We start from the raw sequence: 72089 nt of genomic DNA, 5'->3' as shown, positions 1-72089 counted from the left end.
ATTGCATTTAAGGAATCTCTATTTGAGATTCCTTAAATGCAATTCATGAAACATTTAAGAATTGCAAATTCGCAATTTTGGGCCGCTATTTACCGCAAAGTCAAACCTCGTGGTAAATAGCGAAAACTAGGAAAAATGCACTTAAGTGCATTTTTCTAAGTTGTATGTTACACACACACATGTCCTTTGGACATGTGTGTGCGTAACAACAGCATCCAATATCATTTCAGGGGTGCAACAGGGTGTCCTTTGGACACCCCTGCACCCTTGAAATCGCAAACTCAAAATACGAATCTCTAATAGCGATTCTCACATTGATGTGTCTTCCCATTCAGGCCCATAGGAATGAATGGGGAGTTATTCCTTATTTGCGATTAGCAATTAGCTAATCGCAAATAAGGAAGCTGTAGGAATCGCAATAAATATTACGATTCCAACATGAATCCCGTTTTGTGAGTCTGTAATAGCGATTCCTTATTAATCGCTATTACAGACTCGCAAAACATGCCGATGATGAATCTAGGGGGATGTGTTTTTATCTCGCAGCAGCCATGCAGCCACAAATAACCATACATAAGTTTATGGAAATTAAGAATAAAAATGTGTTGACGCATAGCTATCATTTTTGGATGGATACAAAAGTGATTGAATACCCCTAATCATTAAATGAGATTCTTCTGTTAGATAAAACATGGGAGTATTTATTTCTTACGGGGCAGTGCAAGATCCTCACATTAACCCTCTTTCTTCTAATATGTTCAAGTCATTTTATCCTGCTTGCCATTTTCCAGTAGAACATGTTTTCTTAAAAAACACTTAACATATTTTTCCAGTAATTAAGGTTATTGCATTAGCAATCTAGTCATACTATATATATACTCTCTTTTTTATTGTCTTTATGTATATGTATTGCTTTTTAAGATATGCATCATATCGAAATAAAGCCTAACTGACTGACTGATATATACTCAAACATCAAGCTAATGGTATAAAAAACGGATGAAGAAATCAAGATAATTCAGTTCAGTGCTGGAGATCTCTTGCATTCAGAGACAATAGATAACAGAGGCAGATGTGCACATGTTCCCAGGGCTAATAAACATGAAAATGGAAATCGTAAAATCCATACATAAGTGGCATATGGCAAATGTTGATGGGTCAACCAGTTCAATCAATAGAGACTTTATTCGGTTATATTTCACACCATAAAAGTACACATATGTACAATACAATTTAAAACATAATACACAATATTACAATAGTTCATAGTCACATAGAAAAATCATCATATTACACGTAGCCCATAGTCAATTAATTGATCTGGATACATAGTAAAGTGCAGATGGCAAGTACAACATCATTGGTCTAAGCAATTCCTCAGTTTAACAGTTAATTTTAAGAATTCTATAACCTGTAAAACGCTATCACTATACAGAAGCTGTAGATATAAAAATGCAGGTTTGATTTGATTAAAGTTAAGCCTCCTTAGGAGCGCAACAAGATAACGTTTGCGGGGATATTCATAAAATCTACATAAAAACATAAAATGCAGCATATCCTGTGGAGACTTCCCGTCGCAGCCACAGGGCGCTGCAACCTTGTTAAAAATATCTGACTTCGGCCGAATTAAAAGATGATGGAAGATGTCAAATCTGAACCTAGTCAACAAGAGTTTCTCATGAGAGGTAAAACTACTCATTAAATATGGCTCCATGCTTTCACAAGTTTTTAACATGACATATTTCCTAATTCTTGCTTTCATAAGCTCCTCATTTTCCCTTTCAACCAACTTGTCCTTATAAAAGGCTTGTTTGATTGCTGTTACATCCCCCTTCACAATTCCGCTAGGATTTTCAAACAAATTCAGACGGCCTAGCCTGGAAAAGCACGTTTTCAAGTATTTTAACCAGGGGACACACATATGTTTATCCTGAGATACAAGATCTCTTACAATCAAGTGGCTAAGAGGTATGTCCTGATTTAACCAAAGTTTCACCCAACAGATCAAAGGCTTTAAAGAAAAGATATCACTTAGATACTGGATTCCCAGTTCTTCATGTACTGCCAAGTTGGGTGTACTATTAGGGACACAAAGGAGACGTTTTAGAAAATTATTTTCAACAACCTGCAGCTGTTCTCCTGCCACATAACCCCATAGTTCGCTACCATATGCAGCTGTGGCAATAGATTTAGCGTTATAAATGTTTATCATTGCATTAGTTGGCTTCTTTCCCAGTTTTGTTGCAAAGTTAAAAACAGAAGCGTTAACCCTTGTCAATTCTCCTTTCTTTTTAGCCAGGTGGGGACCCCAGCTTAGCTTGGTATCAAACAAGACACCAAGATATGAGAATGTTTCTGTGACAGGTATTGGGACATCATCCAATTTAAAAACAAAGTTATTTTTGGGTTTATGGCCAACATGCATAATGTATGATTTAGAGTTGTTGACCAATAGATTTCTATCAGACATAAAAATGTTAAAAGCATTTAAAAGCGCCTGAAGTCCCTTCTCTGTTCTAGAAATTAAAACCGCATCGTCTGCGTATAAAAGAACTGGAATACCCCACCTGCCAACTCTGGGGCAGTCTGCCTGTACTTTCTGTAAGGAATCATCTAAATCATTATTATACAGATTAAATTAAAAAGGAACGGGGCAAGAATGCAACCCTGACGCACTCCCTTCTTGATGTCAAAACTACCAGTGGTATCCCCATTTACAGAGTATCTAACATTGGCACTGGTATTGCTGTGCATATCCACCAAAAAACCAACAATCCCTGAGTCCACACCTTTCTCCCTCATGGACCTCCACAGCCCTCCCCTGTTAGCACAGTCGAAGGCTGACGATAAGTCCATGAAGGCAATACACAGCTGGGAGGTTTTTTAGGTATTCCAGAATGACTAGGCGCACAACCTGGGTATCTGCAAAGTAAAAGGTAACACAAAGTATTCAGTATAGGCAATGAGGCGATCGGTAAACCCTCACAACCGCTCCGAGATGGACCAAGAAGATCCACACACTTAACAAAAGACAACAAAGCCCCTGCACTATACAATGTCAATCAATCCTTAGTAGTACTGGTATCCGTTGAAATGGTGGAAGTTGATTAAGCACATCAAAACCAAGTCAAAACTTCAAGAATGAGTAAACATAAATTGACATATATCAGTTCACAAAACGTTCTGTTCTTGGTGTGGTATTTCAGTTTATTGTTCCTTTACATGGGCCAACACGTGTTTCATCGCAGGGAACAGACTGCGAATCTTCAGGGCTGGATAGAAACATTAAAAGTACATTTGCAAAGGTGTTCTGTTCATGAGCATGTTACGATGGTGACTTAGTCGTGTCAACCAGGGTGATATAAAGCATGCCATTCAGTGACTCTGTGTCAATGTGACTCGAGATCACTAGCTTGGTGACATTTGTGAGCTAAAAAAGTTCTATGAGGTTGGATAAAATTTACAGACATATACACACTGGCCGGAAGGAAAATAAAGTGACACGGTGAAAAAAAGGTGTTGTGTGTTTAGAAAAAACGGTATCCCAAGTGACTTAAGTGATATGTAAAAACATCTGAGAAAGCATGGCAATTGTAATTTGTTCTATAAACGTTCGACATTGTGCACATACTTAAAAGGATAATTGCTTCTTGTCTCTGGGGGGTATAGTTTGTCATTCAGTGCACTTATTTAAAACGCTCTTAACCTCGTTTATATTTGGAGAAGATCATTTGTCATGGGTGGATGTGGAGCTATGAATTCAAAACCCTGGGATTAAACATAATTTAATTGGATCTCTAAAGCTCCATTGTGCTATGTCAGATAAGTTATGGATACAAAGCCGGTCAGTGAGTAGACTCTGTTATGTGTCTACACAGGAATTTAGAGACTGCAAAATGAAAGGAGGACAAGGGAGAAAGAGTAGAAATGGAAATGCCGGGTATGTGACACAAACTTAGGAATATTGGACTAGATTAAACGGGCTGGCAAGTATTGGGGTAGATACCTATTAACCCCTTCCCTGCTCATGACGAGCTCAGCTCGTCATGAGGCACAGTGGAGCTGTGCTGATGACGAGCTGAGCTTGTCATTCATCATGTAAAATACCAATTTCCAGCACAGGCTGAAGATTGCCTTAGCAGCCAAGGTGTTAAAGTACATGAAGGTGTCAGTTAAGTAGAAATTCCTAAATGTACAAAATAAACTCACCCTCATAAGTTTTGGGCGAAAATACTTTAGTAAAAGCACCCGGTTGGGGCGTTATATGGAATCCTGTATTCGGATTTCCAAAGCGTACGTGCTCAATTTCTGTGTGATTTGATGAATCTATATGGTATAAATAATCGTATAGACATAATGTTTAATCCATCATTGTTAGATTAGTACATTTTCAGACAAAGGAAGCGACAAGCCAAGAAGTGACCTACCTCAAATTGTTTACAATTCGAGCGGTAACCGGGAGGAGAGAAAAGTAGAAGTATTCAGGTTGGGCGGACAGGTTAGCTACCAAAATAAAGGTGGGTACACCTGAATGGGAAAAACGACATGGAAATTATAGGTTCGACATGTTCTAACGGTCCAGGACGGATGGCGTCTGGTGTAGACTTCCAAACAAACACCCCAGGGAGCTCGCTTACCTCGTTGGTGCTGTTCTCCCTCTTGTGGTTCCCGACGCATTATTTCGAAGACGGACACGTGACAGGTAGTCAGGCCGGAATAAATCCCAGTGTTCCGCTTCCAGCCAAAAGGCTGGAACATTGGTTGGTTATTTGTTTAAACAAAGATTGGCAATCCAAAGAAGAAATACTCTGTACTCGAAATGTCGAGTGAAACGGGAAAGTTAGTATGTAGTTATTAATGTTGAGGTGCTGAGACTCGTTAATGTATATAAGAAGGGAAAGTGACTCACACCAAAATATGAGGTATAACCGATCATGTTTGGAATGGTATTCTATCTTTGTGAAATTCATGTGGGGGGTTGTACGCCCCTCCATATTGTGGTAGTTTGTTGGATTGTCGACCTCAAGGTCCATGTGAAGAACAATATAGCCAAGCTGGTGAGACGATATAATGGATCTAAAAAAGAACACATTTGTAATTGAAAGATACACAGCAAAGGTACATTAATAAATCACATCAGAGGTATGTTGGAGTTGCGTACTCACTTATCTTAATATTATTTCCTAATTATAGAGCCATATTATGTGGTCATAAAAATGTGTGACATTGGTATGCATCTAAACTATCTGGTTATGAACACAAATGAAAAAACATTCAATAAAGAAGGGATTTCAGAATATATTACGTCAGGAAACGTGCATTGTCTCTGTCTATAATAGTAAATTTAAATAGTTTGCTACATTAATGTTTTAGCTTCGATGTAGTCTGTACTGGAAATGAACCAAAGCGAAAAACGAAGAAGACCAATGTATCTGAGGTTGTTGGGGTTTAGTTCCCTAGAAAAAATTGCAATTCTGGTTCATAGTTCAGCCCAGATTCGATGCTTCGAAGACGCATGATCCAAGTAGCTTCTTTCCGTCTCAGTGTCAGCTCTCGGTTGCCACCTCTTACATGGACAGGCACAGTTTCGATTCCAAAAAACGATACTTGGAAGTCTTCTGTATTGGCTTGACATTTAGCTACATGTAGAGCTACTGGATATTTAGGATTTTGTTTTTGGATGGCCCTCATGTGTTCCGAAATTCTGTCTTTCAACGCCCTTATTGTGCTTCCGACGTATTTATTGCCACACTGGCATTCAATTATGTATACCACATATTTCGTGGTGCAGTTGATGTTCACCCTAATGTCATATATTTCCTTGTTTGGTCCATTGAATTGCTTGGTTTTATGTTTGGCCCATTTGCACATAGTGCAAAAACCACACTTGAAAAACCCGTTACTGCGTTGTGTTAACCAGTTAGGGGTCATGTCAATGCGTGGGACAGTAGGACTGAGTCTGTTTCTCAATGTTCTCCCTTTGCGGAAAGTAATTTGAGGAGATGTGGGGATCATATCTTTTAGTATTGAGTCATCTCTTAGCAGACCCCAGTGTTTGGTCATGCTGTTCCTGATTGATTGGTGTAGTCCATTGTATTCAGTGATCATTCTCACTGTTGAGTCTTTCGCCTTATTGCAATTCTTGGTTTTCAATGTATCAGGTCTCTTAATCTTATTGAGTTTCTTTTTTGCTTCAGATAGGATGGTTTTAGGATAGCCACGTTTTTCAAATCTCATTTCCATATCTTGTATTGTAGTGTCGAGGTCTTTATCATCACTGCAATTGCGTCTTGCCCGGAGGAATTCTCCGAAAGGTATTGATCTGATCTGGTGGAAAGGATGGAAGCTATCAGCTCGTAGAATGGCGTTACATCAGCTTCGAAAGCTTCGAAAGCACCCATAAAAGGTTGGCGAAAGATGGAGACCTATTGTCTCTGGAATAGGAGGACCTACCGAAAGACTGGCAGAATATGTGGATGTGTTCCTGGGCCCACTTGTCAGAAATCTGCCTTCCTATATACAAGACTCTAAGCATATACTCAGCTTGCTAGGTGACTTAGAATGGCAACCGAACACCAACTTAGTCACCATGGATGTTGTCGCACTCTATACCAGCATCAATCCGATACTAGGTATAGAAGCAATTACCCATGTTCTGTCGAATAGACCTGCATCTCTCTGGGCACACACACAAATGTTAATTTCTATGATGAACCTAATTTTGAACAACAATTTTTTCATCTTTCACAAACAATGGTACCAACAGAAACGCTGAGTAGCCATGGGCTCGAAATTTTCTCCATCTTTCGCCAACCTTTTTATGGGTGCTTTCGAAGCTGATCATATTTGGGGTACCCAAAGCAGCATATATACTGACTCCATTCTATTCTGGGGTCGGTATATAGATGACTGCATTTTACTTTGGACTGGTACAGATGAATTATTACAGAGTTTTTTTGATCACCTCAATCGAAATAACTGGGAACTGAGCTTTACCATGAAATCAAGCAAATCAAACATAGAATTTCTAGACCTTGAGTTCTATATCGAAGACAACAAATTACAAAGCAAACTATATAGAAAACCCACATCCTGTAACGCCATTCTACGAGCTGATAGCTTCCATCCTTTCCACCAGATCAGATCAATACCTTTCGGAGAATTCCTCCGGGCAAGACGCAATTGCAGTGATGATAAAGACCTCGACACTACAATACAAGATATGGAAATGAGATTTGAAAAACGTGGCTATCCTAAAACCATCCTATCTGAAGCAAAAAAGAAACTCAATAAGATTAAGAGACCTGATACATTGAAAACCAAGAATTGCAATAAGGCGAAAGACTCAACAGTGAGAATGATCACTGAATACAATGGACTACAACAATTAATCAGGAACAGCATGACCAAACACTGGGGTCTGCTAAGAGATGACTCAATACTAAAAGATATGATCCCCACATCTCCTCAAATTACTTTCCGCCAAGGGAGAACATTGAGAAACAGACTCAGTCCTACTGTCCCACGCATTGACATGACCCCTAACTGGTTAACACAACGCAGTAACGGGGTTTTTCAAGTGTGGTTTTTGCACTATGTGCAAATGGGCCAAACATTCTCACTGCTCCATCAGGATTCAAGCAAGCCGGGCCGAAGAAGGCTGAAATGCCAGAAACCGGTCCCCGGTAGCTTGTCTCCTTTCTGGTGAAGAATTGGCTTGGTAGTTTAGTCTGCCCTGTTCCCATGATGCACTGGGCCAGGGACAGACTGATTTGCATATAGCCAGGTTCTGAGCTGGGATGGGGCAGTGAGATAAATAACGGTGATGGATCAAGCCCTGATCTTTGGACTGGGTAAGAGTGGTCTGTTTAACTCAGACACTCTGTTCATAACCACCCCCTTTTTGTAAATCGTTTTTGGCCACTATAGGTGTGGCAGGGTATACTCAGACATGAGTCCCTTTCTCACTGCTCCATCAGGATTCAAGCAAGCCGGGCCGAAGAAGGCTGAAATGCCAGAAACCGGTCCCCGGTAGCTTGTCTCCTTTCTGGTGAAGAATTGGCTTGGTAGTTTAGTCTGCCCTGTTCCCATGATGCACTGGGCCAGGGACAGACTGATTTGCATATAGCCAGGTTCTGAGCTGGGATGGGGCAGTGAGATAAATAACGGTGATGGATCAAGCCCTGATCTTTGGACTGGGTAAGAGTGGTCTGTTTAACTCAGACACTCTGTTCATCACCACCCCCTTTTTGTAAATCGTTTTTGGCCACTATAGGTGTGGCAGGGTATACTCAGACATGAGTCCCTTTCTCACTGCTCCATCAGGATTCAAGCAAGCCGGGCCGAAGAAGGCTGAAATGCCAGAAACCGGTCCCCGGTAGCTTGTCTCCTTTCTGGTGAAGAATTGGCTTGGTAGTTTAGTCTGCCCTGTTCCCATGATGCACTGGGCCAGGGACAGACTGATTTGCATATAGCCAGGTTCTGAGCTGGGATGGGGCAGTGAGATAAATAACGGTGATGGATCAAGCCCTGATCTTTGGACTGGGTAAGAGTGGTCTGTTTAACTCAGACACTCTGTTCATCACCACCCCCTTTTTGTAAATCGTTTTTGGCGACTATAGGTGTGGCAGGGTATACTCAGACATGAGTCCCTTTCTCACTGCTCCATCAGGATTCAAGCAAGCCGGGCCGAAGAAGGCTGAAATGCCAGAAACCGGTCCCCGGTAGCTTGTCTCCTTTCTGGTGAAGAATTGGCTTGGTAGTTTAGTCTGCCCTGTTCCCATGATGCACTGGGCCAGGGACAGACTGATTTGCATATAGCCAGGTTCTGAGCTGGGATGGGGCAGTGAGATAAATAACGGTGATGGATCAAGCCCTGATCTTTGGACTGGGTAAGAGTGGTCTGTTTAACTCAGACACTCTGTTCATCACCACCCCCTTTTTGTAAATCGTTTTTGGCCACTATAGGTGTGGCAGGGTATACTCAGACATGAGTCCCTTTCTCACTGCTCCATCAGGATTCAAGCAAGCCGGGCCGAAGAAGGCTGAAATGCCAGAAACCGGTCCCCGGTAGCTTGTCTCCTTTCTGGTGAAGAATTGGCTTGGTAGTTTAGTCTGCCCTGTTCCCATGATGCACTGGGCCAGGGACAGACTGATTTGCATATAGCCAGGTTCTGAGCTGGGATGGGGCAGTGAGATAAATAACGGTGATGGATCAAGCCCTGATCTTTGGACTGGGTAAGAGTGGTCTGTTTAACTCAGACACTCTGTCCATCACCACCCCCTTTTTGTAAAATGTGACTCGAGATCACTAGCTTGGTGACATTTGTGAGCTAAAAAAGTTCTATGAGGTTGGATAAAACTTACAGACATATACACACTGGCCGGAAGGAAAATAAAGTGACACTGTGAAAAAAAGGTGTTGTGTGTTTAGAAAAAACGGTATCCCAAGTGACTTAAGTGATATGTAAAAACATCTGAGAAAGCATGGCAATTGTAATTTGTTCTATAAACGTTCGACATTGTGCACATACTTAAAAGGATAATTGCTTCTTGTCTCTGGGGGGGTATAGTTTGTCATTCAGTGCACTTATTTAAAACGCTCTTAACCTCGTTTATATTTGGAGAAGATCATTTGTCATGGGTGGATGTGGAGCTATGAATTCAAAACCCTGGGATTAAACATAATTTAATTGGATCTCTAAAGCTCCATTGTGCTATGTCAGATAAGTTATAGATACAAAGCTGGTCAGTGAGTAGAATCTGTTATGTGTCTACACAGGAATTTAGAGACTGCAAAATGAAAGGAGGACAAGGGAGAAAGAGTAGAAATGGAAATGCCGAGTATGTGACTCAAACTTAAGAATATTGGACTAGATTAAACGGGCTGGCAAGTATTGGGGTAGATACCTATTAAATTACATGAAGGTGTCAGTTAAGTAGAAATTCCTAAATGTACAAAATAAACTCACCCTCATAAGTTTTGGGCGAAAATACTTTAGTAAAAGCACCCGGTTGGGGCGTCATATGGAATCCTGTATTCGGATTTCCAAAGCGTACGTGCTCAATTTCTGTGTGATTTGATGAATCTATATGGTATAAATAATCGTATAGACATAATGTTTAATCCATCATTGTTAGATTAGTTCATTTTCAGACAAAGGAAGCGACAATCCAAGAAGTGACCTACCTCAAATTGTTTACAATTCGAGCGGTAACCGGGAGGAGAGAAAAGTAGAAGTATTCATGTTGGGCGGACAGGTTAGCTACCAAAATAAAGGCGGGTACACCTGAATGGGAAAAACGACATGGAAATTATAGGTTCGACATGTTCTAACGGTCCAGGACGGATGGCGTCTGGTGTAGACTTCCAAACAAACACCCTAGGGAGCTCGCTTACCTCGTTGGTGCTGTTCTCCCTCTTGTGGTTCCCGGCGCCGTATTTCGAAGACGGACATGTGACAGGAAGTCAGGCCGGAAAAAAACCCGGTGTTCCGCTTCCAGCCAAAAGGCTAGAACGTTGGTTGGTTATTTGTTTAAACAAAGATTGGCAATCCAAAGAAGAAATACTCTGTACTCGAAATGTCGAGTGAAACGGGAAAGTTAGTATGTAGTTATTAATGTTGAGGTGCTGAGACTCGTTAATGTATATAAGAAGGGAAAGTGACTCACACCAAAATATGAGGTATAACCGATCATGTTTGGAATGGTAATCTATCTTTGGGAAATTCATGTGGGGGGTTGTACGCCCCTCCATATTGTGGTAGTTTGTTGGATTGTCGACCTCAAGGTCCACGTGAAGAACAATATGACCAAGCTTGTGAGACGATATAATGGATCTAAAAAAGAACACATTTGTAATTGAAAGATACCCAGCAAAGGTACATTAATAAATCACATCAGAGGTATGTTGGAGTTGCGTACTCACTTATCTTAATATTATTTCCTAATTATAGAGCCATATTATGTGGTCATAAAAATGTGTGACATTGGTATGCATCTAAACTATCTGGTCATGAACACAAATGAAAAAACATTCAATAAAGAAGGGATTTCAGAATATATTACGTCAGGAAACGTGCATTGTCTCTGTCTATAATAGTAAATTTAAATAGTTTGCTACATTAATGTTTTAGCTTCGATGTAGTCTGTACTGGAAATGAACCAAAGCGAAAAACGAAGAAGACCAATGTATCTGAGGTTGTTGGGGTTTAGTTCCCTAGAAAAAATTGCAATTCTGGGTCATAGTTCAGCCCAGATTCGATGCTTCGAAGATGCATGATCCAAGTAGCTTCTTTCCGTCTCAGTGTCAGCTCTCGGTTGCCACCTCTTACATGGACAGGCACAGTTTCGATTCCAAAAAACGATACTTGGAAGTCTTCTGTATTGGCTTGACATTTAGCTACATGTAGAGCTACTGGATATTTAGGATCTTGTTTTTGGATGGCCCTCATGTGTTCCGAAATTCTGTCTTTCAACGCCCTTATTGTGCTTCCGACGTATTTCTTGCCACACTGGCATTCAATTATGTATACCACATATTTGGTGGTGCAGTTGATGTTAACCCTAATGTCATATATTTCCTTGTTTGGTCCATTGAATTGCTTGGTTTTATGTTTGGCCCATTTGCACATAGTGCAAAAACCACACTTGAAAAACCCCGTTACTGCGTTGTGTTAACCAGTTAGGGGTCATGTCAATGCGTGGGACAGTAGGACTGAGTCTGTTTCTCAATGTTCTCCCTTGGCGGAAAGTAATTTGAGGAGATGTGGGGATCATATCTTTTAGTATTGAGTCATCTCTTAGCAGACCCCAGTGTTTGGTCATGCTGTTCCTGATTAATTGGTGTAGTCCATTGTATTCAGTGATCATTCTCACTGTTGAGTCTTTCGCCTTATTGCAATTCTTGGTTTTCAATGTATCAGGTCTCTTAATCTTATTGAGTTTCTTTTTTGCTTCAGATAGGATGGTTTTAGGATAGCCACGTTTTTCAAATCTCATTTCCATATCTTGTATTGTAGTGTCGAGGTCTTTATCATCACTGCAATTGCGTCTTGCCCGGAGGAATTCTCCGAAAGGTATTGATCTGATCTGGTGGAAAGGATGGAAGCTATCAGCTCGTAGAATGGCGTTACAGGATGTGGGTTTTCTATATAGTTTGCTTTGTAATTTGTTGTCTTCGATATAGAACTCAAGGTCTAGAAATTCTATGTTTGATTTGCTTGATTTCATGGTAAAGCTCAGTTCCCAGTTATTTCGATTGAGGTGATCAAAAAAACTCTGTAATAATTCATCTGTACCAGTCCAAAGTAAAATGCAGTCATCTATATACCGACCCCAGAATAGAATGGAGTCAGTATATATGCTGCTTTGGGTACCCCAAATTAGATCAGCTTCGAAAGCACCCATAAAAAGGTTGGCGAAAGATGGAGAAAATTTCGAGCCCATGGCTACTCAGCGTTTCTGTTGGTACCATTGTTTGTGAAAGATGAAAAAATTGTTGTTCAAAATTAGGTTCATCATAGAAATTAACATTTGTGTGTGTGCCCAGAGAGATGCAGGTCTATTCGACAGAACATGGGTAATTGCTTCTATACCTAGTATCGGATTGATGCTGGTATAGAGTGCGACAACATCCATGGTGACTAAGTTGGTGTTCGGTTGCCATTCTAAGTCACCTAGCAAGCTGAGTATATGCTTAGAGTCTTGTATATAGGAAGGCAGATTTCTGACAAGTGGGCCCAGGAACACATCCACATATTATGCCAGTCTTTCGGTAGGTCCTCCTATTCCAGAGACAATAGGTCTCCATCTTTCGCCAACCTTTTATGGGTGCTTTCGAAGCTTTCGAAGCTGATGTAACGCCATTCTACGAGCTGATAGCTTCCATCCTTTCCACCAGATCAGATCAATACCTTTCGGAGAATTCCTCCGGGCAAGACGCAATTGCAGTGATGATAAAGACCTCGACACTACAATACAAGATATGGAAATGAGATTTGAAAAACGTGGCTATCCTAAAACCATCCTATCTGAAGCAAAAAAGAAACTCAATAAGATTAAGAGACCTGATACATTGAAAACCAAGAATTGCAATAAGGCGAAAGACTCAACAGTGAGAATGATCACTGAATACAATGGACTACACCAATCAATCAGGAACAGCATGACCAAACACTGGGGTCTGCTAAGAGATGACTCAATACTAAAAGATATGATCCCCACATCTCCTCAAATTACTTTCCGCAAAGGGAGAACATTGAGAAACAGACTCAGTCCTACTGTCCCACGCATTGACATGACCCCTAACTGGTTAACACAACGCAGTAACGGGTTTTTCAAGTGTGGTTTTTGCACTATGTGCAAATGGGCCAAACATAAAACCAAGCAATTCAATGGACCAAACAAGGAAATATGTGACATTAGGGTGAACATCAACTGCACCACGAAATATGTGGTATACATAATTGAATGCCAGTGTGGCAATAAATACGTCGGAAGCACAATAAGGGCGTTGAAAGACAGAATTTCGGAACACATGAGGGCCATCCAAAAACAAAATCCTAAATATCCAGTAGCTCTACATGTAGCTAAATGTCAAGCCAATACAGAAGACTTCCAAGTATCGTTTTTTGGAATCGAAACTGTGCCTGTCCATGTAAGAGGTGGCAACCGAGAGCTGACACTGAGACGGAAAGAAGCTACTTGGATCATGCGTCTTCGAAGCATCGAATCTGGGCTGAACTATGAACCAGAATTGCAATTTTTTCTAGGGAACTAAACCCCAACAACCTCAGATACATTGGTCTTCTTCGTTTTTCGCTTTGGTTCATTTCCAGTACAGACTACATCGAAGCTAAAACATTAATGTAGCAAACTATTTAAATTTACTATTATAGACAGAGACAATGCACGTTTCCTGACGTAATATATTCTGAAATCCCTTCTTTATTGAATGTTTTTTCATTTGTGTTCATAACCAGATAGTTTAGATGCATACCAATGTCACACATTTTTATGACCACATAATATGGCTCTATAATTAGGAAATAATATTAAGATAAGTGAGTACGCAACTCCAACATACCTCTGATGTGATTTATTAATGTACCTTTGCTGTGTATCTTTCAATTACAAATGTGTTCTTTTTTAGATCCATTATATCGTCTCACCAGCTTGGCTATATTGTTCTTCACATGGACCTTGAGGTCGACAATCCAACAAACTACCACAATATGGAGGGGCGTACAACCCCCCACATGAATTTCACAAAGATAGAATACCATTCCAAACATGATCGGTTATACCTCATATTTTGGTATGAGTCACTTTCCCTTCTTATATACATTAACGAGTCTCAGCACCTCAACATTAATAACTACATACTAACTTTCCCGTTTCACTCGACATTTCGAGTACAGAGTATTTCTTCTTTGGATTGCCAATCTTTGTTTAAACAAATAACCAACCAATGTTCCAGCCTTTTGGCTGGAAGCGGAACACTGGGATTTATTCCGGCCTGACTACCTGTCACGTGTCCGTCTTCGAAATAATGCGTCGGGAACCACAAGAGGGAGAACAGCACCAACGAGGTAAGCGAGCTCCCTGGGGTGTTTGTTTGGAAGTCTACACCAGACGCCATCCGTCCTGGACCGTTAGAACATGCCGAACCTATAATTTCCATGTTGTTTTTCCCATTCAGGTGTACCCGCCTTTATTTTGGTAGCTAACCTGTCCGCCCAACCTGAATACTTCTACTTTTCTCTCCTCCCGGTTACCGCTCGAATTGTAAACAATTTGAGGTAGGTCACTTCTTGGATTGTCGCTTCCTTTGTCTGAAAATGTACTAATCTAACAATGATGGATTAAACATTATGTCTATACGATTATTTATACCATATAGATTCATCAAATCACACAGAAATTGAGCACGTACGCTTTGGAAATCCGAATACAGGATTCCATATAACGCCCCAACCGGGTGCTTTTACTAAAGTATTTTCGCCCAAAACTTATGAGGGTGAGTTTATTTTGTACATTTAGGAATTTCTACTTAACTGACACCTTCATGTACTTTAACACCTTGGCTGCTAAGGCAATCTTCAGCCTGTGCTGGAAATTGGTATTTTACATGATGAATGACAAGCTCAGCTCGTCATCAGCACAGCTCCACTGTGCCTCATGACGAGCTGAGCTCGTCATGAGCAGGGAAGGGGTTAATAGGTATCTACCCCAATACTTGCCAGCCCGTTTAATCTAGTCCAATATTCCTAAGTTTGTGTCACATACCCGGCATTTCCATTTCTACTCTTTCTCCCTTGTCCTCCTTTCATTTTGCAGTCTCTAAATTCCTGTGTAGACACATAACAGAGTCTACTCACTGACCGGCTTTGTATCCATAACTTATCTGACATAGCACAATGGAGCTTTAGAGATCCAATTAAATTATGTTTAATCCCAGGGTTTTGAATTCATAGCTCCACATCCACCCATGACAAATGATCTTCTCCAAATATAAACGAGGTTAAGAGCGTTTTAAATAAGTGCACTGAATGACAAACTATACCCCCCAGAGACAAGAAGCAATTATCCTTTTAAGTATGTGCACAATGTCGAACGTTTATAGAACAAATTACAATTGCCATGCTTTCTCAGATGTTTTTACATATCACTTAAGTCACTTGGGATACCGTTTTTTCTAAACACACAACACCTTTTTTCACCGTGTCACTTTATTTTCCTTCCGGCCAGTGTGTATATGTCTGTAAATTTTATCCAACCTCATAGAACTTTTTTAGCTCACAAATGTCACCAAGCTAGTGATCTCGAGTCACATTGACACAGAGTCACTGAATGGCATGCTTTATATCACCCTGGTTGACACGACTAAGTCACCATCGTAACATGCTCATGAACAGAACACCTTTGCAAATGTACTTTTTATGTTTCTATCCAGCCCTGAAGGTTCGCAGTCTGTTCCCTGCGATGAAACACGTGTTGGCCCATGTAAAGGAACAATAAACTGAAATACCACACCAAGAACAGAACGTTTTGTGAACTGATATATGTCAATTTATGTTTACTCATTCTTGAAGTTTTGACTTGGTTTTGATGTGCGTAATCAACTTCCACCATTTCAACGGATACCAGTACTACTAAGGATTGATTGACATTGTATAGTGCAGGGGCTTTGTTGTCTTTTGTTAAGTCCATGAAGGCAAGATGGACGGTTCCCTTCTGTACAACAGTATATTTGCTTAGTACAAGAAAGAGGTTAAGGCACTGGGTTATGGTGGATCGCCCCCCGCAGAAACCATACTGGGAGATTGACATGATGTTATTTTCGGTCGCCCAGCATTTTATTCTCTGCAGTAGAATTCTCCCCATAATTTTGACCATAGAGTCAATTAGTGAAATTGGCCGATAACAGTGAGGACTGCCCTTGTCCCCTTTTTTAAATACGGGAACAATCGTTGATAGTCCCCAGGAGATAGGACAACCCACTTTGACAGCTGCATTAAAAACTGCAGCCAGGATGGGCGCCCAAAAATGCGGATCAGATTTGTACAGATCTAGAGGGATCCCATCGGGCCCAGGGGCTTTTCTAGCGGGAAGTCCTTCAATGGCCTCCATAACTTCACCGTTAGTAAACCTAGTAGCACCTCCCCTCGCATCCAGCAGTTGCTCAGTTGTTACAGGTACCCCAGAAGAGTATAATTGTTTAAAGTGCAGTTCCCACTCTTCCTTGGTAATACAACAGTCCAGACCATTACCCGGCTCTTCTGTCAGGAAAGGTTTTTTAATTATTGACAAAAATCTGGTACTAGATTTCAAGGTAGAGGGGTCAAGTAACTCATTCCACGCCTCTTCTCTTAGCGACTCCTTATGGGATTTAAGAATGGACTTGTATTCTCTACGATACAATTTGACATTTTCCTGAACTCTCGGAATGGCTGCCAGTGCTAACCTAAGGTTACGTGCAGCTTTAGTGCAGTCGTGATTAAACCATCTTGGTCCACATTTTTCCACACTCCTCTTTACTGGAACCAACATCATGTCTGACACCTTCTCCAACAGATTTTGATAAGCAATAAGAACCCGTCGAGGGTCTGCCCCCACCTGAGTGCAGTTCACAATATCCTCAGTACATGTGTCAACAATGTTTTTATACAGTAAGTCTGGAGTCACCGTTGAACATTTAAGTCGCCGCCTCCCGTCTGTTGTACCCAGCCTCCCGGAACTACATATCTGTTTTTCCTTAGTAAGCCAGGGTCCCTTCAGATGGATTGTTAAAGGATTGTGGTCACTGAATACGCTTGGAACAATGTCAAACGAATCCAGAAAAGGCAGCAGTGTTGTTGACAACAGCATGTGATCAATAAAGGTGCCCCTCCCATGGCCCTTAAAGGTGGGAATATCAAAACATTTGAGTGGATCCCTAAGTGTCATGGCCAGGGAGAGGTCCAGGTTATATAGTAAAGCATTATCTAATTCCCCGGCCATTGTATGATCCAGGTGGAGACCCTCCATGCGCTCACATCTTAGTTCATCTATACATTTGTGCAGTGGGTCCCCACACAGGTGGACATTGAGATGCCCCATAATCCTGAGGTTATGGTTAAAATCCTTTAAAGAGGTAGTGAGAAAAGCATACAGAACAGATATGGGGTTAGGTACTGAGGTGTCATTGGTAGCGTTGTAAAAGTTCACCAAACAAACTCGGCACTTTTCCCCATTTAAAACCAATCCCATCATACCAGGATCATGTGCATCAATTCTGCTGATTTTACAGGTGACAAGAATAGAGACAAAAATCACCAGTCCACCCTTCGGTCTGCCTCTTAGTGATGGTGTGGCCAGAACATAGAAGGCCTTATACCCTTCTAGGAAAAGATCACATTCAACCAGCCATGTCTCTTGTAGGCAGATAACCTTAAATTGCTTAATGTAGTTGACCCAATTTATGTCTGCCATTTTTGCAGCCAACCCCGCAATATTCCATGAGACAACATTACTACCACAACATTTTTCCCTGTGAGTTCAGAATGGGTACTAATTCGTCTTAGATTAAGGTGCCCTGACCCACAGGAATCTCATGTCAGTCACAAATATATCCAGGCCAGATAAAAGGTCATACCTGTTCTGTGTGTTAATGTTAAACCCAGGCTGGGGTTGACCCATAAAATTAAGTCTATTCTGTGTGTTGGAAACATTTCCAGGTCCCCTCGAGTTAACAATATTATACTGAAAGCAGGTGTTCATGATCGGGGTCTGAATTTCAGCCCCTGGACTAAATAGCCTTCGTTGAGGGGGGTTATGGCAGAGATGGGCATAGAAGTACCCCAGAGGTCTCACACATATACTGCTCTCATTATATATCAGTGACGATGCTCTTAAGAGAACAGTGGCCACATGTTGGGGATGTTTAAAGTTCACAACAATACAATCTCCAGTTCCCATTTTTTTCGACGGGCCCACCCAATTCACCCTCCTTACTGCCACTATCTGCTCTGAGTATGCAATTGGGAAACCACAGTTTTTATTAAGCCATGACAATGTTTTGTTTTTGAGTGAGGCATGGGATTCATCATAAGGTGAGGCAGGATGAGTCCCGCAGGGTGGGACATTCGTTAAAACTATCACAAATGGTGCACAGCCAGGCGGTAGGTTAAGGTAACGCTTACTCCTATGAGGCCTGTTATCTGTTCCATGTCTTGTAACAGGATTAGACTGGGTCCGTGGATCCACTGTTACTTGGGTGGTTGGTGTAGTTGCTTTTGTTAATGGCCTACTCACAGTGGTAGGTACTACCCCCGTATTATTGGTGTTCAGCTGAGTTTTACCCTGCACCACCACTGCCTGTCTGCCTTCCCCAGAGTTATCCCTTAAACCAGTAGCTGCAGCCTGGTAAGAGGATATCAGGCCACCAAGCCTGACCACCTGAGCTGTCAGGGTATCTATCTTAGTGGTTAAAGGTCTGATAGCCTCCTCTACCTTAGATTCTAATTTAGACTCTAGGTTTTTTATGAGAGCAACCAGTTGTGCAATGTTTACATTTGAGTTATTCTCCTTATTTCCAGTAAACACAAAGGGGTTAATCAATGGGGCATTACTGATAACAGAATCTACAGCAGTAGTTTTTTTGTTCTGTTTCCCACCCCCTTTAGTCTGCGTTTTTCTACAGTTGCGCACCGGCCTTATAACTGGCAGGGCTTCCTCCAAATCCTCACTAGATGTATCTTGATGATCTAAATGGACCTCAGCCCTCACCACAGTCGATGTTATTGGGTATTCTCGGTTTTCCCTAGCTGCACCAATGACGCTAGCCTCTCCCTCAGAGACCATCGCTATCAGAGGCTGCGTCTCAACCAGAGGCAAAGCTGGGGACCCTTTCCCTAGGGATGCCCGGCGTTCGCTGTTAATCTGAGTAACTTTTTTTACCATGTAATTATCAATAGTACTATGGCCAGTGGCAGTTTTGTCATTTTTCGACTTAGACATCCTGAATGAAAACAATACGTGTTTGAATTACAAAGCGACGATACACAAATGTTAAAAGAAATAAAGCCTCACTTGTTGCATTAAAAAGAGGGGTCAGTTCAGATAGACCAGGGTCTCTGGCCCAGCCCAGTCTCTTCAGGCCTCTGAGGGCCACAGAGGGCCCACCCTTTACCTGGGCTTAGCCCTGGGCGCTCCCGCGCGCGTCCCGCGGGACGAGGAGGCGCGGTCTCCTTTATGCGCCTCCCGGCGCTTCCTAATTGCGTGGGCGGCGTCCTTGCCGCAATGAGGCTGCTGGGGGTTGTGGTCTCACGCGTCTCCCGGCGGAGCCAAGCCCGGCCGGAATCACCACGATGAAGGAGTAAGAATGGCGGAGCCAAGCCCGGCCAGGAACACCACAGCGGAGCCAAGCCCGGCCGAGAAACACACAGCGGAGCCGAGCCCGGCCGTGTGCAGCAACTGGTCAGTAGATTACGCCTCAACCAGTTCATTTCTCGGCGAATTTGATTCTGTATCATTTGGTATTGAGAGCTGTCGATTTTAGCCGGCTCTATGTTATTTCTACAGAAAGGTTCTGGGGATCTCAGTCCATGCGCCTTGGAAATCAGAAGGAGGTACATTTTTTGATAATGAATAGGTTGGTTTGGAATTCTAGTTATGACAACAGTATCAAGTGTATCTATAAAGATGCACAGATAACATTGGTCTCAAATGCACACAATGATGTAATCCTGGAACTACTAAATACCTAATTTAATTCATCTGCCCTCTAGCACAACCTAAATGAAAATTCAAACCTGCCTCACTCTCTCCTTCCCCACTATCTCGCTCTTTCTCTCGTTCCATCCATCCACTGTGTCTCTTCTCCTCTTCTTCTTCTCCTATCCCTTTCTCTTTGTTCTCTTCTTAGCCTCTCTGTCTCTTTTCTTTCACTGGCTTACATTCACTTCACCCTCTCTTTCCCTCTTCTCTCTTTTTTCCTCTCTCCATCTCTATTTGCTTATGCCCCAACTGTGCAAGATGAAATGAAGCAATAGTTCTGCCAGCAGCAGCCCTGGGACTTCACAACCTGGTGAATTACACAAATATCGACTCAGACGTATCATGCAACCTGAATATTATGTACAAAATATAACCACAGGAAAATAGAGGTGAACAGGGTATAGAATATTGGTCTTTCTTGTATGTGATTGTGTTTTTAAAAAATATTGTTATATATAGATTCATTTACTTTTGTATAGTACTAATAAATATCGTTTTTCAATTCATTTATTATCATTAGTACATATCTTAATTTTAAGTGCTATTATTATTAGCATAATTGTTTTAATTGTTTAGTATGGTTTGCATTTTTTTAATGTGTTGTAAAATTTGTATTGCATTTAATTTATCATTTATAATGCAGTAGTATGTTGCTGTGTATGCAGGGAAACAGGGTGGGAAGTTATTTGAATCATAAAATAAGCCCTCATTACAATGGCAGGCAGGCGGCCACTGACAGGCCATTGGTGGCGGTCCACCCACCATCTGGGGTATTTTGTCTTAATGCTACATTGCAATGCAGCTCGTCAAACCATAGAGGTGGGGGTAGAACTTCCACCTCCTACAAGTTCAAAGATCCTATTGGGATGTCGTAGGGATTAGGTTATCCATTTCCGACTGCCTTTTCATGGCGATCCTACTACCATGAACAGGCAGCCAGAAAGGGACTTTGTGGGCCCTTAGCAGGCCCTCGCACCTTGGCATCCACTATGTGGCTTGGGGGACACATGTGGATACCCCCCAAACATCCATGCACATTGTGCCAGGCACAGAGTGCATGGATGTTTAAAAACATCTCCTTTTCAATTGTGGCTTCTGATGCAGCCCTTTTCCAGACTGTAGCCAAGCCGCAATTGAAAAAGGGATGTTTAAGACTGCCTACACGGTGGTCGCATCCTAATCTTGCGGGTGGGACAGCCGAATATTCATCAGCTGATCCCAATCCCGCTTGTCCAACCACCATCGTTATGACCCCCTAATCATTTTTTTAGTTTCAATATATTTTATAGCTAATTAAATATTTATTGATAATTTATTATGTAAGTTAGTTAATTGAATAATTGTTATGTACATTATTATCTTTATAATCTTTTTTGATTTTAATGTGTAATTATATAATTTCCTTTTTATTTTAATTATTTATTCATTTATTAATATGTGTATTTAATACATTTGTGAAATACATCCTTAAAATGCCTGCAGAACTTTTTGTCGGATAGACGGCAAACGATAATGGTGGCACCCTATCTTTCACAGAAATCTTGTCTGGATAAGGGCGTACCCCAGGGCTTATGTTTAAGTTCAACATTATTTAATGTCTATGTGGCCCCTGTGGCAAAAATTGTAGAACCATTAGGGTTCTAGATATTCTCCTATGCTGACGATACTCAGCTGATGTTCTCAATCAGTTCCAATATAGAAGCTGACAAAATACGATTTGCGGCAGGTATGCTCAACATCTCAAATTGGATGACGGAGAACTGCCTCCAGTTTAATCCTGGCAAACCAGAGGTTATGCTAATGGGAAAAACCTCAACGATCTGGACAGATGATTGGTGGCCGTGTCAGCTGGGAGTTGCCCTCATCCCTACACAATCGGTGAAAAACCTTGGATTAAAATTGGATCAGACATTATCTATGAAAGATCACATCACAGCTAATACTAGCTCCTGTTATTACAGCTTACGTCTCCTACGCAAGATATCTTGGCCTATCTGCCCACCAAATACCGTAGAACCCTGGTCCAGGCTATGGTGATCAGCCGCCTGGACTATGGAAATGCAGTGTTGGCTGAAGTAGGCGAGACGTTGCTTGCTAAACTGCAGGTGATTCAAAACACCGCAGCAAGAATGATTCTGAATCGCCCTCCAGGTTCCCCCTCAGGCCCTTTGCTGAGAGAGCCTCACTGGTTACCAGTGAGGAAGCAATCCAATTTTAAGGTTTGTTGCCTTTCATACAATGCCTTAAATGGCAAAGGTCCCTATTATCTGCTAAAGAAATTTATCAAACAGGTTTCTGATCGTGACCTTAGATCTAATTCTTTAGCCCTTCTAAAAGTTCCCCGAATACGTCTTAGTCACACTGGGGGCAGAACCTTCTAGTACCTTGCCCCGTGGTACTGGAACCATCTGCCCATTGTACTGCGCAATTGTACCTCACATACCGTTTTCAGGAAACTATTAAAAACCTTTCTGTTCTGAATACAGATGTCAAAAGTCTTGGTCTTCCCCTCGTTTCACTAGGTAAGCACCGAGATGCACCCGGGTGAGTCGTGAGCTATAGAAATATACCTAACATAACAACATAACATAACATATTTAATGTTGGTTTGAATTTTATTAGTTTTATATTATTATTATTTTAGTGGTATTGTATGTATTGTATGTATAATATATTTTAATTTGTTTGTGGGGGTTTTGATTTTGGGGTAGTAGGGAGGTAAGTGTATTTATTTTAATTTGATTTATTTTTACCTATTATTTCTAAATTCATTTTTGTAATTATATTGGTATTTATTTACATTTAGCTGCATTTCTATTCTATATACTTTTGAATATGTGTTGACAATTGTGCGTTGTACTTTCAATGTTACCCCCAGGTCCCTTATGTCCTCATCCCATTCAATGACAATGTGAAGATAGCCATCTCCCCAACAGAAAAAAAGACCAGAGGAATACTGGGACCCTAATACTGCCACTCACACTGGGAGTACATAAACAGTATTTACCGAGCATCCCACCTGTTCTTTTTTTTCTGTCGGTCGACAGAATTGACTTGGATGTGCTGGTGCTGCTCCTGCTGGGCAGGGGTGGAAGTTCTTCTCTCCTGGCTGTGCAGATGGGGGGTGTTTCCTGGTCTGCCTCCTGGCCTGCCGGGCTTGCTGGGAGGCAGGACTGTTCATGGCCAGCTCTGCCCCTTGCCGCCCGGCCCTGTGCGGTCAGTGCTTGGCCTCCCTGTTGCTTCCGGGTATGGTGTGCGTCTGCCTAGGGCCTGGCTGGGTGGAAGACGTGCCGTGCTTGCTGGTTTCCTGGTGTTCCCGGCTCTGATTGGACCGCTGGCTTGTCTCCTTTGGGCAGGCTGTTGGGAGGGTGCCCTATTCTTGGTGGTGTCTCGGCCCCCGCTGCGATTGAGTACTGCGTAGCGGCCCTTTTTTTCCCCTTCCTACACTCCCTGTTATGTAGTTTTGGGCCGGCCTTCCCATCCCTTCCTTGGTTTGGTGGCGGGGGCGCAGAGATGGTAGGCGGTAAGAGGAATAGTACAATGAGTTGCATTTGAGTGACTCCAACAGGCTGTTTGAAATGCAGTGTGTGCTCTGCACTGAGTTTTGCGCTTGGGGCTCGGTGGGCTTGGTTCTGGACTCGGCGTCCCAGCTTGGCTTGCTGCATCCTACTGCCATTCCTGCCTTACTGCACCTGCTCTAGTCTGATTTCATTAACAGTACTGTGATCATCTGTGATGCAACTGGTGCTTGTGTATGTGTTGTGCACATGTTTGTACAGAATCAGTCTTTGTGTAGCAGTCAGACACATGGTTCCTGTGTATCATGCTCTGCTTTGACTGTTGTGGAGCGTCAGGCCTGGTTCGTACCTGGATGGGTGGTTGCCTGGCTATGCCGGGTGCTGTAGGCTTAGATTGCCCTGATTTTGGTTCCTGGGCTGGTGTCTTTGCCCGGCTGCTGCTCTGTGCCTCTGGTCATATCCTTCGCGGTTGCCTGGCTCTGGCCTGGTAGTCTTCCGGGGCTGTTCCTCAGCCTTTTGCCATGGCCTGGGTGCCGAAGGTGTTGCCCCCTGCTGAGTGCTAACTTGGGCTGGCCTCCACGGCTCTTTTTGTCTCCTCTGGCCCTGCAGCTGGTGGTTGCTGTTTGAATGAACTCTGTTGCTGCCCTCTTTGCTGTCCTGGTTTCCTGCTGCAGACTGCTAGTGGAGTTTCGCTGCTGCTGCGTCTTCCTTCTCTGCACCCACCGTGCCAACCTGACTGCTCCTGCTCTCTTCTGGTCTCAGAAGTTTTACCTGGGTTGCTTCCTAGATGTGTGGCTGCCTGGGGCTGCCAGGTGCTGTCGGCCTTTGAGATGGGTGTGGGTTGCCTGTGGCTGGAGTGGGGCCTGTTGCCTTTCCGCCCCCCTCGTTGAATGCAATCTGTGTTTTGTGTGTTGGTCTTCTCGGCTGTTGTTCTACGATGTTCCCCCATTGGCCTGTGGCCTTGTTGCCCTGTGTGTTCCTGCTCTCTGTGGGTTTGCTGGGGCTCCTTTCTTCTGGAGCTGTTTTTCATGCTTTGCTGTGGTTTGCATGTTTCTGGTCTGGTACCCTGTTCCTGGGTCCCTCGGCTTCAGCCCTCCTGTTAGTGCTCTGGTGAGCCCGGGCCCGATCTTCGGGTGCTGCGGCCCTGTTGTCTTGGTCCGGCGTTCGTCCCGCTGTCGGTCCTGGTTGGTCTATAGCTCTGTGCTTGCTGGGCGTGCCTTGTCGTGGTCTGTCTCCTCTTTAGAGGGGGGGGGGTGGCTTTCCTTTCTTGTCCCCTCCTGCTACGCTGGCTTCTTTGTGCTCCTGTTCTTGGAAGCCCTGTGTGGTCTGGGGGTGCCGGGGTTTGTGCCTGGGGCCCCCTGCATGTGCAGTGCTCTTTTCTTCCACCCTGGCTTTGGCTATGTGTGACCTGGGGTGTTTGTCTTCTGTCTTCGGGCTGTTTCATGCAGTGTGGCTGGCTGCCGCCGTGTCCAGATGCTTGTCTTTTCCGGGCTTGGGGCTGCTGTCTCTTGCGGTTGCGCGGTTCCTGGCTTCCGTGGGATCCTTGCTTTGGCTCTTGTGTTCCCCTTCTGTCACTTGCTTCTCGGGGGGGTGCGCTGGTTTGTCTTCGTGGTGTTCTGGGCTCTCCGCTGTTTGCAAGCAGGCGTTTGTTGGCTGGGGTTTGCTTCGGTGGCCTCTGCCTTCTCTTTGGGCCGGGCTTAGCCTGTCTCCTGGTTCTGCCGGTGGTGCTGCTCAGTCTGTGGTTGCTCCTGCTGTGGCCCCTTTCTGCTGGGTGCTTCTGCCTGGTGCATTTGCCCTCCTGTGTCGCGGCTGGTGCTGATGTTTGGTCCCTGTATTTATCAGGGCCCGTTTCCACTGTATGCTCTTACTTTCGGTGGTTGGGGGGTGCACCTGGGGTCTGCTTCTGGCTTTCGATTGGGGGCCTTGTTGCCCCAGGCCCCCTCGCAGTCTGGCTGTTGGCTGTGGTTTGGTATTTTCTTTCCCTAGGGTGCCTGCACCCTGGGTGTGTGCTCCTCCTGTCCTGGCATTTTGACTGGGGGTGCACCTTGGGCTGGTGGGGGATTAGGGGGGACGTTGTTTCCTGCTCGTGTTCCCCACCCCCTGGTGGTGTGTTCAGTGTGGCGGTTCACCTGTGTTTGCTCCCTTTTCCGGGGGTCCCTGTCCCTGCTGATTAGGTCGGGCTGTTTATCGCATGTGCTTTGTCCTGGTTCTTGGCACCTTGTTTTCCTGCTACTCTGTTGTTCTCCCTGTTGGGGGTCCACCTTGGGTTCTGGTAAGGTTGCTTGGCCTTGTGCCTGTTTCCCCCTCCGTCCTTTCCTCCCTGGGAGCCTTCTTTTGGCCCTGCGTCCTTGTCCTGGGCGTTCTCGGGGTGTCCTGGCTTGACACGTCGGTGTTTCGGCTGTGCCCTTGTATACCCGCCTGGGCCTGGTCCTGCCTACTGTTCTTCATGGATTTGGTTAGTTGGGCTGGCGTGGGCTCCGGTTTCTTCCATTGCCCCAGCTCTCCTCCTTGGTTTGGTACTTCTTGTGGTTGGCGGTGTTTCAGCTTTGTTTTGCCCCTGGGTTGCATCTGGTCTCGTTCAGGCTTTGTGGGGCCCTGGTGTTCTGTGGTCCCTTCTGGCGCCCGCTGGCTCTGGTGGTGCATTGCCTTCACCTCGTCCTCCGACTCGCGTTGTTGGTGCTAGGTTTGTGTCCTTCGCTTTCCTTCAGGGTTGTCGTGTCCGGGGTTGCCTCTTGTTCCTCCTGGTCTGCCGGCTGGTGGCTGGTTTGGCTTGGCCTTTGACTGTGCTTCCTGGGTTTTGGCTGGCTGTGCTGTTGCTTCCGTGCTGCCTCTTTGGTGTGTTTCCTGGATTCTTCGGTCCCTTTCCTGGTGGTTGGTGTCTTGGTTCGCTCCTGTCTTCCCTGTGGGCTCCCCCGGGTTCTTCTTACGGTGTGGGGTGCTTTTCGGCGTGCCCCCCTCCCATGTTGGGGTGGAGTTGGGTGGTGTTGTCTTGCCCGCTCTGGGGGTGTATTCTCCTGGCGGCTGGTTGTCCGGAGACTGGTGCTGCCTGTGTCTCTGGCTTCTCTACTTCTTCTGGATTCCGCTTTGGCTGTTGCCTCTGCGGCCTCCCTGCCCTTTGCTTTGGCTTGTGTGCTGCGTGGGCTCCTTCCGGGGGGCTGGTTGGGCCTGGGGGTCCTCCTGCATCGGCGAGATGCTTGGCTCTGGTCCTGGCTTCCTGGCTTCCTGGTTTGTTCTTGTCTGCCCACTGTGGTTTGGCGGTTTTGTGCTTGATTGGGTCCTGTTTGGGTTTTGCCGGGAGTTCCTGGTTGCCCTGGGCTTGCGCCCTGCCAGTTTTTTTTCTCTCCCTTTTCCTTTAGGGGTTGGGGTTTCTGGGGTTGTGGGAGTTGGCCCTGCCCCCGCCCTGGCTGTGCCTGTTTGGTTCCCTTTGTTGGTTTTGCGGTTTTTGCTGGCCTCTTTGTTGTTTTGTCCGCTGTCTGCTGTTGTTTTTGGGGTTGGCCTCCTCTGCCCCTGCTGCTCTGGGGTTTTGTGTCAGGTCTTGATGCGGTTTCCTGCCTTCTTCCCTGTGAGTCTTTGGCCTCCTGTGGTGTCTGCTCCTCCTGGGCTCTCGCTGCGGCTCCTTCCTTGTTGGCTTGGTGCTTGTGCATTCTCCCTTTTATCCCGGCCTTGGCTTCTTTCTTTGGTCTTCTACAGGGTGGCTGGGGTTTGCTCTGTGTCTGTGCGGCTGCCGGGGCCTGTGCTTCTGGGGTGGTCGGCCTTGTCCGGTGGCTTCCCTTGGCTGTGTCCTTTTGGGGTTTTGAGCCTGTTTGCTCTGTCTCTGGTTTCTCTGGTTGGCTGCCTCCTTGTTGTGGCTCTGGCCTTCTGTTTTTTTCTTGGTTGTTTCCAGTCCTTGTTTGGTTCCTGCTGTCATGTTCTGGGGTGCTGGCCGGTAGCTTCCTGCAGGTCCCTCTTTCTGTGCTTGGGTCCATTGTCATTGAATGGGACGAGGACAACGGGACCCGACATAATGAAGATTACCGGTAAGTAATAGAGCATTTTCACTTATGACGATGGAGTAGGAATAGTACATGTAACCTCTCCAGAGTTCAAGTCTATCCCTACAGTTGCATAGATTGGAGTGGGGATAGTCAGTTTAACCCCTCCAAAGTAAAACACTTTCTCTGATTATGTTTACTTTGGAGTGGGAAAAGTAATACTAACCTCTCCAAAGTCCACCACTTTCTTAACCGTTCCTTAGATTTGAGTGGGAATATTAAACCTATCCTCCCCTCCAGAGTCCAACAATTTCTCTGATTTTACTTACGTTGAAGGGGTAATACTAACTCTATTCACTACAAAGTGCAACACTTTACCTGCTTTTGCTTATGTAGGAGTGGGAATAGTAAACTAACTCCTCCTAAGACCAACACTTTTCCTACTTTTACTTAAATTGGAGTTAACTTAGTTATGTTTGCTAGTGTTGTTTAGTTCTCATTGTTGTTTGTAATAATTTGCCTTTTTTGTCTAATGTTTATATTATTCTTTTTCGATAATGTATTTTTATTGTGAAATGTTTTATAAATATTTTAGGTATTTAGTAAGGTATGTTTTTTAAATATGTTTTTTATTTACATGTTTTACTCATTATTAATATGCCAATGTTCATTTTTAAATATTGTGTACTTTTTTATACATTTTACATAAATTACACAATTAGTTTCCAGTTTCAATCAAAGCTATTTTTTTATCAATTTTAAAACCTACATTTGGTTACATAGGTAGGTGCATTATATATATGTTTGCTAATAGTACTTGTTAAAACTATGTAATTATATTATAATTTAGCACATTATTATTATAATAGATTACTTACAATGCTATGTATATTAATAATTCAATATTCTTACCTTTATATTCATGCTATTCTGTTCCATGATATTTTTGACACAATATTTTGGTAGTTTACATATAAAGGGGGTCATTAGGATGGCGGGCGGACTTAGTCCACCCGCCATCTAATCAGTGATGGGGACCGCCCGCCATAAGGGCTGGGGTCCCGTGGGGGGTATTAGGATGCACCCGCCACTGTGGCGGGCACATCCTGCATTTTTAGCATTGTGGCAGGCGGTGCTCTGAGCACCGCCCGCCACAATGCTAAAAATGCATGTATGCATTTGCATAAACAAAGCGGCAGGCACCGCGTGGTGCCTGACGCTTTGTTTATGCAAATGCAGGGAGGTACCACAGGTACCTTCCGTGTGCACCCCCACCTCTCCTTCTCTCCGGGGGCCCACTGGGGACCCCCAAAGTGAAGACCGCATGTCTTTCCGTGGCGGCATCGCCACCATGGAAAGGCATCTCTGCAAGCCCATGCTAATATGGACACCGCCACCATATTGGACCTTTCGGGCGGTAAAGCTGCGGATGGTCTTCCGTCCGCCATGGTCCCCCCGCCAACCTAATATGGTGGGGGGTCATTTAAGTGAGGATGGCGGGCGGATTGTCCCCGCCAGGCTGGCGGTGGCTACCGCCAGCCTGGCGGGGGCAATCCGCCCGCCATCCTAATGGGCCCCTAAATATGTAAACACCATATTGTTTAAACAATATTTTTGACACAATATTCCTGTAATATGATGTTGTTTTCTTTATACTGTCATAACATCCAAACACTGGCACTAAAGGCTCAGCCTTCCAGGGAAATGCCTGATGAGATAAAACGTCTGTCTGGCCCTGCTCTTTTGCAGCATTGAAATGTGGGATAGATACAGGAATCGGAGTAGAAAGACAGATAACCCGAGTGCATTTCCCCTTTCTCAAAGGCAATCTTGTACAGTAATTTTGCACCTGAAATTGTGGTATTTCCCTGTATTAGGATTTCTGAGAGTGATATTATCACAGTGAAATTCCTGCAAACCTGATAAAGAGGGGCAATTTTTATTTATTTTAATGATATTTTCTGTAAAAACCATTTTAGGGTTAGTCAAGGATACATGCGAAATAAACGGTTTTGAAAGGAAAGAAAACATTTTTTGCAACTTTGGGTTCTGACCCTTCTCCAGATCTGAACGTCTGGTGAAATAAATGCTCCTTCAATTTAATGGTGCAACTGTGAAAAACAATTCAGTAAAAATCTTACGTTAGTTGCTTACCAGTGGTTTTAATGCATGACAATTGTTTAGGATGCGCTCCCTTTGCCATCTCTGCATCATCTCTATAAACAACTTCCTTCACCCTATGAACTGGTTTCAGACTTACTCAAGACACTCTGGTGCTTTTTGATAAAGTGCACTCCTTCTGCTCCCACTTATTTAACCCGCAGAGACCATCTCTTTTAAAATCTTTTTTATGTCCTCTGTGCTACAAATTCGGTATTGATGACCCACCGGAACTCGTGAGTGCACTTTATCATTCATATTTATCCATTCATTGGAATACCTTACCCCGAGGAACCTTAGGTCTCTCTCACCAAATCCACCTTTTATTGGACTTTTAAAGACCACCTCATCTCATAGGTGAATTAATGACACCCTAATTAAATTACCTAGAATTCTGGCATGCACTTATGTTGCTTGCTTGCATTCTATTATAAATAAAAGTGTGAACCAGGGACTTGAGGAAAATGAGTCAGTTGGATTGTTTGTAAATGTATGTGATGACAGTGGGGGAACAGAAGGTAATACTTTTATTGCCCATATGTGCGAGGCATTAACACCTGCTAATGGCCTTTTCCCACAGCATACACTTTGATAATTAGCTGAAGCCCATAACTGCATATTGTGCAATTAAGAGTAGTTAGTACTTGCAGTAGTGGCTGACTTAAATAACCAAAACTTCAAGTAAAGTTGAAGTAGACATTTTGTCTGGCTTCATAAATTTATGTTGACTCATCTCAGCCATTTTATGTACATTCAAAAGTGCTAACTGCGTTTCAGGACTAAGTGAAAAGCAACTGTTCGGATTTGTTATTCTGACCAAGTGGTATTTCGAGATAAGCCAATCTAACCTTGAGTTTCTATTATTTTCGTGGCATTATCAGAATCTGGAAGCCATTTACTAGAACTTAAAGTGTTCAATCCAAATGTATATTGTTTATGAAATTGGATTCTGCAGGTAATTCTCAAGAATTAATTTCTGGTCTTATTAAATGCTTACAAGTATCTTCCAGGATTATATTAATTGAACACATTTTCAAATATAATATGTTTTTCAATTTCATCCACATATTTTATGCCACAAAAATGAAGACTTTAAAAGAACGGACTTAAATAAGGGGTATTCTTTGTATCTGGATGAATAAGACACAATAGGAAGAAATGCAAAATGGTTCCAGTGCTAAAAAAATGGATACCTGCAGTATATACCTGGTCACATGTTGCTGACTCCTCCATACTATTTTTTGGGAATGTTGATTTATCTATCATGTGGTAATCAGAACTGACAACTTTGAATGGCTCTGTGCTCTCTCTCATGAAGAAATCTGATTGTTTTAGTCCATACAGCTAGAAAAAGACACAAAAAAACACAAAAATTAATCTGTGTCTATAGAGATACACAGGTACTATGGCTGTGAGTAAGGGACATTGTAATCCTAAGGGCGGTGCCTGCCTCGGCACCACCGCAATTCAGGGATTCGATTCCGACAGCCACCTTGTTGGTATCCATAATCCCAGTGGAGGCAGGGGTCTCCACTCTGACTGCTTGTGTTCTGACTGTGGTCAGACCGCAGGGCTATCTGTGGGTTGGACTGCCACCGATGGCCTGTAGGAGGCGATCTGACCAACATCATAATGTGGGCCATAGTTGAAGAACTCAATTGCACATACAGTTGCGATGCATGACACTAGTGTAGGGTGAACGATTATTTATCAATCCTCATATAGTGATGTGTTCTCACATCTAACCGAAAGAGATATCTGGGTTCAGTTTATAGTGCTTGCTGCAGAAAAGAGCAAGATGAGCCTATTCCAGCCAGTGAAGCCGTAGACTAGCTGGGGGAAAATGGGAGCATAAAGCTTGGAGATTACAGTGACATACACAACATTTTTTCCAGATTAAAGGGAACATCGATCTCAGAGAAGGACACCAGTCCTGTAAGTTTACTACCATCTTTCAGCAGTTACTCCCAGCACTACCACCAGCACCCATGAACACACAATTCCAGTCTCTCTTAGCAACACGTTCATCCTTCCAAACACCATTATAGTGTCTCTGACAACCATACTTGCAAGGATGTACACACACACACACACACACACATACGTAGTGTATAGATTCCAAACGGATTAATAATTTATGATGTTTTTTTAATGATTCACTTAATTTTGTCTGTTTTTGTAATTTTATATATTACGTTTGTCTGCTTTGAGCACTATGAATGTATAAAAATCCTTTTAATTTTTGTGTTTTTAACAGTTTTTCATTGATTGATCAATAAATGTGACTATTTTTGTAAAGATTAAGGTTTTATAATTGAAATGTTCTTGTGTTTATAATTGTGGGGATTCCTGAATTTTGACACTGGTATGAATGAAGTGCTACTTGAACTAGGGCAACTATTAGTGACTTTAGTCCAAGGGACTTTTCTTTTACTGAACATGTTGGTACCCAGTCCCTTGGTTGGTTGGGCCCCTCCCTTTATTATTTCCAGATTGTCAGAGAACCTCTTGACACTTACACATGTGGTGGTGTGCATGGAATGACGTTGAACCTTGTTAAGACTAGCACAGCCTCCCATATATTCAGACTGAAAAATAGAGTACCACAAAATACATTTTGTGAAAGCAGGATCTGGAAAATTATTCATCCCATCCCTTGGCCCTTTGGAAATATGTTAGGGCCCGATTCGCAGAACTAACGTAAGACAAAATCCTAAACTTACTACCATTTTGGTATTCACAGAAGGCACTTACTCATTTCGGTATTCGCAGAAGTTAGTAGTCCTAACTTTAGGACTCCTAAATGCCTTCTGTGAATACCGAAAGTCTTAAAGTTAGAATATTTCTCAATTTAGTAGTAGTAAAGTTAGGACTCCTAACTTTAGGACTCCTAAATGCCTTCTGTGAATACCGAAAGTCTTAAAATTAGGATTTATCTCAGTTTAGTAGTAGTAAAGTTAGGACTCCTAACTTTAGAACTCCTAAATGCCTTCTGTGAATACCGAAAGTCTTAAAATTAGGAATTTTTTTCAGTTTAGTACTAGTAAAGTTAGGACTCCTAACTTTAGGACTCCTAAATGCCTTCTGTGAATACCGAAAGTCTTAAAATTAGGATTTTTCGCAATTTAGTAGTAGTAAAGTTAGGACTCCTAACTTTAAGACTACTAAATGCCTTCTGTGAATACCAAAAGTCTTAACATTAGGAATTTTCTCAACTTTACTACTACTAAACTGAGAAAAATCCTAATTTTAACACTTTCGGTATTCACAGAAAGTATTTAGGAGTCCTAAAGTTAGGAGTCCTAACTTTACTACTCCAAAGCTGACAAAAATCCTAACTTTAGGACTTTCGGTATTCACAGAAAGCATTTATAAGTCCTAAAGTTAGTACTCCTAACTTCTGTGAATACCGAAATGAGTAAGTGTCTTCTGTGAATACCAAAATGAGTAAGTACCTTCTGTGAATACAAAAATGGCAGTAAGTTTAGGATTTTGTCTCAAGTTAGATCTGTGAATCGGGCCCTTAGTTTGCACTGAGATCCTTTCCTCTTTTAAATGCATCAATTTATTAGACATAATGCCACAGGAAAGGTATTGCTAGTCTGCAGAACACCCTGCAAGCAGTTCTAAGAAAAGAGGCCATGTTGTGAAGGGCTAGTTGATTCTCTACTGGCTGATACAAAATATGTTGACCATGACACTGACTAGAAAGAGTGCTAAATGAAAAGATCTATTACTACCCTGAGATCTGTGGAGACGGAGAAGCTTGTAAAGAAAGGGTTGCACTGTTTAAATGGTAAAAGGGGAAGTTGTATGCAATGGGATGCATGCAGAGCAAGTAGAGTTGAAGCAAGGTAATATTGTATGGCTGCTGAGGAAACTACATTTTCATGTACTTTTGTAGGGTGTTGCAGCATGTGTAGGCTACGGTATTGGCCAATGGGTCTGTCACATGAACCATCTGTATCCACTTTAAATCTACCTAAGAAGGAGATTGGCCATGTTATATGCCCTGCTCTATCAGTCACACCGTGTGTGACATCAAAGAATAGTGGGAGCAGCAACCAGGGCTGACCCACCAAAGTGTGTGACTGCAAGAACTAGTGAAAATGTGTTAGTTGGGAGCATGATCAACTAAAGAGCTGAGGGAAGAGAGGATGCATCGTATTCATTTTGTGTGGGTGTGTGACATTGCGTCCTTCCCTAATAAACAGTTTTGGTTCCTTAAAGCTACTCCTAGTGTCGAGGGCTGCCAAATATGTTTACTGGTCCCCATCATAAGAGTATTATCTCTGACGCAATTGTGCTCGTTCATGGTATTATTGTGCCATTGCCATAATATTACATCCTTGACTATTTTGGGCATACAAGTCTAGTAATTACATACTTGCTGCCATCACTGACATATTAAGAGCATGACTGGTTTGCTTTTAGCCATTCCTGACATATTAATGTCCATAACTGATATATGTTGGGCATCCAGCTGTGGCACAGTGGTAGCCCCGGTTTAATGGTGGGTATTATTAGAATAACAGATGCATTAATAGTGTTATGGTGAGCAAGCATTGCCTATGATTCGAATTCCTGGGTATTTGAAGCAGAATTTGTCCATCCCTGGCATTTTTACATGGCGGTACTCAATGAAAACGAAAAGCTGATGTTTAGGGAATATTTTCTAACAATGAAAACTGATTTGATTTTTAAAGAAAAAAATTATGCTTTTTCTGAAAAGGTTTTTCTTTTGGAAAATTGAGTTTGATTGCTGGAAAGTGGAAAGTGGTTTTGATAGAAAAATGTCTATTTTTAAAAACTAATGTGCTAATGAAGACAAAATATTACAATTCTAAAACACATTTAAAGTTGTTAGCTTAATGATAATTCAATTTGAGTTGGGGAGACTTACTGCTGTGGTAGTAGCCTTTGTGGCACACAGCATGTGATGATTTGAATTTTACTTGATTATAAGCATTCAATATTGATAAATGTTTTCCTAGCATTCAGCGTATAACTTCATCTAGAAGGTTTGGGTGGCGACTACTGATAAATATTTCTTCGGGTGGTCATAGTGTAATGTTAATACATATCATCAGCATTTTACAGTGATAAAATATGCTAGTAGCTCAGCAGGACTTTCCTTGAGCAGCTCGCACTACAGAAAAGGCTGGAGACCCCTGGTGTACACCAACATGATTCGTAGATGAAAAAAAATCTCAGTATATGACATTACAGGCATCTTCTCCTTGTCATTCCTCCATATGGCCGATAGTGGAGTATGGCACCAAATGTCCAGATGTAGACCCCTCTAGATCACCCAGGCTAGAGAATCACACATAATGACCTCTACATTCATTCCAGTGACCTCAAATTTTTTCCCATTTTAAGGGGCATCAACCGGCTCTCATATTCTACTCTCTCGGTCAATATATACCAGTCCACGTCCCTCTGGCAGTCTGTCGATTGTGGCACTTGTTCCGACCCCCAGAGTCTATCAATACTTCTTTTGGCAATGGCTAATCGCAGTCTTATCTATGTTCACTCCAAAAAGATCTCAGTCACCCCAGATATTTAGTAAGCATAATTTAGCAGAGGTGCTAACAGTACCACTGCAGTGTGAAACCGTACATTCCACTATCAATTCCCAAAACCGCTGTATTAGAGGGCAGTCCCACATGGTGTGGTAAAAGGTGCCAATTTGTCCGCAGGCATGCTTACAAGACTCCTTAGGCACTCTACCCATTTTTAATATAGTGTGTTGTGCATAGTAGGAGCGTTGTAGTACTTTAAGATGAACTAGGCGGAAACTCGCCCTTATGAATTCTTCTCTTGGGGATGCTATGGCTTTAGTCCATTCATCGTCCTCTAGGTCATCTAAGTTCCAAGCCCATTGCTCCCTTAAACAGAACAGGGAATCAGGGGCATTGTTATTCAGCTTTTTATAGGCCAAGGACGTGGCTTTTGGGGCTTATATTCATCTAGCAATCTGTCTTCTAGGGGCTCCAAGTGCATGCCGTATTTGTAGTTATCGAAAGGTCTCAGAGGGGGCCAATTCATAGTTGTGATGTTGGTCTATGAAGGGAACTATATCTCGCCAACCCGGGAGAGGCCAATGAGGTCCCACTTATCAAAACCTGGTTGTGTCCCCAGGGTACCCAACCCAGCCGTGTCCCAAAGAGGTGTTGCCTGAGTAATCCTGCCCTTCCAGCCCAGGGCCTGCCTGACTGTATGCCAGAGGTGTATTACCATTGCTGTTGGACCATGAACCTTTTTAATTACAGTACCACCATAAAGAGCTCTGCAGTGTTCCCACTGTTGCATCACCAGTCTGTCCATTCATTATGCAGGCTCATCTGGTGACAGTTAAACCCAGCTGTTTATGGTTGTCATTTGTGCTGCCTAGTAGTATTTCTGGATATTTTGCAAGGTATCCTCATCGTCCCACCTCCTTGTGAGCTTATGTTGGTAGTTAAAAACTCTAAAATTATTTTTTACTATTGTATGGCCTATCTCTCAATAGGATAACAGTGGGGTTACCTTATTAAATTTAAAAGGATAACTTCCAAATGGGAACAGGTGAACAGTTCATGTTTGTTGTCTTCGGAATTGCAATGAGAAATCCTTTTTTGTGGTGCAGTCACATTTCAAATTGCAGTTTTGAAAATGCACTTCTAGAAATTTGGCATTTTCCTACCTTAGCCATTTAGTGCCTGCAGCTTCTCTCTGAGTCACATGACTACATGTAGTTGGCAGTTGGTCTTTACTTATTCCTCCTGCACAGCCATGTACAATAGAAGGATTGCTTGCTGCTGAAAGGACTTCCACTCTACTGCCCAGCTGTGGTGCCTGCTGCCCTCTTTCCTGGGTGAGAAGGATTGTGCCTGCAAACGGTTTACGCAGGGCCATAAGAGTGACTGCAAGGATAGCTTTTTGCATTTGTCACCCCGAGTGGGACGGGTATGCTCAAATGTGAGTCCCCTGTTCTCCATGCCACTGGAATCAAGCTATCCTGGCTGGCTGATGAGGGCTGAAAGCCTGGAGCCGGTCCTAGGATGCTTGTTTCCAGTCCAGGGAGGATCTGGCTAGGCAGTTCGGGCTGGACTGTTCCCATGGGGCACAGGGTCAAGACTGATTTGCATATGACCGGGTTCAAACTGGAATGGCATGGGGAGCAAAAAAACGATGGATTTAGGCCCTGATCTCTGTACTAGGGTGAATGTATGACATTGGTCTGCATTCTGTCCATTAACTGTTGTTTTTACATTGTTAATGGTTAGAGGCTGTTGTTATTTTCCAGCCAGTGGTAGCACGAGCTAATTCTATATTGAAAGACACTGCTGCAAAATGGCAAAAGGCTTTGTCCCTTTCCTAGCTCGCCATGGATGGCACTATACTAATCTAATACTTAAACAATTTTTTGAGGTGAGCAGATTTAGACTGTCGGTGGAGGAGTAGAGGTGTCCACAGAGAGGATTTGCTCTCCACCTAAAATTTGGGAACTACAGAGAGTTCCCTACTAATAACAAAGCAGACATCCTTGCACTACAGTAAAATAAAATTTAAAAATAGTGCATAGGTGTCTGTGTTGATGCATGGCAGTCAAATGTGCACCAGCGCAGGGAGTGAGCAGAAAATGCACTACATCTTAGTAGATGTGGTGTGGTTCTGCTCTCTCCCTTTCATGCAACACAGTGGAGCCACTTACCTTGCTGTGTGTGCTGCGTTGTGTGCCTTGTTTGCATGTCTGGTCCTTTGTGTGTTTCCTAATTGCATTTCCTTTTTTCTCTTCAGTTAACTGTATCATAAAAGGATGTATTTAAATACATTTTTACAAAAATAATGATTTGTTAATTGATTTATTTTCCTGGATGATTCTATTGCTGTTTATTAACCAAACAAAGTATCTTTTCACTACATGGAGCAAGGAATGTACTAAAGAAACGGATTGAAAACAAAACTCAGTACTTGAGGGTTGTAATGTACCTTTGCAGATGTGGGCGGCTCCCCCAGTTTATTTTTTGTAAAATCTGGTATGTCTACCATGTGGAATTCAAGACTGTCACCTTCATCTGACTCTATGCTCTTTCTTGCCAGTAGCTCTGAGGAGCGCAATCTGTGCATCTTGAAAAGCAGAAAGACATAAATGTTTAGATACAGAAGACTGTTTAAAATTCCAGTAAGACCAACAATGTAAGTATAGCATCAAAGATGCACATATATCATGGCTCTCAAATATGAAGCCCAGAACGGCTTTAGAGCAACATCACTGTAATTATACTGGCATCCTCAGCAATAGCTGAATTCGTTTGCCAGCTGATTTTTGTTTATTAATAATGGAATGTAAAACCAATACATGCTCCACTGGCCAATTAATAATTCATCATCCTCAATACAGACTAATAACAATCCACTATTAAAAGTCGATTGCCTTATGATCATGCTGTTCACAATAAGTAAGCCTACTTGTTATGCCTTTACTTCTCATTATAAACAGATCATACCTAAGGACATAACTTTTCCCATTGAACCGATAATAATAATAATAATAATAATAATAATAATAATAATAATAATCTTTATTTAGATATAACACAGATATCTTTAAAAGAAAATTGCAAAATTCACATTGTATACAAACTGTTAAAATAAGAAAGAAAACAAGGCGATCAATTAGACGACCGTAATAAAAATAGAGATCTTCCACATCCTGGACCTCCTAATTCCTAACATATTAAAAAGAAAATTCAACGTAATGTACAAAATTATTCACCCCATTTTTGTTACACTGGCAGTCAGTGGTGTAGTACATGTGAAAGACAGACCAGTGTTCTTAGAAGTACCACTCGATGTGTTGGCCAGTCAAGTTGAAAAAACATAATGTTCTTTTCGTTTCATCTTCCCTTTTTTTCTTTTGGGGATGTGGAGGAAATATATTAGATGATTTAAACAATAAAATAAGGGGAAAGCTTTAGCAGGACCTCTTTTGCATAAAGTTACTATATGCTTGCTGAATAAAAATTATTAATCCTATGTTTAAATCGGAATTTTCGGGGTTCAGAGCCACAATGATGGCTTGCCTACAGGTCCGAACACCCAGCCTGTTCCATTCAGCTTTGAGTTTGCACCTGCGTTGGGAATTAAGGGCTGGGCAAAGGCAAACCACGTGCAACAGAGTTTCAGCTGTCTTGCCGTACCCTCTACAGGTTAGATTTTCCACCGTACGTCGCCAGGGGGCAGATCTTGCAAAAATCGCCAGTCACCCATTCTAATGGCCATAAGGCTGCGTTTTAAATACAGTGAGTATGTGCAAGACATGTAGGTGGCGGCGGCTAACCGTCTGTAAGAATTTACAAGAGCCCAAGCATGACTGCGTTTGGAAAAGAGGGCTTTGTCCGCATTGAGTGAACTCATTCTCACACATTTTTTAATACCGGTTTTGAATGCTGTCTGGCTGGGGTTAAGGGCCCATAAATCACTTGCCGACATTTGATAAATAGAGTCCTTAAAAAGGCGACCAAACACACCTCCTGGATTATTCTGGGTGATTTCTAGCCAGTCTAGGGATTCTAGTGTGCCTAAGTCTGCTTGTCTCAGTTTATGACAGAGGTTTAAGTATGCGCCGATGTTAGAGGCCTCATAATTTAATAAGCCCAGCTCTAATCTTATCTGGGCTGCAGAAGCGGAATTTGGCAGATGGAGGACCTTTCTATAGATTTTAGTTGTGTGTTGATTTAAGACAGTGTTCAGTTTGCCCCTAAATATCTCTATGCCGTATGATAAACCGATAAGTTTTATAATCTTTAACAATGTCTTAACGCTATATACTACAATGCAGGCCTTCTGAAGTGTGAATAAGCTTGCATCAATCAGGTATAGAAGTATAAAATTACATATATACAGAAAATTCCAATTGGCAAAACAATATGCAACCCTTCTCAAGAGGGTCTAACAAGAATCATCACAGTGAAATTATATTCCAAGAGTTTGTCAGAGTTAGTGACCAATGCAAAAACCCTTGCCTACACTGGTAATCTGTGAGATATCATGTAATCAAATACTCTACTACAGCTGGTAACATTATGTGATAACAATCCACTATACAGGCCGTCAGGCATACTGTCATAAAATTGCAAATACATAATTAAAGTTAGGAGAGAAAAAGACTATGAGCCAGATGTAAGTCGCCAATTACCGGTCGGTAACGGCCGAATTAGGACGTTACCGACCGGTAATTGGATTTTGAGATGTAGGGCCCTTGTTTTTACAGATTCGGTAAATTTACCGAATCGGTAAATTTACCGATTCTGTAAAATACTAAATCGGTAATTTTACCAATTCGGTAAAACCCAGATGTAGGTAGCACTGTTCACAGTGCTACAGGCCTTCGAGATTCGGTATTTTACCACCCAATCCAATTGGGTGGTAAAATACTGAATTCAGGTGTACATGCACATCTGTGCATGTACACCTGGGCCATGTGACACACAGACATGCCCTTAGGGCATGTATGTGTGCCACATGTCACACAAGCCTGTACTTGGGGTACTAGAGGGTGTCAAAGTGACACCCCCTGCACCCTTGCAGGATTCGGTATTTACCGATTCGGTAAATACCGAACCGGTATTGCCCATTGATTCCTATGGGCTTCATGGCCCATGGGAATCAATGGGCAATACCGATTCGGTATTTACCGAATCGGTAAATACCGAATCCTACCGATTCGGTAATTCTGAAATTAGAATTACCTACATCTGCCCCCTTCCTATTTACCGACTCTTAAATACTGAATCGGTAAAATTCGTTATTTAAGAGTCGGTAAATAGGTATTACCTACATCTGGCCCTGACTCTCTTATCAGAGCTTAACAAGGATTCTCACAGTGCAAGTCTTCTATACTCATGAGGTAATGAACACAAAAGCCTTACCTAATAAAGTTATTTATGAGATTCTATGTCAGCTGATGGCTGCTTTGAAGCAGACACCAAATGATGGCCTGTTGATCGCAGGATGTAGGTGGGTTTATAAACAGGGCCAATATGCCTGCAAAAATAACCTGCGAGAGTCAGCCTGGGTGGAGCTCTGCCAAGCTTGCCAAACAAGGGATAGTTCTCTTTTTTTGGAAAGTGATTAACAGGCTCTGCTTTGCAGATGGCTCCGGCCCAGTCATATGCCGTCACCTCTCAGGACAGCAGTGGGTCAACAATTTTGAATTTGTTTACAACCAGGGGCTTGCATGGGTGATATCATCTTGGCTGTAGAGGACCCAGCTTGTGACACAGTTGTCGTCACTTTAAAAGAAGTCACGCAGGGCATTCTGGCCTTGTAGGGCAATAAGGCCCCTGGACCAGAGAGTATTCCGCTAGATCTGATCAAGGCTAATATGGAGGTTTGGCCCCCACTTTCGACCTAGGTTCTGAATGCAGTGGCTTGGGCGGGGATGTTGCTGTCCTTGTCCACAGCTGTGATCGTCCCTATTTTCAAGAATGGTGACAAGGACAATACACAGTAATTCCGCCCAATATCTTTTTTGGATGCAATGGTAAAGGTCCTGGGGAGGGGGATTTGAAATAGGTTGGGGGAGTAGGCAGAGAAGAACAGCTTTAATACTGATGCGCAATGTGGTTTCAGGGCGGGGAGGTCTACTTCAAATGAGTGCCTAAACCTTCATTTAATTATAAATTAGTACACAGTTGCCCGGTCTTAATCTCTACACTTAGCAATTATGGACTTAATGTCCACATTCTATAGGTAAACCAGGTGAAACTTTGGGCTCTGCTTAGTGAGCTAGGGGTTGACCAGAGTATTGTGGCCCTTTTAGCCAACCTAAATTCTAAGACTTCTGCCTCAGTGGGTTTTTCCCAGAGCCCTGCTTGTACTTGCTCATTTCCTACTAGATTTGGTGTGCGTCAAGGGTGCATTCATGCTCCTTTTTTGTTTATGTATACGTGAATGGGCTAGAGTCTGCTTTACTGTCATGCTCAGTGGATAGCTCTAGGGTTGGAGATAGATTTCTTCCTGCATTATTATACGAAGATGATGCAGTTCATATGGCCTACACCGCTCATGGGTTGTATCTACTTTTGGCCAGGTATGCGTCATTTATGAGGAACTTAGACTTGTTAGTCAACTTCTCAAAGTCTTATGTGATGGTAGAGAAATCCACAAGGAGTAAGACTTTTAAGGTGCCTAATTCCACCTTGGGTAAAATCATGGTGTTCCCTTACCTGAGGCGTTTTATTTGAGGCTAAAAACTCTTTGAAGCCTTTGATCGAGGCCAAAAGATCTGAGCTTATTAAAACCATGTGGGCAATTTCCAGTTTTGCTTGCAAGATAGGTTTGCGGGTTCCAAGGGATATTTTAAAAATCTATCAGGCTAAATGCATATCACAACTCCTGTATGGCAGTAAGGTCTGGGTATATATACAAACTTGGATAGGATTAAATCGGGGGAGAATACATTTCTATGCCAGATGGTACAGGTCCCATATTCTACTCTACCAGTCTCTGTGCAAGTGGAGCTCAGCCTTGAACAAGTGACATATTTGTTGTCCTTAAGCCCCTTATTGTGCCAGATTAAGATCTGGTGCAGGGTGGGATTAAAGCTAAACCGGTTGATCCTTGCAGACTGTTTGGCCTCTATCCGGCACATAAAATACCATTGATAGTATATGTCAAGGCAGCCCTTGATTCCCTACAGATGTTGATATTTATGAAAACCCTACTTTCCTGTCTATGTGTGTGTTGGGGTGTGTTAAAAGGCTGTTCTTGGACTGCTTTCAACAAGAGGGAGCATCTTTAGCTGCAGAAACCATCAGTGCAGGGGTCACCTGTTGTGGAAAACCGCACAGGAGATGGTGCCAAATGTAGCCAAGGTCTGTTCACAGCATGACAGGTTTTTATTGGCAAGGTTTAGGTTTAACCAACTTCATTATCTTTTGGCATACCCATGTGGATGGCATGGCCTGAAGCAAGGTTGCCCTGCGACAGTAAGTCTCCGCAGGACATGCTGCATTTTGTGATGTTTTGTTCTTATTTTAGCTGGGCCAAGGAGGCGGTTCATAATTCGACTGCTGAAGTCTTTGAATTTTAACCATTTTAAGTAAGGCCAGCAATGTTTTACCTTCAGACGCTTCCTAATGAATGTGTTACTTTTACTATTTTATCATTCTTTTGAGTTGATTTGGCGCCAGGAGATCGAGACTTGATTAACCGATGAACTGTCTGAGTGGGATGTGCTATGCTGTTTGATTAACTACTATTATTTTATGTCAATTTTAAGTGATGGTTTTTAGAAAGATGATGTTGTTTGTAGTCTTTTAAGGTGGTCTTATCAGACGAATAAAGATTAGAAAATGAAATGAGATTCAATGTAACAAAAAACCTATCTGCAGGCTTTCATTCAGAGTAATAACAATCCACCCTTAAATGCCTATTGACTTTGCCATATGCTTTTTGTTATCAATATGTCAGGCTTACTGTCTTTATGATAACGTGTCATAATAAACATAAATGCATTATTCCATTCCTGCTCACCTTCAAATGACACACAATAAAGCCAGGACTTTATGTATTCGTGTAGGTATAGCTCACAAGGCTTGTCATGATGAACCTCCATGATAATTAGCTTATAAAATCATCACCACAAGTGGACCCTGCTGTCTGAGGAGCATTCTTAACCTCCTTCTTTGAACTTCATCCTTCAAAAAAAAGAACTCTCAAACAAGCCTTCTCAGGTAGAGAACATCCAAGGTGAGAAACTCAATCCTGAGCTATAAGGACTAATCCCTTATATGAAGTATTCATAAAGGATTACCAGTTCTAGACCTGTCCCTATGGTATTGATAAATTAAGGTGCCAAATGGGTCCGGTATTATTGTGTCCGTGTTCCTTCTGCTCACCCCCCACCATTGAACCCAGCTTTTAATTTCCTTGTGTCTCTGCCCAGTTGCACCGATCGTTTTGTAACCGGTTCACCAAAGTATCGTTCTGCTACCCACAAGGGTCTTGTATGTAAATTGAATAAATACATACATAAATAAATGCATACTGGCATTTTCAGGGTAAATGCAAAAAGTCTGAATGCTCCTTCAGTCTCAACGGTTATGTTATGGCTGGGCAAAACATGTAGAATTGTTGATTTAGAACAATCAGTAGAAAATGAAGGTCATTAATATCTTCAAAACTGAGATACCCACTAATTGTACTTGAATTTCCCATTCCCTATAAAAAGTACTATCTCCATGGCATGTAATGATACAAAAGGTATCAGATGATTATGACTTTTATTGAGGAACTGAAGAATGTGAACAAAATATCACATATGCTCAAACATCACCGACAAATTATCATTCGAAAAAATTATTCTCATATAAGAAAAGAAGCACTATGAGCAACTTTTGATAGAGTGTAAAGAATAACTGAGGTAAACATGCAAAATAGTTTTAGTGTTCATACATTTAAATAAGAAATGGAGCACATAAATATCAAATACAGTATTTACCTTTAGAAATGGTTGGGACTTCTCCAGTTTATTTTTCGAAAAGGTTGAGATATTTTTCATCTGATAATCAGGACTGCTACCTGTGTTCCGCTCTATACCCTCTCTAGTGAGAAGTTCTGAGGATCTTAATCCATGAGCCTAGAAAAGTAGTAAGAAGCTATAAGAGATACTCCTGCACCAAATAGGAAAGGGTGATGTGGGAACATTTTTGGAATTGGTCGAGTTCTACTGGAACATTGTAAAGAATTTTGCAGAATGGACATATGTAATTAGGCAATTGCTTAGAAATTACATGATGTATGTGTGGACCGAGGAGTGCAAAGTAGCATTTACAATGCTGAAAGAGGAAAATTGTAAGGCACCTTTCTTACAAGGTTTTAATGGTGCAGCAAAATATTTTGTGACAACTGATGCCAGCTGTAAAGAATTAGGGGACACCTGGAAGGAGAAAGGGCGAGATGGCAAAGAATATATTGTAGCCTTCACATCATGTTTGTGGACCAAAACTCAGGAGAAGTATTCTGTTAAACAAAAAGAAATTATTTTTTGTGTTTGAGCTCTTGGTCATTTTAAACAGTATGTTTGGGGTTTTTCAATTGTTTTAAGGGTAGACTCCAAGCCTCTGACAAAAGTTCCCACTATAACAGTTATCCAGCATTTTCTGGGCCCAATTACTTACCAATGGTCCTCCGATCTTTTCATCCATCTGAGAGGTGATGGAAGTTAATATTAACAATCAATCACATTTCAATTAACAGTGCAACCCATTTGGCTACTCAATGAGGACCATGAATCAGTAGCCAAGTTCAAAAGGTTTATAACAATGTAATACTCAAACTGAAATAAACAATTCTTAAACTCTTGCTGTAAAGATACAGCATGCCAACTGGAATTCCCAAATGCCTGAAGAAATTAGGGCAAATTAGTATCAAACAGACAAGAATTTCTGTGAAACCCATACAAAACAATAGCATCCGAATCTGGTGCTCATAGAATAAACTAAGATTCTCTTTCTTATACATTAGTATCAGGGAGTGGGGCGTGGCTTGGACGCCGATGGCGATGGTCGCCTGAGAGCTCGGCTCCGGGACTGAGCCCGATTTGATCCTGCAGATCGGAGTCCGCGGGGCACCCCGACCTCCGCAAACCGAAGATCGTATCAGAGGGGACCTGCAGGGACGCCCGGTGATACTTGAAAACCGGTTGTTCCGACGAAAAAGCGAAGTTACGGGGACCGCGGAGCGGGACCCAAGATGGCGCCCGGACCTTCTCGATTGCTTCGTCGAGACCCTAGACCCGTGGAAGCCTAGCAGGGCTCCGCGCATCCTCTCTACATCCTATCTCTCCGAGACACGTTAATCTGGTTGATGGTTTGGAGGGATCTGAGCAAGGTGGCCACCCCCAGACGGATTGTTGGCCGAATTTTCGTCGAGAACAGATCACGGATGACCGGAGGCCTGGGGTGGAAAGACGGTCCCATGAGACACACCCGACTGCCCCCACTGAGTGCCTGAACTCGCCGAAGCCCCGTGCACTTCATGGGCAGCACAGTGACCTGGCGCCACAGAGTTTCCGGCGGCACTGGTGATCCTCATTCAAGATCCTCATCGGCCAGACGGGCCTACCCGGCCTGGCGCCGATCGTCTCCGCCTCCCCCTCGTTGGCCTCCGGTGACACGGCGGTGGCACGACCCGAAGAATCGGAGGAGTAGTGGACCCTGGCGACGACGATCGGCGACCCTCTGCATGTCGACTGCGTGCCAGGAGTACCGTAGTCAACGGTCACACTTGGAAGTGCCTCTGACGAACTCTCCTCCACGGGACTCGACCGCCATGGGGAAACCGAGGGGACCCAAAGGGACCACCCCGGCCGCCTCGGACACGGAGGCGCTGGATAAGGACCCGGAGAGCACTGATGGCCCCCACCTACAACAACAATTTGACCGGGTCCTGGAGGCGATTGCGACCACGCGATCGGCTCTACAGCAAGACATCGCCCAGGTTGCGACGAGCTTTGGCCTCCTCAGGGCAGACCATGGCAAGCTCTCGGACAGAGTTAAGGAGGTGGAGAACTCAGTAAAGGCTCTGGAGCCAGCACAGAAGACTCTGGCCGCGACAATGAAGGATGCCCTGTCCCGGATCGATGCCTTGGAAAAACGGGCGGAGGACGCTGAAGGGCGTAACAGGCGGAACAATATTCGGGTGGTGGGCCTGCCGGAAAAGATCGAGGATGGCGACATGGTGGCCTACTTGGAAGCTTGGCTCCGGGACAAAGTAGCTCCGGAGGGTCTGTCCTCCTTCTACACCCTGGAACGGGCACATAGGGTGCCGGCGAGGCCGCCACAACAGGGCCGAGCCCCGCACCCGGTGGTGGCGCGTTTGTTGCATTTTCGGGACAGAGACCTTATCCTCAATGCTGCCAGGCATAACGGCCCTTATCAGGTGGAGAATAGCCAGGTGAACATTTTCCCGTACTACACATATGAGACCCAGCGGAAGCGGACCTCTTTCCTGGCGGTCAAGCGCGAGCTCCGGAGCGAGGGCATCCAGTACTCACTCCTTTTTCCTGCAAGGCTCCGTATTATCATTGACGACAAAACCCAGTTCTTTGATTCCCCGGAGGAAGTCTGTAATTGGCTCGAACTTTATAGGGCCGGCAAAGATGGTCTCGGCTCGTCGTCCCGGCTGGCTGTGGAACCTGGGCAATAACGTTGTTCCAAAAGACTCCGCAGCCGCTGCGGCAAACCAGGCAAGCCTTCGACTATGGAGACAATGGCGGAGCGGCGAGGAGTACTGGAGATGGTGTCTACTCTGTCTGGTTTGCAAAGTGGCCCCATTGTCGAAGAATCGGAACCCGGAGGCGAAGGGGCGCAAACAGACATGGAGGAATCGGAGACCGATAGTGTTTACTTGCCAGTGGTTACTCCAGACTCGGCTGAGGGCATGCTGGATGGGCAGGGATGACTGGGTGAGCTACTTCCATTTGGGTGGGGGTTTACGGCGGGTGTGGTAGGGGAGGCGATTGGTTACAGGATCCGGTGAGGGGGTGGGGGGCCCCGATCGAGCTGTCGCTTTTTTGACTTGGGCTCAATTTAGTCTCTGTAGTCCGAGACTCGAAGGCCCATTACTGGCGCCCAGCCCGCACCTAGCCCTTAAGGCTTCCCTGTGGTGGCGACCGCAGGATTAGTCGGGGATTTGGGGGTTGTTGGGGTCATGGTTTGGATGGGAACTAGATGGAACTATTTGGGTCCTGTTCTGGGGTGGGTGGGAGGGGGTTTGTTTCGGATGGGTGTTGAGTTTCTGTTGGGGAAGATGGCCACCATCAGGGTTGACTTGACTGTTGCTCGTTCTTTGTTGGAGCCTTGGTGGGAAAGCCCGGGACAGACAATATGGGACAATGGCTGATATTGCTAATGTGAAATGCATCACTTGGAATGTACGGGGGCTTCACACTATGTCTAGACGACACAAGGTTCACGCTTATCTAGTGCGTAGGGGGGTGCAGATAGCGCTGCTGCAGGAGACTCATCTCACCAAGGTGGAAGGGGCGGCGCTACAGCGTAGATGGAGAGGGCAGGTCATCTATACCTCGTACTCAGCTTATGCAAGGGGGGCGCTAATATGGATCAGGGCTGGGGTTCCCTTTCAGGTTGCGAAATCGGTGGTGGATCCGGAGGGTCGCTACGTGGCTCTCTTAGGCACACTGGGGGGTAGGGACTTGAATATTTGCTGTATTTAAGCACCTAATGTGGACCAGCTTGCCTTCCTCTCCGGGTTATCGGGTTCATTGGCCCACTTTCTCTCGGGCACCCTCCTACTGGGTGGTGATTTTAATTCAGTAGTGGACGTAGAGGCCGACCGCTCGCACCCCCCCCCTCCCGGACTCTCCAGTCCGCCGAGTGGCGAAAGGGAGGAAGGAATGGCAGACGCACTGGGGGCTCACGGATATTTGGAGGGCACAGCACCCCGACTACTCCTATTTTTCTGGCCTACATGAATTGCACGTGCGACTGGATGTTTTTCTGGGATCGGCAGAGTTGGTATCCGCAGCGGTCCGCTCTGAATATTTGACCAGGACCATCTCGGACCACAACCCCCTCCTAGTGGACTTCCGTTGGTTTCCCGGGGTTCCTAGTGTGCCCACCTGGAAATTGCGCCCGGAGATCTTGGAGGACATAGTCTTTAAGGCGGACCTGGAGGACAGAATCTCAGAGTATTTCGCGTCCAATGGGGGTACTGCGGGATCGAGAGCATCAGAGTGGGATGCCTTTAAGGTAGTGGTCAGGGGCTACTGCATTTCTAAAAAAGTGGGCATGCGGCGAGTCATCCTTGATGACTTGGCCACGGCTGATCGGAAGCTCCGCGAGATGGAACTTCGCCGCCCCGGCCACCCTGAACTCCAGGAGCGTACGGTGGCGGCAAGAGAGACAGTGGCGGCGGAAGTCGAAAGGCTGCGCTGCTTCGATTATAAGGCCTACACCACTAGGTCGCTCACGGAGGGGGATAGGTCGGGCGCGCTGTTAGCGTGGCTAGCCAATCCCACACGCCGGACCTCTCTGACAACGTCCATGCGCACGGCGGAGGGGGCTGAGGTGCACACCCAGCCGGAGATTTTAGGCTGCTACCAGCGCTACTATGAACAGCTGTACCGCAGTAACTTAGCCAGGGACCCCGACCTAATTGATGAGTATCTGCAACCCCTAGTTATGCCAACGCTGGAGCCAGATGTGGCGAAGGCTCTGGGCTCCGACATCGAACTAGGTGAAATCCGTAGTGCCATTAAGGGGATGGCGAGGAATAAGACCCCGGGCCTGGATGGCCTTCCGGTTGAATTCTACTCCACCTACGCTGACCTCTTGGCGCCTCGGCTGTTGATAGTCTACAGAGAGGTGAAGCGATTGGGTTGCCTCCCCGGCTCGATGTGTGAGGCCTTAGTGGTTCCCCTCCTCAAACCTGGAAGAGAATCGACTGACCCGGCGTCCTACCGGCCATTATCAATGCTGACGGTCGACTATAAGATCCTGAGCAGCATATTGGCATTGAGGCTGCTAGGGCACATGCGCTCTTTAGTACACGAGGACCAGGCTGGATTCATTCCCAAGCGAAACACGACCATGAATATTCGCAGGCTGTTTCGCTTGCTGGGGGAACCGCACGTAGAGGCCCCGTGCCCGGTGGTTCTTTCAGTTGATCTGGAAAAGGCCTTTGATAGTCTGGAATGGGACTACCTGCGCAGAGTACTGCTGCGTTTTGGTCTTGGGAAGGGCTTTGTCAGATGGACCACGGTACTGTATGCCTCGGCGTCGGCCAGGGTAAGGACAGGCCCGCTGATTTCCCAACAATATCCGGTGGAGCGAGGCACGAGACAGGGTTGTTCACTATCCCCGCTACTCTTCGCGCTAGCGGTGGAGCCACTGGCGCTGCTGATCCGGTCCGGGGTTGCCTTCAACGGTTTGCGGACACCATCTGGCCCGCATCATATCTCGCTATATGCTGATGACCTGTTGCTCTTCCTTGAGGACCCGAATGCTGCCTTGAATGGGACTGCAACGGCACTAACGTCTTTTGGGGAGGTCTCGGGCCTTCGGGTGAATTGGGCCAAGACTTGTCTGTTCCCGGTTCGCAAGGGGACGCCCAGACCTGACATCAGTGGGGAAATTAGGTGGGAACCCAGCTGCTTCAAGTACCTGGGGGTATACATATACCACGACCCCACCGACCTCCTGGATGGGAACATAGCCCGTTGTACTCGCGCGTTGCGTGGTAGTATGGACTTTTGGGCTACCCTGCCGCTCTCGGTGGCAGGGCGGATTGCTCTATTGAAAATGGTGGCACTCCCCCGGTTGCTCTACTACTTTCGAGCGCTTCCTATTTGGGTCCCGCCGGCCACCTTTCGGCTATTGCGATCCATGGTGGTGGGATTCCTTTGGGGTTCGGGCCGCCGGAGAGTGGCCCTCAAGACCCTGATGAGGCCGAAGTCTGAGGGTGGCCTTGCGGTGCCGGATTTTGAGAAATATTACCTGGCGGCGCAATTGCAGACCTTCACCCAGGAGGTCGCGAGGGAGTTTCGTGGCCCGGAGATCGGGAGGGGCACGGGGATGCCCAGGCATGTTATCTCCTTCATCACACTGCGACAACGTTTGGCCTTGCAGGACCTGACGCTCGAAGAAAAGACCATTTGATTATGTTAGAATCGCGCCCACGCCCGGGGACAGTTGAGGCTTCCGTATGCACCAGAAATACCGCTTGGGATGCTGACGGCCCTACCTCACGGAGGAGATTGGTCGCGCCTGGGGCAATGGGAGGACGCGGGATTGCAATTGGTGGGGGACCTTTATGAGGACGGGGTGTTACTGCCCTTCCAAGAGGTCATAGACCGTTTCGATGTTCCCCGAGGCGATTTCCTCTTGCACACGGCTCTGGTCCGAGCGATTCAGGTGCACTGGAAAAATGGGTTGGAAGAACCGCCTACGTCTCCGGTGTGCCAGTATGTTATGATGTCCGCGGGGACGGTCAAGACAGTCACATGCCTGTATAGCAGACTGGTTAACGAAGGGTTGGCCCCCCTCGCCACTCTAAGGACCCGTTGGGAGGCCGACATAGGGAAGGAGATACCAGAGACGACCTGGTCACAACTCATGCGCCGTGCCTGGAAGGGTGTACGCCATGCCCGCTTCCAACTGGTTAATTTTTACATACTCCACAGGGCCTATTTGACCCTGGCGAAGATTCAGCAGTACTTCGCCACGGATTCTGCAGAGTGCCCCAGGTGCCGAGCGCCTGAGGCGGACCTCCTCCATATGTTGTGGTCCTGCCCGGCGCTGTCCTCCTATTGGCTTGAGATAGAGTATACTCTGAATAGGGTAACGGGGAGGTCCCTATCGGTCGACGCGGCGGTCGGGCTCTTACACTGGTTCCCGCATACCCCAAAAAATAAAATTTCAAGTAAGTTTATTGATTTGGGGCTTATCCTCGCTAAACGGGAGGTGACTAGGAATTGGAAGGCAAGAGTTGGTCCAATGGGAGTTAGGTGGCACAGCGAACTTCTGAAATGGGCTGCGGGGGAGAGCATCCTGCGATACCAATTGGCTAGGCGGCAGCACAACAAGAGAGCCCTAGAATCAGCACTAGAATGGGAGACGTTAGTGCAGGCCCTTAGAGAATATTGCGCTTCCAGCGAATCCGAGGGTGAAGATGCGGCACATTCCGAGTCCCGATAGCCATTCACTATACAGATATGAATAGAATCATCTGGGGTTTTTCCCATAGGCTCTTCTTACACACACTACCACACACTGATGGCGGGGTTGGGGGAGGGAACAAGTTGAATCACTGGGCTGTTCGGGGGGGGTTTCTTTTGCCCTTTTGGTAGGTTGATCTAGAAAAGCAGACGAAGTCCATTGGATTATCCGGACCAGCTTTGGCCTTCTATCAGATCCCCATCTGTGTTCGCCGCCCGACCCTCGGGTTGTGGGCTGAATGGCTGTGTACTCATGTCGTTTTCTCACGGGGGATCGGATGTGTCCAATAGTTTATTACTGTAACTGTATTGCTAGTCCGACATGTAACTTTGGCTAATTCCTGCAATAAAAATATATTTAAAAAAAAAAAAAAAATTTGTATCAGGGAGTATCTAGTAAATCAGGGAAACTCCCTAAATGAAGGCTAGTCAGGACATTAAGGAATCAAGTAGGAAAGCATTAACATCTTAGAAGCTCGGTCAAGAATCTTCTGTGGGTCGACAATAAGTGTCAGCCCTAAGCCTCATGTAACCAAAAATCAAACAAAGCATTGGGGCATAAAACCTCTCAAAGTTCATTAAGCAAACAGTGACTCAAGAAAGGAAGGAATCACGAAAGGTGACTGCAAAGAATCTGCAAAGGGGTCTGATCAGCATCAGCAAAGAGATCCGAGAGAAGGCCAAAGTGAGCTGTATATTTTAACGTACAAAATTCTCTGGACAACAATCCCTCGATCATACCATCAGCGGACCATTGAAATGAATCATCATGTTGCAGACTGCAACAATGCTGGTTTGTCCCACACTGGACATGGGGGCGACTTCTTTCTCTCAAAAACACGTAGATGGCAACTTTTGGAAAATAGTTCTATCAATTAGAGCTCTGTTTTTCTGTGCACCTTCGTCAAGGTCCTTTTCTCATGCTCCTGCTCCCCTATCTCTATTACAGTAATGTATCTCTTCTAAACTAACAATGCATGTGAATACCTGCAAGAAATGTCAAGTTTGTGGGAAAATGAAATCAGTTTTATGCAACATGGTGAAATATAGGCCTACTCTGGATACGTTTAGACATTAATCTTCAATAGTGCACATTAATTATGCATGTGCAGATATAAACAAAAATGAATATACTTTCCTAATGCATTAGGTTTCATTCTGCTAGTAATATTCAATAAGTCAGCAAATTATTCAATGGCAAGTATAACTGAGAACTACATTTAAATCAAATATTAATGCACACATTACAGAAATTCATTGTTGTTTCTAGTAGGATTACATGGTACGCAAATGAGAAATCACAGCTTAAATTAATTAAATGTTATTCAAGTGAAGTAGCAAACACATTAGGAAAGTCACAATTCAACTATATGGTGAGTACATTTTCTACTAAATGATGATGATTCTTTATTTGTCATGCTTAATTAAGACAAGACATTTATGTGAGCAAGTTATTTAATCCTACAGTGAAGGAGCTCTTTAATAAATGTCAAATGCAAAACTTACATTAATTCATTAAACCATACATGAATCATGTGCTAAATGCACTTTCATACCGTGTGTTTCGCAAGTGTCTGTGACATTTGGAACATGTAAAGGGTGAGCAATTTTGGCATAGCACCAATCCTCTCTCTGATGGCGAATCAAGCCATCACATCAATATCAGATGGACAAATCACAATCTGGTTGATTTGATCATCTGTCTTCCGGAATCCTCATGCCATCATAGTATCTGCTCTGTCTATCTTCTAGTTCCATATCTGCTCTATTCCTTTTCCCTCCCTTATTTGCCTCTACACAGTTGAATGCACAATGAGAAATAACCCACAAAGAACAATTATCACTAAGGGTTTAAGGATGCTTCCAACAATTTCACTCCCTAGGTTTACATACCTTCTGCCTATAGCAGAAAATCCATTCACTAAAGCTTCTCAAGCATCTGTTGCTGTCAACCCTTTCAAACTTTTCTTCAGGTCAATAATGTTGCAAATGTATGTCTTCAAGTCTTTACTATCATCAGGAATGTGAGTACAACAATGTTGAACTTTTAACATCTGCCAGTCTGCGCCCTCTTTTGCGAGAAGAACGTCTAAAGCAAGTCAATTCTGTAAAACCATTGATCTGATCACATTGATTTCTGTATCTATAACTAAAAATCCTCCAGCTGTACTTGTAGATAGTCTATCAGCTACAGTATAAAGTTTTCTAATCTTGTGTGAGTTGATTGTCACTCCTACAGATGAAATCAAAGCACCAAAAACGTCTCTTACAATTTCATTAGCACAGCTTTTTATTCTCCAGTATTGTTCCCTTGTCGAATCATCAATTTGTCCCACATGATCATTTTTGGGGAAAACTATCCCCATGTAACATGTTCCATAGATCTCTTAAGTAACCTGTAAAATGCGCTCTTCCCACAAATGTAACAGACTCCAGGAAAAACAGGGTCTCCACAATCTAAATATAAATCCCAATTTCCTCAAACTTTAAAGGTAAAGTCACATTCACTAGTCCCTTTCACATTGGTATCAGTTGTGGATTTTCTAATATAAATGCATTACTTCCCTTTATGTTGCCAATCTAAAGCTAATGCTGCCATGTTTCCACTATTCTATGTTCACTTTCTTCTTTAGCCCAGGGTGATACTTTTGAGTGATTCACTTTGGCCAATATGTCTCTTCTTCTATCTTCTACTGAATCTATGAATTTCTTTACTACCTCTGTTAGCTTTCTGGTTAAGATGTGTCTATGTGCATTAGCTGTGTCCAGTGTCATAGTAGGTCTAAAGAAATGTCCCATTTTCTCAGCATTTTTAGCAGCAGGCTGTCTATTCAAGTGCTTCACCACAGGAACTACTGAAAGAACCAAGTCATCATTTGAGAAATTGTAATGAAAATGACATTTCCCGTAGAATAAACTCATCAATGAACTAGAGGTAACTTCATATGTCAAAGGGAAACGATGGTACATTACCCCCTCAGTGTCGGATGCAGGAAATAGCATACAAAATTAGTAATCCTGAGCATCCATAGTGTCAGCATATTCATAACGCAGCTTAGAATAAACATTCAGAGCCTCATTGTTTGGCACTGCCCTGAGTCAAAAGAAAAGGCAGGAATGTGTCTCTCTTGTGACACCTTTTTTTCTCTCTTCTTTTTGTGATGTCCTAGAAACAGGACTTCTTTCTTACAGAACCGCAATTTGGTTGGGGACACTTTATGTCCATTCTCAGCTAAGTGGTTCAAGAGAGCAACTGTGTCTTGTTTGCAAGCCTTCTACTTATTTGACACCATCTACGAGATACAGCACATTCCTATCATTTTCTCCTGCACTGGTGCACAATTGGCTGACATGCACCAACGCAGGCACCCTTGTGCCATGGTGCAAGGGTGTATCCATTGTAGGGGTGATTGTATTTTGGGTGTTTTCCTGTTTCTATATGTGCTGCACAGTGCAGCACACATGGAGATAAAATGGGGAGAAATAAAGCTATTTCTCCTTGTTGTACCTCCCTTATGGCATCAGCATCTGAACTATTCCCAAATTTAGATAAACCTTGTAAATATGGGAATGCGTCAGATTCCATGGATGTTGTGTGGGAACACCCACAGCAACACCCATGGAATGCCAATTTCATGCCCTTTCAATCTGGGAAAGGGGACCATATTCACAAGGCCATGAAAAGCCAAGAAGGGTAGCTTTCGTGGCCATGTAAATATGGGCAGGCACACTGCGCCACCGATGCGTCCAAAAAAGTGACACACCAGCAATTTAATGGGCTTGAAAATAAGTCCTTTAGTGAGTAATCTACTCTAGAAGCATCTACATGTAATTCCTTCTCATCTATTGCAGGTAAGCTATTGACAATAGGAAAGGGCACTTGACGGGGTACATTCAAACTGATAAGCAAAACAACTAACTCTACCGACCCCGACACCGCCGCCCACAACCTCAAACAGTGGATTGACGACTGCGCCAACACCCTCGCCCCATTCAAGAGACCCTCCATCAGTCACACCAGCAAGAAAGCCAGCTGGTTCACTGAAGACCTCCAGGCCTCCAAGCGAACCTGCTGAAAACTGGAGAAGTACTGGCTCCGTGAGCAAACACCGGACAACTACGCAGCCCACAAGAACTCCACCCACAGACACCATCATCTCATCAGATCCGCCAAAAGGGCCTCCTTCAAAGACCGCCTAGACAACAACGCACACAACAGCAAAAAGCTCTTCAACATCATAAAGGAACTCTCCAACCCCAGCTCCAACACCAACAACGCCCCACCTTCTCAAGACCAGTGCGACTCACTGGCCACCTTCTTCCACCGCAAGATTGCAGACATTCATGACAGCTTCAATGCCACAACCACCACGACAACCACCGAGACCTCCACCCCCACACCACCATCTGCACCAACCACCTGCTCACCTGGACCAACATCACCGACGACGACACCATCAAGACCATGAACACCATCCACTCCTGATCTCCGTCAGACCCACACCATGCCCACACCACATCTTCAACAAAGCCAGCACAGCCATCGCACCCCATCTCTGTAAAGTCATCAACTTCTCCTTTGAGACAGCAACCATCCCAGAGAGCTGGAAGCACGCCGAGATCAATGCCTTACTCAAGAAACACAAGGCAGACCCCAAGGATCTCAAGAATTTCTGGCTCATCTCCCTGCTCCCGTTCCCGGCGAAGGTCATCGAGAAGACCGTCAACAAACAACTAACCCGCTACCTCGAGGAGAACAGCATCCTGGACCCCTCCCAATCGGGGTCCGCAGCAACCACAGTACCAAAACTGCCCTCATTGCGTCCACCGAAGACATCAGGACCCTGCTAGACAAGGGAGAAATAGCGGCCCTCATCCTTCTGGACCTGTCAGCCGCCTTCGACACGGTCTGCCACCGCACACTACGAACACGCCTCCACGACGCTGGGATCCAATAGAAGGCCCTGGAGTGGACCACCTTCTTCCTGCCAGTAGAACACAGAGCGTCCACCTTCCCCCCTTCTGCTCCGAAGCCACAGAGATCATCTGCAGCATACCCCAGGGCTCATCTCTCAGCCCAACGCTGTTCAACATCTACATGGCACCACTCGCCCACGTCGCCTGACTGCACAACTTCAACATCATCTCCTATGCCGATGACACCCAGCTAATCCTCTCCCTCACCAAAGACCCCCAAACCGCCAAAACCAACCTCCACAAAGGAATGAAGGCCATCGCCGAATGGATGAGGAACAGCCGACTGAAGCTGAACTCAGACATGACGGAGGTCCTCATACTCGGTTCCACCCTCTCGGCTTGAGACGACTCCTGGTGGCGGACCGCACTGGAAACAGCCCCAACACCCACCGACCACGCACGCAACCTAGGGGTCATCCTCAACACCAATCCCTCCATGACTGAGCAGGTGAACGCCGTCTCATCCTCCTGCTTCAAAACCCTCTGCATGCTTCGCAGGATCTACAAGTGGATCCCCACCGAAACGAGAAGAACGGTCACCCAGGCCCTCGTCAGCAGCAGACTGGACTACTGAAATGCCCTCTAAGCAGGAGCCTCGGCCAAACTCCTGAGACGTTGCAACGCATCCAGAACACCTCTGCACGCCTGATCCACAAAATCCCTCACCGCAGCCACATCACACCCCACCTGAGAGACCTGCACTGGCTCCCCGTCAAAAAGAGGATAACCTTCAAAATCCTCACCCACGCACACAAGGCACTCCACAACACCCGACCAGCTTACCTCATCAGGCCACTCAGCTTCTACACCCCCACCTGCCAGCTCCGCTCCGCCGACCTTGCCCTCCCCACAGTCCCCCACATCGAAGAGCGACCTCCGGCAGCAGATCGTTTTCCCACCTCACCGCCAAGACCTGGAACACCCTTCCCACCCACCGGCGGCAGACCCAAGACCTGCTGACCTTCAGAAAACTCCTCAAGACCTGGCTTTTCGAGCAGTAGCAGCATTCCCCACCCCCCAGCGCCTTGAGACCCTCACAAGTGAGTAGTGCGCTTTACAAATGTTATGCTTGATTGTTGCAGAAGCAAATACTCCTGCATGAATGTATTTCCGCCCAAGAGATTTTGTTTTAGGCTCCATGAGTTCTCTAGTAACAGACCGTTACTTAGAAGGTTGTAGCAAAGTAGAGTTTAAGTGCCTCTTTGAATCTTGTTAAGGTTTTCTGTAGTAAATGCGAAATTCAAACTTACTAATGATCACTTACAGAATAAATTGACTCCGCGTTTTTAGTGGTGATGGGATTTCAAAACTCAGTTAAGCAGCAAAGTTCAGTTCAATAACGCTCAATTGGATGAGAATTGTTATAGCAAAAGGTGTAAAATACTCTCTCCCAATCATTGACTGCTAAGTAAGGCAATTCAGGTAAAGACTACCTCTGACAGGATTCCCTAGCTCTCTTTGATCTCCTTACTGTTGCCCTTTCTTCATCACTATCACTTTGGCCAACTTCCTCAGTACATTCAGGAATAGTGAGTGGTGTATGAACTTCAGACAGCGCCTCACCCTCTCTTGTATCCTTGGTCACCAGTCTCCAGGTACAACTCATGTTATAGCTGCACTAGGCCCAGGGCTGACTAAGCGCTAGTAGCTCCCAGTGCAACAATCTTTCTTAGCGCCTGCACATGACTTCCTCCTCAGATTCCCTCATTACCACCCAGCAAAAGTGCACCTCATCACTCCATAGCCCCTTTCTGGCATACATTTAATTTGTTTGAAAGCGCTGGCTTTACAAATCCACTCAGCTATCCACTTTATATACAGATATGTTAAACATGGTAAACATAGCGTCCCCACCTGAGACCAGTGCCCCCCCTCTGTTGTGTAGTTCCTATTGTACCGGTGCAGGACCTGCGTGTTTGGATAACATAAACTGTGGGATTGGTAGCAGACTGGTTCCGTACACCCCCACCAAGAAATGTTAGCCTGTTTGCATTTAAGCTAGCTCACAGTGCCACTAGTGACCCCTCTTATCAGGGAGAGATTAGTTTCTGGAAACCTGAGGACATGACAACCCTGATCCCTCAAGATTGTGGAAACAACGTACTACTTTTTGCTCAGTCACTCGTTCTCATTTAGTTTATCTCAGAGATACAAAGAATAAACAGTCTGGGCGTTTCAATAAGGATTTATTGAACAGCTGTTATTCGTATGTAAAATATATGAGCTGCAACAATCATTAGACAGTAGCAGAGATATATGATTAACACTACCATGGACATAAAAGGAAAGTACAGATCTATCATTGTGCAATGAGCATGAATACATACATGAATATAAAATGTGTGATAAAAGTGTACCTACTCCTACAATGCCTATTTAGATGTACCTAAGTATATCTAGCATGTGCGTAGGTGTGAAGCCAAGAATCCCTCTAGGATTTAGTCGAACTCCATTACCTGAAGTGTGAAAAATATCGGAGCCCTTCTTGGTCTCGAGTTGGACACCTCACAAGGAATGTTTAGACCACTGTGAGATGGAGTTTCTGCATGCAGGAGCATCAGCGTCTCTGGTCAGTGTGTCGGCCTGGAAGTCTCGGTTTCCTCTAACCACTGCTAGCAAGAGGTGCTGTATTTATACCGAAAAGTATATAGAGTCCCTTTGTCCCTTGTTCTTGTGTTAGCCATTGTTGGGTCTGAGGATGAAGTAAGTGATGAACCTTGTGCCTAGATATTAGGAAGTTAGTGTACAGCCCCTGCCTGGTTTCCAAGTAGCCTTATGAATATTCATTCATACTGTGTCAATCTAAAGATGAAGTCATAGAACACTATTGTTCAGGGAAACCCTCCTTCTGGACCCAGGCCCAGAACTAGGTAAAAAGTTCAGTCCATAAAAGGCATTCAATCCTTAAAGGGTTTGTTACTGTGTAATGTAGGGTAGGTTATTTAGGGCACTCACACTGCCCTAAAGCCGGCCCTGACTAGGCCCTTCACCAGGTTCTGAATCTGGTCAAGTCAACACCACTGGATAAGACCCTTCTGTACCAACTTTAACTGTTGACTCTCTCAGACCTCATCCGGTCAAACGAATGCTGTCAACGCAGTTTACTGGTACCCAACAGCTTGACTAACCTGCTCCCTCTGTCTCACTGTAACCACCAACATATCAGGAACGAGTGTTGTTATATCCTCAAGGGGACCTGTGACTCTGCAAGTATGGGCAGCATATACCCAGTTAGGGAGACCGCCACACAACACAGCTGTCGTTGTGACCAGAATAAACTGGTAGGGTCCATGCCACCTGTGCTCCAAGCCCGACTTGCAAATATGCTTTTTCACCATTACCCAGTCGGTTACCATGGTCCTGGCAACGCTCCTGCTGAGGCGGGGCTGCCGTCTCTCCAACTGGTGAGAATGGCACCAAACATACTACATCAGCCAGTCTTTTTCAGTAATCAGGAATCATGTGATCTGTAATGTTCACAAGCAAATTTTCAGCCACAGCTGGAGTCTCATTGCTCTCCCCATGATGATTTCATGGGGCAACAATCCTGTCCTTCTATCTGGAGTACTGCGTAGACTCATCAGTGCAAGAGGCAAATCCTTAGGCCATTTCAAGAGATGTTAAAGCACACACTTTAGCCAACCTGGCTTTCAAAGTGCTGTTTACTTGCTCACGCAATTCCAGAAGCCTCTGTTCCATAACTGCAGTGGTGTTCCACTTGTAAAGCTGCATATAACATCTTCAGGACCTCATAATTAAAATAAGCTTCTCAGTCTGACTCAAAGGGAAGTCAGGAATCTAAAACGCGGTATAAACTCCCTCTACAACAGTTTTGCTACTGTCAAACTTGAATTTCTCCTAGACAGGTAGGCTTCAGCCCACCTTGAAAGTATGAAAAGAATCACTAGGACATATCAACCGATTGCACACTGGCATCTCAATGAAGTCCATTTGTATCCTGTTAAACAGACCTTCACATTTCCCTATATGACTCTAAGTTACTTCTATTCTTCTGACTAAATTCTGCTGTTGACACACAGCACTGTGACACAAACTTTCAGGCATCAATCTGATTCTAGGTTTAAACCATGTTTGACTATGGATCCCACCATGGAGTCTCTCCTTACATATGCAGGTCCATGATAATGTCTCACCTTTGGAGGTACATGCTATCTGGCAGTACAGGTCTTCCATCTCCTGAAATACAAATGTCATAGTCAGTTCTTTTGACACAACGTGCTCTGACCCAACCTTATTGTTCTGATTCGGGCACTTCTTCCTGTGACCTCTTAATTTCTTCTGAAGTATCAACTGTAGACAACAAATTGCAATTTGTCACATCTGAATTTTCATTGACGTATTCTCCATTAAAGGTGCACAAATTGAGTGCGCAGTACCTAGCTAACTCATCAGCGTATCTATTACCCACAGTCACATAGTCATTTCCTTGCCTATGAGTGGCCCACTTCACCATGGCAATTTGGACAGGCAGTTGCAAAGTCTGAAGAAAGTTCTTCACACTTTCCCCATTATGAATTGGTGACCCTAAAGAGGTAATGAATACACCTTGGGACCACAACTGACCAAAGTCATGCACCAAACCAAATCCGGACTGACTATCGGTAAAAAGGGTCACTCTCAGCTGGTCTGAAACACTTCATCTCCTAGTAAGAGCAATCAATTCTGTAACTTGTGCTAAAAACACTCCTTGAAGCCAGGAGGCTTCAAGCAAACCTGAGATAGTATAAACTGCATAGGCTGCTCTCGGGCTTCCTTCATGATCTCAAAGGTAACATCACATAATCTGATTCAGGTAATGGAACATCTTGTATGTCAGGTCTTGGTTAGGTGCATAATTCAGTAACATCAAGACAATAATGTTCCACTTCTCCCTCGACCACTTCATTTCCAGTGAGGGGCAGTAATGTACTGGGGTTCAGGACAGTACACCTTCTCAATGTTTGATTTTTGGCTCCAAGAATGCGTTGCTCATTCTTGGTAATCCAGCTGTTGGTGAGGTGCTGTGTTTGAGCACGAGCTAGTAGCACTTCACTGAATGGGGGATAAAAAAAGTCAATGGTGACCTTTAACAATGCTTTCACACTGCTTGATGCTAATGCTAGTATAGGCAACAGCTTAAAGGCAGCCAGGCAAAGCACAAGCTACGGGGTCAAGTGTGGCAGAAAATCAAGCCACTAGTCTACCAGCATTGCCATGCATTTGGTTTACCATTGAAAGAGCGTAGCCCTCTCTCACACTGCAAAACATTTATTATAATCAGGCATTCCTATGGTGGCAGAGACATTCTCTCAGCTCTGGGAAGGCATGCATGCAGCTATCATCCCATGGTACCCGATCTGCCACGTCTTTGTGTGTCAGCCTCTGTAAAGGCTTGGTCAACTGGGAATAGTAGGAAATTCCACTCTCGACAGTAGCCCACCAATCCCAAAAACATTCTCATCTCTCTTGTTGTATAGCGTTTTAGGACCCTTGTGTAATTTTCCCGATTCATGCCCTTGTATGGGTATAAATCACCTTGTCCTTATATAGGCATAGAAATCATAACCCTATTTAGACATGGCCCATGCAGTCCAAATACGGCATGACTACTTCCACTAGCTCCGAAAAGCCACAACGATTTCTTGGAAAAACTTCAGCAGTTAAGGACTTCCCTTTGCTTGAATATTGATTTGTCCAAGAACTCATGGAGTTTTCAAAGAACTGAGACTCTTTGATGACATTATTATGTCCACCTTTACGTCAAACTCAGCACCTTCAAGGTATAAATATGCCCACACTTGCCTTATCAAACACGTGGTGGTTTGGAGCAGTTCGACTATCTACTTGCCTGACGCAGCTCACTACAGCAAGTGCCGAAGGAAGCCGACCCTCCAGCACATGCACTGAGAGAGACGCTGTCTTTTCTCTTGCCAAGAAATCCAGCTCCAGTGATTCCAAGCTCCCCTTGTGGGGTGTTGGGAAATCGAGTCCTGAGATAGAGAGATACCAGACCTCCTTCATTCTAAACCAAGGTACAGAGCTGATTAGACCCTAAGAGAAATCTTGGATAGACTCTTGGCAAAAAGAATACTATATTTATGCCACATCTCACTTACTCCTTTCCTCGTACTAAACTCAGGTTAGGTACATCGGGTAGGCAGATTTTACAAACACTAGTTGAGTACTTGTTAAACCTTTTGTTATTTATGTATGTATTTATCTATGGTCTAGAAACCATACCATGCTTTTACAGTATTATTTTATAATACTCTTCTTGCTGTACGCATTACACTTTACAGCCAGTATTACGATTGTAGCAGTTCATTTCTTCTGCATGAGAAAGAAGACTGTTCAATAAATACCGTATATTGAAAACGCCCGTCTCTCTATTTCTCTGCACCTCTGATGAAACAAAGCATGCACAATTGACTGAGTAAAATATCTATCTATTGTTTCCACGACTCTGAAGATCAGTTTTATCTTGAGGAAACAAAGTTGTTATGTTTATGCAGTTGTCAGAAACTAATCCCTTCTTGTTTATTCGAGAACGTTTCTAGTGACCTCTGAGCTAGCTGGCACTCACAGTTAAGTCTAGTGTATTCGATAGAGACCTAGTAGACCTAAGTCCTAGTCAAATCAATATGATATATTATTCCAATGCGCAGAGCCTATTGGGAATATAGGAACTACACTACATGGCGCCCAACGTTTGGTAAGGCACTAATTTAACACAAGATACTAGAGTAACTCAGTCGTGCTTTTCACGGAGACCCCTTTTTCCCGTAAAATACTCCAATAGACGTCTTGAGTGGGTTAAAGGATAAAATATCCGCCATAATTAAGTAGGACGAAAAATCCTATGTATTATTTTTTGGTTTTGTTCAACGTTGAAGGATACAGTGTTCCAAAATATTGTGCACCATATATTTGTTTCCTTGAAACTTGCTCTGCAAGACTTTCAACAAAATGTCGGATACCGACGAAGAGAACGGTAGATCCGCAGGCAAAACTAAGCGGCCGGGTTTAGACGTTACAAGGTTTAACGAAGACGATGATGATGCTATAATCATCCCGGAAAACTTTAGCTATAAAGCTTATAGAAAATGGCCTATCACCGAGCGGTGGTAGGGTAATATTTGTCATAGAGGCACACATGTGTTCCACTTCTATAAAATAGAGGAACCTCCAGCGGAATACGCTCCTTTCGAGGATGTTGAAATTCACTAACGTACCGAGAGCATCAGTTCTGGTTTAAAGGTGTCCTACAACATCAAAATCACATCACAGGCTCGGTCCACTAGGTAGACCAGGAGCAAAATGAGCAGGTACTAGCCAGCTATACAACACATCCTGCCATTGAACAAATGACAGGTCCAGAACTGGTCCAGAACTGTTAGCTCAATTAATTAAAATACATAGATAATTGGTACAATATGTCATGCGGACTCTAACAGTCCAACCTGCAATAAGAATTCCACAACACACCCCTCATCAGGGGAACACAAACAAAATTACACCACAGACTATACAATCAGTCATTGGTAAATTACCCACAAAAAGGGGACAAATTCCATTCTGGTTAGCTAAAAAAATTACTCAGATAAAGGCAGTATTTCCTGATAGTACACCTTATGAGAAACACAGGATTCTAACAATGTGTTTACCAATGGGGATTGCACTACACCTGGAGGACTGTGACACTTGGGTACAGTCCTTGCTGCAATTTACACAAAAACACATGGTGTTACGTCCATGGCGGTAATACCAGACGCCCTGAAACAGATTCAAAATTAATACAGGGCAGGACCTGCTTTAAATCTCGGTATGAAATTACTGAAGGATTTCAAACAGATCCCAGCTATAATATTAGCTAATATTAAAGGTGAAGCAGCATCAGTGGCAATCCGCCAAAAACTAAAAGACCTTGATATAACTGAGCAACTACACGAACTGGCCAGAATAATAGAAAAATCCTACGAAAAACTAGGAAGAGCTAGTTTGGAGGGAAACCATTAAAGCCCGAACTAACAGAAAATCCTGAAAAAGTTTATATCAAAAACGCACTCACTACTCCTAAAAAGAAGTGGGAAAATACTGAACAGACACTTCCCAAAGAAAAGCGTTCTCAATCCAGAGGTAGGTCTAAAGAGAGATATAACTTAAGAAATAGGGATAATTTGAGAAAACCTGATAGATAACAAGATTCTGATACACGTTCCTCTCGTACCTTTCAGACTTCCTTGCAGAAATCTGAAAGAAGAGGACAATCAGAACACAAGGAAGAACGCGTGAAGTCCAAAAACGATCAACACGTTCCATAAAATAAGAAAACTCAATTCTCCAAAAAGAAATTAGCAAGTATCAAAATCAGACATGCCAAGGATCTTGAGGACACAACTCAAGAACGGGGAGTGGGAACAGACAATGCTGGACAGCGCAGCAGAGATCACCATAGCTCGCCGGATCCTGAAGGATCATCTGGAGACAGTGGATCTGAATGAATGCATTCAAGTTGAAACTGCAGATACCAGGGTTAGTGTACCCCATAAGTTATATGAAGTAACACTTCGGATAGAGGGGGACATAACTAGAAAAAATAAGAGCACTCTTTTGGGAGAAGCTCTCAAAGGGGTATGAAATTCTTCTAGCTGAAAAAGGCTGGCCACCAGAATTTGTCAGGGAGTGTCCACATGGCGAAGAAATCATTTGCCAGCCATCTCCAGTCATATCCCTATTCATAAAAAGTACACCTATGCCAGAAAGTGGGCTGTTGCCCAGGCTTCAGCATTATATAAAAATCATGTGTGATGGGATGAGGACTCTCCTCACCATAAGATCCAGTTACAAAATCAACCAACTGCTCAGAGGCAGTATCCAGTTAAGCAGGAAGCTAAAAAACAGGTCAGGGAGATCTTAGATCAACTTGAATACCAAGGGGTGATTGAAACATGCACCTCCTCAATGAACAATCCTATGTTTCCTGTCTCCAAACCAGACAATACATATCGTCTAGTTTTGGATTACAGACATTTAAACTCTTGTTGCAAAGCTTTTTCAGTACAGAATGCACACAGTGCGGCACTGATGAATAACATAGTGCAAAAAAAATATACAACAACATTAGATATTTGAAACGATTTCTTCTGTCAGAATATCGCACCTGAAAGCAGGTATTTGACTGCTTTCTCAATCATGGGGACACAACTACACCTCTGTCGTCTTCCCCAGGGATTCAAGAATAGTCCAGGGTTATTTTCAGCCAGAGTAACAGAGTTATTACGAATTTATGATGATGAGGCATTGTCTTATGTCGATGACATCTATCTTACAGACGATGATTTGGAAAGGCACTTGAACAGAGTCAACACCATAATACTTGGTTTCGCTTCTGAAGGGTACATATTCAACTTTAAAAAATCAAGAATTGCCCACCTCGACATCCTATTCTTGGGATACAAACTTTCAAGTGAAGACAAAAGCCTGGCAGCAAACTTTTTAGAGAAGTGTGTGCTGCTCCAGCCTCCAAAAACACTGAAAAACTTACAGTCAATTCTAGGTTTCCTGAATTTCTGAAGAACTTACATTCTAAATTATGCAGAAAGGGTTAAACCTCTCTACAAACTAATCAAACCTGATTTCAAACCAACTAATTGGACTCAAAAACACACAGAAATTTTGCGTTCAGTTCAAACAGACATGTTAGCAACAACTCATTTACAGAAACGCAACAACGTATTGTAGCAGGGTTTCCGTTCTCCCACAGAACTGTGCATAGAGATCTAGAACCTCAGTGAGTTAGGATGATCCAAAAACTCATCTCAGTGTCAGAAATCTCCTTACCTAGCTAGCTACAGTGTCTCATGGATCATTATGGAATGATCCATGTCTTAGACAAACCAGAACATGATCTTTAGAATACCTCAGGAGTCGTGGAACACATGAACACTCTTTCGTTATATAATCATTTCAAACCAAAACTGAGAGTCAAAGAACACAAGTGCAAGTTTGAAATATTTATTATTCAATGCAAAGTTCTCAAACGCAGTATCTTGTATAATACCAAAATGCAGATTATAAAAATCAGAGTCAGCAGCATAGTCACTAATCCATAGTAAGCAAAAGGTGCTAGCATGTTATAATGCAATTTCTATAGAAATCTATATCACCTATATTTTGCGCACCCTATCTAGCATATTATTTTATATCTAAGAAGGTCTCATTCGGGCTTTAGCAGGGCGGCCCCATACCTCTCAATGTCAGTAGGAGCAGATCACATCAACAGCTACCAGCTCTCTTCATGCGCAGCACCAAGTGTCTACGTTCATTCCGTGTAACTCTATCTTAAACCCGCGTAGAGCCCAAAATGTTGGCATCAACATTATTTGTGTTATGTCTAATGTGGTGCGAGGATCAAGCCTCCCAGCAACCTTGTGTTAGGTTAATTTTAGAGTGTGCAGCTCTCAGTGTGCAGACAGTTGTACCAAGTGTACCAGGCAAAGCTGATAGCATAGAAATAACATATTATTCTCAAATAAACCACCTCACCGCTTCTAGGGTGAAGGCGACAACAACAAGTATGTGTCGTGTGCAAAACTGAAGCCGAAGGAAAAAAGGCTGTTTAAACATGTAATGCACTCATGCTAACTTAACGCAATATATGTAACGAAGTATCCATATGACACCCCCCCATTGGTCCGAGCACCGTCAAACATAAGGGAAAAGGCAATACTAAATCAGATACAAAAATTGAAAGCAAAGTTCAATAATCTTGAGCTAAAATAAGCTAAAAATATGTATGAATGAATATGTATGAATGCCTACAGTGGCCTCAAGTCTAAAAATAAAAACAAAACTTTCGAACCAAAAGTTATTCGCCAGGTCTCAAAAATATGAAAGTAGGACCAGGCCGCATCAATCCAAATGTCTGTAAGAGAAAAAACAAGGCACTTATCCGATATCCAAAGTCATGTGCCACAATGACGTTATCCTCAGCGACATCACGTGATTGAATTCTCCATCAGCTGAACACACTCCATTTCTCCAAGTCAGCGAGGGGAAAGTCATATTTCACAACAAAGCACTCCTCCCAGGCATGTCATGAATGGAAAGTATATGCAAAGAAAGTTGCAACAGCCTCCAGTATGAAATCACTGCCATCATCCGAAAATAGTTCAGCAATCCAATTCAGCAATGGGAAAGAACATACGTGCTCCTCCAGCATCGGATCCTCCTGTAACGCCAGAGGACAACTCGGTGGGTTCACCAGATCGCTGTGTGTCAGAAAGGCATCCGCCGCTGCAGAGATCTCCCATTGGCCCAAAACTCCATTTATCGCTGCCAAGGCCATAACTCTTTCGCCAGAACAGATCAGCTCATGAGCCACCACGGGACGCATTAGTTGATCAAAATCGACGTCAGGAGCAGTCCTCAAGCATAGGCACAAATCAATGACCCAATCGAACTCGCAGCTCAGGCAGTGAAACACAGGTTGGACACACGTGAAGTCGGTGAACCGAAATGACAATCTATAGGCCGTGCTTAATGCTGCAAGCGGCAATGTTCCATAGTAATTGAGCATCCGATTACGGCACAGTGTCAGGAGGCGTTGAACGGCGTCTTGCGCAGGATGGGCATCCATGTTTTATGAAGAAAAACACCAACAGAATGCCTGCGGCTACAGCCAGCAACACAGGTAGTCCACCAAACAAACTCGAAAAAATAGTGTGGAAAAACGTGGGAATGATACCAAAAACTTTTTCAAACGTAGTCACGAGGCCACTGCTTACTACCTTGAAAAAATGTGCAAGCCCAGTCGTTGAAGAAGCATTAAAAATCTGGTGTACCAGCTCGCAGAAATGAAACGGCAAATCAGTATTTAAAAGCGCCTGCACCTCTGTGCGGGTGTTGGCTATGTGAAGGACATAAGTTTCCCGGGCCGAACTCAGGGTCACTTGTTTTTGAAACAAAAGGGCCCTTATTCTGCTTAAACCATTGAATTTTGCTTCCAAGGTTGGAATCCGTGGCCAGATGGAGACATCTAAAGACCCATGCGTGGGTGGGTATAGAACATTCTTGCAGCACACCACACGCTCTGATACAGTTACCACATAAGCCACACCAATTAATAAACCACAACATAATTCGTTGTTTAAAAGCAAATAACTACCATTAGCTAATAATGTGAATGTGGGAACCACTGCTGGAACTGGCGTGCCTTTTAAAACACATGCTAAATTTGGGCAGTCCTGATTACAAGAACCGTGTAACTGAATGTGTCTGCATATTAATGAATGGTCAGGTGACTGTGTGCATTCCTCACCATTAAGATTCACTTCTTTCCCATCCTTCAGACATCTGTATGTGTATGGTAATGACCATGCCTCATGTAAGAATGCATTGCCTAGTGGTTCATATCGTCCTATAGCAATATACCGCATACAGTTAGTAAATTTATATAAAGGAAATGGTAATGTAATTAAACCATAAATAAGCCACGTGGCAGTAGTGGTTTCAGCAACAGAAAAAGGCAAGGATTCCAGCTTCTCAATATGTAACATAGAAAATGATGCATCACGCATTGAAAGCATGCGCTGTTTTTCAGTAAGATTAAAAGGGGCGAAAAGGGATGAAACGTTCAATGAGGTCCAGGGAACTCGACCAGCCTTAATTGTCTGTAGAGTCCAGGCAAACTGCATTACAGAACGCAATTGATTTTGACCATGGTATAACGTGGACACTTCATCATGTACAATATCAACAACAGAAGAAACAATATTATCCAATGTGTAAATTCTGGAAGAAAGCATGTTAATACTGTTATCGACCACTGCAAGCACTTTTTCCAAATTTGCTTGATCAATAGCCCTCAGGCGTTTAGCTGCTTCAACTTGTGAAAATTTCCAAATTTCATGGTAAACAGCATAAATAAAGCGTTTAGACCTACCCCTAGTCGGGCCTTTTATAAAATCATTTAGCTCTATATTCTCATTCAACTGGGACAGATGCAGTTTAACTGCAGCTAAAGTGGAATGTTGTAACCAGTTCTGACACAATTTGCCTACTGAATAAGTTGTAACAGTGTGATCTGTTTCAAACCTGGGATCTGGCCTGATGTGTGTAAATCCTTCAGACAAACCCAAAAAACGACGTTGGCAAGAATCAGAGCTTCTTTGCCACAAAAGCCACCCATCTGGATCAAAACTGGAAATATTAAAGGAGGAATTCTGCAAAAGTGCTTGTATCCCACTGATGGATAATGTAGTGAAATTACTCCAACCTGAATATTCTTCCAAATCAGGGATAGTAGGGGTATTTAATTTTTTAGATGTAGCCAATCCAAAACATGTTGTTTGGGAAATAGTAGAATTTAAAAACAACATGTGATTCGGGATGAGACATGCACGATGCAAAGCCTCAGTGCCTTGTACCTGCCAATCTTTGGTACCCCAAACCGATTTAAGGTCAATAGCATCCTTCCATAACTCATAGCCATCCACAGATAACCTTTCTAGAAAGGACTTTGAATACAGCAATTTTGTATCAGTTAGTCTAACTTTGGGCATGAATTTCTGGTTCACTTTAAAATAAAACGACTCAGGATTTGATTGATTAAAATCTGTAAAGTAAGAGTATTTTCCCAGAAATGTACTTGAGCTCCCCTGTAAAGGAGTAGGGCAATGTTCCCACTGTGTGTAATTCACAGGAACCCTCCTGGAACTTGTCTTGTGCAAGAAATGATTTCCATAATGTTGGTAACAAAACAAATCACCATAATTGACAGAATCTAAATACAAATCCTCATCATCAAAGGCCGCATAATATTTCAAATCAGAGAACAATGCTTCTACGGCCTGAAGATCCCAATCATCAGAACGAATATTTTGCTTAATCACATCTCCCATGTTTACTCTAAGCACATTAGGAACATTAATAACTTCTGTGGGGCCATGTATCTGAAACCTAACCGCATCCCACACAATCCCATCAAGGACAGGCCAAGCAGTAATCTCCACTGAATGTAAGTCTCTCTTTAGTCTGTGTGCTGAATGTGAGGAGGAAAGAGGGGCCAATGTTCCATTAAGGTACCGAATTCCTGTTCTTTCTTTCACATAATGGCCATCGATCAGGCGGAAAAAATAAAACACAAAACCAATTGACATAAAAAGATAAAATGAAAATAGTATCAGCCAAATGTATGTCCAAGGTGGAATTAAAAAATGTTTTTTAAACAACGTGGCATATTTTGCAATAGTCGATGGTTTCTTTGAAAGTTCCGAATCAGAGTCAAAAGAGAATCTGGACTGGTTAGCCAAACGAGCATGTAAATCGGACATAGACAAATCAGCCGGATCTGCATATGTCACTTCATCAATGTTAGTAACAGGAATAGTATTTAATAAAGGACTGGATATGGCAGGCATCTCGAGGGACACCTCCTGATCTGCACCAGATGTAATAGCCAGCACAGAGTGCCTCACCATGGAAGGACAGGATACAGCCGGTGTCATGCTATGAAGAATCGGCCACCCTGTGTGTCTTGACATTGTCAATAGAAATAAATCTGTTTTCTTTACGACCTGGAAGTGGTGGTAAAATGACTGTTCTTGTGCCCTTCACTCCAAGGACTCGAACCGGCGCTCGATATGAGGGACCAAACTCTTTCTTGTTATCGATCTTCTCTCGAACCAGTTCTCCAACTTGGGGTAGCCAGCCAACTACCGGGATCTGCAACGCATCATCCGACGTGGAGGGCAAGTGTTCCTTTGCAAGACTGTCTCTGGTCTTTTGTAGATCCTGTAAAACATTGCAATGTTCATCTACGTCAAAGGCTGCGGCCTGGGCTTGGCAGTCTGCACCATCAAGGTCAGGGACGTACATCTTGATACCAAAGAGCATTTCGTATGGGGTCCGCCCACCCAGAGACCTTCTAGGGAGATTATTAAGCGCACGCTGCACGCCATAGAGGTGGGTCAGCCAGTTTCTACCAGTGCCTATAACACGGGCTGTCAAAGATTGCTTTAAGTCGCGGTTCATTCTTTCAACTACAGAATTGCCCTCAGGCCTGTAGGGACTTGAAAACTTCACCTGTACTCCCAACGAAACCATAGCATCCTTATACGCCTTAGAGGCGAAAGCCGGACCCTGGTCCGAATGGAAAGCACCACAAGCAAAGATTCCCACAAAGACACGCAAATCCTTAATGACAGTTCGCGAATCAGCGCTTCGATGCGGCCATACCCATACAAAGCGTGTGCATGAGTCAACTGCTACTAAGATGTATTTATACGCAGTATCAGAAGAAAAAGGACCGCAGTGATCCAAATAAACACAACCAAGTGGTTTATTAGAGATGTACAACTGTGTCTGAGGCGGACGCGCAGCAGTAGAAGGCTTAATCTGCTGACAAATGTCACACATAAGGACATAATCGCGCGTCTGTTTGTACAGTCCCCGCCACCAGAACCTCTGTTG

The sequence above is a fragment of the Lissotriton vulgaris genome, chromosome 7 (genome assembly GCF_964263255.1).
Source record: "Lissotriton vulgaris chromosome 7, aLisVul1.2, whole genome shotgun sequence".
NCBI lineage: Eukaryota > Metazoa > Chordata > Amphibia > Caudata > Salamandridae > Lissotriton > Lissotriton vulgaris.
Note: the sequence above shows the minus strand (reverse complement) of the source record.